We start from the raw sequence: 72,089 nt of genomic DNA, 5'->3' as shown, positions 1-72,089 counted from the left end.
AATTGACATGTAGCACTGTATAAAGTTCAGGTGTACAGCATGATGATTTGATTTACATACATTGTGAAATAATTATCATAAGTTCAGTGAACATCCATCATCCCATGCAAATACAAAATAAAAGAAAAACATTTTCCTTGTGATGAGAACACTTAGGATTTACTCTTTTAACAATTTTCACATGTATCATCTAGCAATGTTAATTATATTAATATGTTGTACATTACATGCCTAGTATGTGTTTACCTTATAACTGGAAGTTTACCACATTCTTCCCCCTCCCCTCAAACCCTGCCTCTAGTAACCACAAATCTGATCTTTCTTAGTGTGTTTGTTTGTTGTTGTTGAGGTATAATTGACCAGCAACACTTTGTAAGTTCTTGGCGCATAACTTAGTTATTGGACATTTCTATGTATTACAAAATTATCACCATGATGAAGCTAGTTACCATCTGTCACTGTACAAAGATATTACATTATTATTGATTATATTCCCAATCTGTACATTTCATCCCCATGACTCATTTATTTTGTCCCTGGAAGTTTTTACTGTACCTTTTAATCTCCCTTATCCATTTCTCACCTGACTCCCATCACCCTCCCCTCTGACAACCACCTGTTTGTTCTTTATATCAATGACTGTTTCTGTTCTGTCATGATTGCTCTTTTTTTTGTTTGTTGGTTTCTTAGATTCCACATATAACTGAAATCATACAGTATTTTTCTTTCCCTATATGACTTATTTTACTTAGCATAATGCCCTCCAGGTCCATCCATGTGGTCACAAATGACAAGATTTCATTATTTTTAATGGCTGGGTAGCATTCCATTGTACATATATACCGCATCTTTTTTATCCATTCCTCTATCCATGAGCATTCAAATTCCTTCCATATATTGGCTATTGTAAATAATGATGTGATGAACATAGGGGTATGTGTATCTTTTTGAATTAGTGTTTTCATTTTCTTTGTATAAATAACCAGGAGTGGAATTGCTGGATCATATAATAGTTCTGTTTTTATTTTCTTGAGGCACCTCCATACTGTTTTCCATAGTGGCTGCGCTGATTTACATTCCCACCAATAGTGAATGAAGTTTCCTTTTTCTCCACATCTTCACCAACATTTGCTACTTATTGTCCCTTTGTTAAAAGCCATTCTGATGTGTGAGGTTATATCTCATTGCAGTTTTAATTTGCATTTCTACCATGACTTAGTGATGATGAGCATCTTTTCATCCTGTTGGCCATCTGTATATCTTGTCTGGTAAAATGTCTATTCAGGTCCTCTACCCATTTTTTAATCAGGTTTGTTCTTTTGATATTTAGTTGTGTGAGTTCTCTCTGAATACTAACTCGTTATTGAATATGTCATTTGCAAATGTCTTCTATTTAGTAGGTTGTCTTTTCTTTTTATTAATGACTTCCTTCACTGCAAAAGCTTTTTAGCTTGATGTAGCCCTGTTTATTTTTGCTTTTGTTCCCTTTGCCTGAAGAGGAAATATTAAGATTGACATCAAAGAGTGTACTGCCCATGTTTTCTTTTAGGAGTTTTATGGTTTCAGGTCTTACATTTAAGTATTTAATCCATTTTGAGTTTATTTTTGTGTATAATGTAAGAAAGTAGTCCAGTTTGATTCTTTAACATGTAGCTGTCTGGTTTTCCCAACACCATTTATTGAAGAAGTTGTCTTTTCCCCATGGTATATTCTTGCCTTCTTTGTTATAGATTGATTGACCATATAAATGTGGTTTTATTTCTCAGCTCTCTATTCTGGTCCACTGATGTTTTGTCTGTTTTTGTGCCAGTGCCATACTGTTTTTATTACTGTAGCTTTGTAGTATAGTTTGAAAGCAAAGTGTGATACCTCCAGCTTTGTTGTTTTTTCTCAAGATTGTTTTTCGTATCTGGGGTCTTCTGTGTGTTCATACAAATTTTAGATTTATTTGTTCTAATTCTGTGAAAAATACCATTGGTAGTTTGATAGGGATTGTATTAAACCTGCAGATTGCCTTGGGTAGTATGGTCATTTTAACAATATTAATTCTTCCAATCCATGAATATTGTTCTCTTTCCATTTGTTTGTGTGGTCTTCAATTTCGTTCATCAGTGTCATAGTTTCCCAAATACAGGTCTTTTACCTCCTTAGTTAGATTTCTTCCTAGATATTTTATTCTTTTTGATGTAATTATAAATGGTATTGTTTCCTTAATTTTTCTAATAGTTGTTTTTAGTGTATAGAAACACAGCCAATTTCAGTATATTAATTTTTCACCCAGCAACTTAATTGAATTCATTTACTCTAATTGTTTTTTGGTGGCATCTTGAGGTATGCATAGTATCATTTCATCTGCAAACCATGATAGCTTTACTTCTTCCCTTCCAATTTGGATTCTTTTTATTTATTTTTCTTGCTTGATTGCTATAGCTAGGACTTCCAATACTATGTTGCATAAAAGTTGTGAGAGTGAGCATCTTTGTCTTGTTCCTGATCTTAGAGGAAATGCTTTTAGCTTTTCACCATTGAGTTTGATGTTGGCTGTAGGTTTGTCATATATGGCCTTTATTATGTCTGTAAAACTCTTTATTCCTCCTTCAAATCTGAATGATAGCCTTGCTGAATAGAGTGTTTTTTAATTTATTTTATTGAAGTAACTTTGATTTATAACATTATATAAGTTTCTTGTGTGCAACGTTATATTTTACTACTATATACCCTGAAATGTGCCCACCACCAAAAATTGAGTTTCCATTCGTCATCATATGGTTGATCGCCTTTACCCATTTCACTCTCCCACCCCAATCCTTACCAGTCTGGTAACCACTACTCTATTCTCTCTACCTATGTGTTTGTTTTTGTTTGGTTTGGTTTGTTCATATATTTATTTTTGTTTATTAGTTGTTTATATTTCCCATGAGTGAAATCATATAGTATTTGATACCATAATCATCTTTCTTCATCTGATTTATTTCACTTAGCATAATACCCTTGAGGTCCATGCATGTTGTCACGTATTGCAAGATTTCATCTCTTTCAATGGCTAAGTAGTATTTCAAAATATATATACCACATCTTCTTTATCCATTCATCTGGTAATGGGAACTTAAGTTGTTCTATATATTGACTATTATAAATAGTGATGTGATGAACATGAGGATCCATATATCTTTTCAGATTAGTGTTTTCTTAATATTTGGATAGATACTCAGAAGTGGGATAGCTGGTATTTGTATTCTTAATTTTTTGAGGAATCTCCATACTGTCTTCCATAGTGGCTGCACCAATTTACATTCCTACCAACAGTGCATGAGGGTTCTCATTTTTTGACATCATCACCAACACTTGTTATTTTTTTTCCTTTTGATAATTTTTGATGTTATTATTATTTTTTTAATCAACATTAACATCTTTATTGGAGTATAATTGCTTTACAATGTTGTGTTAGTTTCTGCTGTACAACAAAGTGAATCAGCTATATGTATACATATATCCCCATATCCACTCCCTCTTGCATCTCCTTCACACCCTCCCTATCCCACCCCTCTAGGTGGTCACAAAGCGTGGAGCTGATCTCCCTGTGCTATGCAGCTGCTTCCCGCTAGCTCTCTGTTTTACATTTAGTAGTGTATATATGTCAGTGCCACTCTTTCACTTCATCCCAGCTTACCTTTCCCCCTTCCTGTGTACTCAAGTCCATTCTCTACATCTGCATCTTTATTCCTGTCCTGCCCCTAGGTGCTTCAGTACCAGTTTGTTTTTTTCAGATTCCATATATATGTGTTAGCATATGGTATTTGTTTTTCTCTTTCTGACTTCACTCTGTATGACAGAGTCTAGGTCCATCCACCTCACTACAGATAACTCAATTTCGTTTCTTTTTATGGCTGAGTACTATTCCATTGTATATATGTGCCACATCTTCTTTATCCATTCATCTGTCAATGGACACTTAGGTTGCTTCCATGTCCTGGCTATTGTAAATAGTGCTGCAATGAACATTGCGGTATATGACTTTTTTTGAATTATGGTTTTCTCAGGGTATATGCCCAGTAGTGGGATTTCTGGGTCACATGGTAATTCTATTTTTAGTTTTTTAAGAAACCTCCATAGTGTTCTCCATAGTGGTTGTATCAATTTACATTCCCACCAACAGTGCAAAAGGGTTCCCTTTTCTCCACATCCTCTCCAGCATTTATCGTTTGTAGATTTGATGATGGCCATTCTGACCAGTGTGAGGTGATACCTCACTGTAGTTTTGATTTGCATTTCTCTAATGATTAGTAATGTTGAGCATCCTTTCATGTGTTTGTTGGCAATCTGTCTGTCTTCTTTGGAGAAATGTCTATTTAGGCCCATTTTTCGATTGAGTTGTTTGTTTTTTTGATATTGAACTGCATGAGCTACTTGTATATTTTGGAGATTAAACCTTTGTCAGTTGGTTCGTTTGCAAATATTTTCTCTTATTCTGAGGGCTGTTTTTTCATCTTATTTATGGTTTCCTTTTCTGTGCAAAAGCTTTTAAGTTTCATTAGGTCCCATTTGTTTATTTTTGTTTTTGTTTCCATTTCTCTAGGAGATGAGTCAAAAAGGATCTTGCTTTGATTTACATCATAGAGTGTTCGGCCTATGTTTTCTTTTAAGAGTTTTATAGTGTCTGGCCTTATATTTAAGTCTTTAATCCATTTTGAGCTTATTTTTGTGTATGGTATTAGGAAGTGTTCTAATTTCATTCTTTTACATTTAGCTGTCCAGTTTTCCCAGCACCAGTTACTGAAAAGGCTGTCTTTTCTCCATTGTATATTCTTGCCTCCTTTATCAAAAATAAGGTAGGTGACCATATGTGCATGGGTTTATCTCTGGGCTTTTTATCCTGTTCCATTGATGTATATTTCTGTTTTTGTGCCAGTACCATACTGTCTTGATTACTGTAGCTTCAACCCTTGTTATTTATTGTCTTTTGATAATAGCCATTCTGACAGCTGTGAGGTAATATCACACTGTGGTTTTAATTTGATTTACCTAATAATTAGTGATGGTGAATGCCTTTTCATGTGCCTGTTGACCATCTCTATGTCTTTTTTGAAAAATTGTCTATTCAGGCCCTCCGCTTAATTTTTAATTGCATTGTTTATTTTCTTTTTTCTTGTTGTTTGAGTTCTTTATATATTGTATATATTGTATATATCATTTGTATATATAATATTGCATATATCATTTGCAAATATCTTCTCTCATTAAGTAGGTTGTCTTTTTGTTTTGTTGATTCTTTCCTTTGCTGTGCAGAACTTTTAGTTTAATATAATCCCATTTGTTTATCTTTACTTGTGTTCCCCTTCCCTGAGGAGACATATTTAAAAAGATATTACCAAGAACATACTGTATGTTTTCTTCTAGGAGTTTTATGGTTCAGATCTTAGTCTTTAATCCATTTTGAGTTAATTTTCGTGTATGGTTTGAGATAGTAGTCTAATTCCATTTTTCTGCATGTGACTGTCCAGTTTTCTCAATACCATTTATTTTTCTTTTACAGATTTTTTTTCATGTGGACCATCAAAATTCTTTATTGAATTTGTTACAGTATTGCTTCTGTTTTATGTTTTGGTTTTTTGGCTGCAAGCCATGTGGGATCTTAGCTCCCTGACCAGGGATCAAACCCATGCCCTCTGCATTGGAAGGCAAAGTCTTAACCACTGGACCACCAGGGAAGTTCCCGGAATGCCATTTATTGAAGAGACTATCCTTTCTCTTTTATGCTCTTTGCTTCCTTCTTACAATTGTCCATATATGTTTGGGTGTACTTCTGGGCTTTTAATTCTGTTCCATTGATCTATGTATTTATTTTTCTGCCAATACCATGCTGTTTTGATTACTATGCTTTGTAATATAGTTTGAAATCAGGGAGTATGATACCTACGGCTTTGGTCTTTTTTTCTCAGGATTGCTTTGGCTATTCAGTATCTTTTGTGGCTTCATATACAATTTAGGATTTTTTGTTTCAGCTATGTAAAAAATGTCCTTGGAATTTTGTTAGGGATTACACTGAGTCAGTAGATTGCTTTAGGTAATATGGACATTTTGACAATGTTACATCTTCTAATCCATGAGCATGGAATATCTTTCCATTTATTTATATCTTCTTTAATTTCTTACACCAATGTCTTATAGTTTTTAGTGTACTGGTGTTTCAACTTGATTAAATTTATTCCTAGGTATTTTATTCTTTTTGTTGAGATTATAATTGGAATGTTTTTTAATTTCTCTTTTTCCCATCTCATTGTTAGTATTGGTTTGGTCCATAAAGTTTGTTTGGGTTTTTCTGTAAGATGTTATGGAATAACCCAAATGAACTTTTTTTGGCCAACCCAGTATATAGAAATGCAACAGATTTTTCTATATTGATTTTGTATCCTACAACTTTTCTGTATGCATTTATTAGTTCTAAGAGTTTTTGGTGTAGTCTTTAGTGTTTTCATACATAGTATTATGTCATCTATAAATAGAAACAGTTTTACTTCTTCCTTTCCAATTTGGATGCCTTTTCTTTCTTTTTCTTGCCTAATTGCTCTGGCTAGGACTTCCAATACTATAAGGTGGAGATAGTGGGCATCCTTGTCTTGTTGCTGTACTTAGAAGGATAGCTTTCATTTTTTTTACTTTTGAATATGATGTTAGCTCTGGGTTTGTCATATATGACCTTTTTTATGTTGGGTACCTCCCTTGTATACCCACTTTATTGAGTTATTATAAATAAGTGTTGAATCTTGTCAGATGCTTTTTCTGCTTCTATTAAGATGATCATATAGTTTTCAACCTTCATTTTGTTAATGTGGTGTATCACATTGATTGACTTGTGGATGTTGAAACATTCTTGCATCCCTGGAATAAATCTCACTTGATCATGGTGTATGATCCTTTTGATATATTGTTGAATTCAGTTTGCTAATATTTTCTTGAGGAATTTTAAATCTGTGTTCATCAGAGATATTGGCCTATGATTTTCTTTTTTTGTGTGTGTTCTCTTTGTCTGCTTTTGATATCAGGGTGATGTTGGCCTCATAAATGACTTAATTTTTGGAATAGTTTAAGAAGGATATATATTAAATCTTCTTTGATTGTTTGGTAAAATTCATCTGTGTAGCCATCTAGTCCTGTACTTCTGTTCTTTGAGAGCTCTTTGATTACTGTTTCAATCTCTGTACTAGTCTAGTGATTGGTCTATCAGATTTTCTCTTTGTTCGTGATTCTGTCTTGGAAGTTTACATGATGCTAAGAATTTGTACATTTGTTCTAGGTTGTCCAGGTTTTTCACATAGGGTTGTTTCTAATATTCTCTTATAATCCTTTGTGTTTATGTGGTATCCCTTATTAGTTCTCCTCTTCTATTTTTGACTTTATCTTTTTTTTTTTTGTTAGTGAGGCTATCTAGCTAACAGTTTGTCGGTTTTGTTTATCTTTATAAGGAACCAGATCTTAATTTCATTGATATTTTCTATTGTCATTTTAGTCTCTATTGCATTTATTTCTGCTCTGATCTTTATTATTTCCTTTCTTCTACTAACTTGGGGCTTCATTTATTCTTCTTTCTCTAGTTTTTTTGGGGGTAATTTAGATTTTTTTTTTTTTTTTTACTTTTTTTCTTTTGTTTCTTGAGGTATTGCTATAGATTTGCCTGTTAGTACTGCTTATTCCCTGTCCTATAGATTTTGGTATGTTGTATTTTCATTTTCATTCGCCTTCAGGTAACTTTTTTATGTCTCCCCTGATTTCTTCATTGACCCAGTAGTTCTTCAGTAGCATGTTGTTTTGTCTCCACATGTTTGTGATTTTTCCAATTGTTTTCTTGTACTTGATTTCTAGTTTCATACCATTGTGATCAGAAAAGATGCTTTGTATGACTTTAGTCTTCTTAAATTTACTGATACTTGTTTTATGTTCCAACATATGGTCTGTCCTTGGCAAAGTTCCATGTGCACTTGAGAAGAATGTATATTTTGCTGCATTTGGATGGAATATTCTATAAAATTTATCAAATTCATCTGGTCTTATATTTCGTTTAAAGCTGATGTTTCCTTGTTGATTTTCTGCCTGAATGATCTATCCAATGATGTAAGTGGGGGGCTAAAGTCCCCTACTATTATTGTGTTGCTGTCAATTTCTCACTTTAGATCTATTAATAATTATTTTTTATATGTTGGTTCTCCTAAACTAGGTGCATATATATTAACCATTTTTGCCTTTTACTACCTTTTTATCTTGAAGTCTATTTTGCATGATATAAGTATGGTTACACTTTCTTTTGGCTGCCATCTCCTTGAACTATCATCTTTTATCCCTTCACTTTCAGCCTATGGTTGTCTTCAGAGCTGAGTTCTGTAGGCAGCATAGAGTTGGGTCATATTTTTTTAATCTGTCCAGCCACTCTGTGTCTTTTGTTTGGTTAATTCAGTCCATTTAGTTAGGGTGATTATTGATAGATGAGGACTTAGTACTGCAGTATTATCTTTTGTTTTCTGGTTGTTCTATATCTTCATTGTTTCTTCTTCCTTATGTTTCTGTCTGCCATTTTGGTCTGGTGGTTTTCTATGACATTTTTTTCAGTTTCCTCTTTTTGTATGTTTCATGTCTTTGCTCTGTGCTTATGTTTTGTGGTTATCTTTTGGTTTGTATAAAACTTGCCGCAGATTCAGTAGTCTTTTTTTTCTGTTGATGGCATCTTAACTTCATCAACTTCTATGAATTTTTTTTCCTATTCCTCTTCCAATTTTATGTTTTTGTTGTCTCAAATTATTCCTTTTTATATTGTTTGTTACCAAACTGCAATAACTATAGTAATTTTTCTGCTTTTTTTTTTCTTCCTTTAACATTTTTTTTTCTTTGCGGTATGCAGACCTCTCACTGTTGCAGCCTCTCCCGTTGCGGAGCACAGGCTCCGGACATGCAGGCTCAGCGGCCATGGCTCACGGGCCCAGCCACTCTGCGGCATGTGGGATCTTCCTGGACCGGGGCACGAACCCACGTCCCCTGCGTCGGCAGGCGGACTCTCAACCACTGCGCTACCAGGGAAGCCCTCCCTTTAACCTATAGGCTATAATAAAGTGTTTGAAAAGCTGTTCTTATAAAGAGTTGCAGTTTCTGGTTCTGTTTATCACCTTACTCAAAGTTTTGTGTACTTTTGCCTATATGTTCCTGGTAGAAGAGCTACTTTCAACATTTCTTGTAAGGCAAGTCTAGTATTGATGAACTCTTTCAGTTTTTATTTGTCTTTATTTCTCCTTCATATCTGAATGATAACTTTCTTGGATAGAGTATTCTTGTTTGACAGTTTTAATCTTTAAACTTTAATAAGAATGTCATTCCATTCTCTCCTGGTCTGTAGGGTTTCTGATGAGAAATCTGCTGAGAGACTAATGGGGGTTCCTTGGTAGTTTACCATCCATTTTTTCCCTGGCAGCCTTTATAATTCTTTCTTTGTCATTGACTTTTGACAGTGCTAATATAAATTTTCTTGGATTAGATATTTTTGCATTGAGGTAATTAGGTGTTCACTTATCTTCATGGATTTGTATATCCAGTTCCTTCCTCATTTCTCAGCTATTATTTCTTTAAATACACTCTCTACTTTCTTCTTCTTCTCTTCTCCTTCTGGAATATCCATTACCCTAACATTGCCCTTTCTAAAAGAGTAAGGTAGCTCTCATAGAATTTTCTCATTTTTTTATATCTTATTTCTCTTTCCTCTTCTACTTGTATCATTTCTAGATTTTGATCTTCAAGCCTGCTTATTCTCTCTTCCGTGTGGTTTGCTCAATGTCCACTGCTTTCTAAAATATTCTGCCTCTCATGTATTGAGTTCTTCAGCTCCTAAATTTCTGTTTGGTTCTGTTTTAAAGACTCAGTCTCTTTGGTAAAGTATTCCTCTGTTCATTAATTTTATTCCTGAGTTCTTTAAATTGCCTTTCTGAGTTTTCTTGTTGCTCATTGAGTTTCTTTCTGACAGTTATTTTGAATTCTCTATCAACTATTGGTTTCTGGAGGATTGTCATTTTCTTCCTGTTGTATAGCGTTACTGTGGTTCTTCACGATACTTGATGAATTGTCCCTCTGTCTCTGCATTTGAAGTTAAGTGACAAGTTAGATATTAAGAGTCTTTCTTTTGTTTTCTGGTAGGTGGCGCTATAACACAGACTTTTGGTTTCTTCTACCTGAGCTGCCTCTGGCTATATTTGAGACTTGGCACATTCCAGCCTCCACAGCCTCTATATGAACTGTGGCTCTATGCCTTCATTATAGCTTCTTTTGCCTCTGAGGTCATTTCTGCCTTGCTTCTGCCAGAGCTGCTGTTGTCACTGGGATGGTGGGCTCCTCCCTTGTGTCCAGGATCCCCTGAGTCAGAGACTCTGCAGCTGTAGCAGGAGGAGGATGGTCAGAGGGAGCCATATTACATAGCTGCCTCTTCTGTGTCTCGTGTTATAAGGTTCACAGGATCTGCCACTGCAAGTGGTGGGGCAGGGGCTGGGTTCATGGTCATCTCAGCATTGGAGGGACTGGGTCACAGTTCCCACTGCCTCTTCTGCCCAGTTACCTATGGCCATGGCCATGGGTGCTGCTGTGAAGGGGATGCTGGTCATGTGTGCCACCTTCCTTATTGATACTGGGTTCTCTGTGCCATGGACAGAGTGCTGGGATTACAGACACTGACTCTGCTGTTCCTTCAGTTCCACCTCCTCTATGTGTTCCAGCCCACCCACCTTTAAATGTATAGATTTGTGGAATTCTCTGGCATCCTGTTGTTTTGGGTAGAGGCACCTTTTAGAGTTTTGGATGTTTTACTGGTTATAGATTGAAGGGGATATGGAAAGGTACTGTCTTACTCTGCCATGTTGCTGACGTCCCTGGATAGAGTATTCTTGGTTATAAGTTTTTCCTTTCATTGCTTTAAATATATGGTGCCATTCTCTTCTGACCTGCAAATTTTCTGCTGAAAGGTCAACTAACAGTCTTGTGGGAGTTCCCTTTTCCCTTGTTGCTTTTAAGATTGTCTCTTTATCTTTAATTTTTGCTAATTACAATGTGTCTTGTTATAGGCCTATTAGTGTTGATGTTGTTGTGACTCTCTGTACTTCCTGGTCCTGAATATCCATTTTCATCCCCCAGGTTAGGGAAGTTTTCAGCTATTATTGCTTCAAATAATTTCTCTGCTCCTTTCTCTCTCCTCCTTCTGTGACCTCTATAATCTGAATGCTTGATGATGTCCCAGAAGTCTCTTAAACTGTCCTCATTTTTTTAATTCCTTTTTTTTTGTTCTTCAGCTTGCATGATTTCCACTACTCTGTCTTCCAGTTCACTGATCTATTTATTTGTCTTCTAATCTGCTGTTGATTCCTTCTAGTGTATTTTTTATTTCAGTTATTGTTTTCTTCAGCTCTGTTTGGTTCGTCTTTATATTTTCTAACTCTTGGTTAAACTTTTCACTGTGTTCATCCATTCTTCTCCAGTGTTCTTCTCCCACGTTTGTTGAGCATCTTTATGATTATTACCTTGAGCTCCTTATTAGGTAGATTGCTTATCTCTACTTCACTTAGTTCTTTTTCTAGAGTTGCATATTGTTCCTTCATTTGGAACATTTCCTCTTTTGCCTTATTTTGCCTGAGTCTCTTTTTATTTCTATTAGGTGGGTTGGTTACATTTCTCGATCTTGGAGATGTGGCCTTATGTAGGAGATGTCTTGTGAGGCCCAGCAGCACACTCCCCTCTGGTCATCAGAGCAGTATGATCTAGGGGTGCCCCTATGTGGGATGCTGCTGGCCTGATGGTATGTGGGACTGGGTCCTGGCACTGCTGGCTATGGGACCATGGGGTCCTGGGTCTGGTCCTGGTGCACTGGTGGACATGACCATGTCCTGGGCATCTGGCTGTGGCATCTGGGGCATCCTGGTACTGGCCTGCTAGTTGTTGGGGCCAAGTCCTGGGGCAGCTAGCTCTAGGACCTGGGGCTGGTGCCAGTCCACTGGTGCCTGGAGTCATCCCAGCACAGCAGGCTGCAAGGTCAGGGGAGTCTGGGCCAGTCCCTGCCCACTGGTATGCAGTGTCGGGTCACGAGGCTGTTTACTGGGGGACCTGTGGGAGCCCAAGTGTAGAGTCAGTCTCCTGGTGGGTGGAACTGGGTTCCCACATAGCTGGCTGCTGAGCCTAGGGTGTCCAGGGACTAGTGCCTACCTGCTGGTGGGCAAGTAAACTCCTTGTTAATAAGCTAGAGGAAGAACTGCAAAGTGGTGCTTGCAAGCACCAGTGTCCTCATGGTAGAAAGAGCCCCCCAAAATGGCTGCTGCCAGCATCTGTGTCCCATGGGGATTCCCAGTTGCCTCTTGCTTCTCTGGAGGTTCTCCACGATCAGCAAGTGTGTTTGATGCATATTCCTTTCATATTATACTCTCTGCACCTGGTCTCAGGGTGTGTGAGATTTTGTGTGTGCCTTTTAAGAGCAGAATCTCTGTTTCCTACAGCCTTCAGACTCTCCTGTATGCAAGCCCTGCTGGACTTCAAAGCCAGATGTTCTAGGAGCTCATCTTCCTGGTCCAGTACCCCAGTCAGGAAAGCCTGATGTGGCGCTTGGACCCCTTACCCCCTGGGGAGAACTTCTGCAATTATGATTATCCTCACATTTATGGGTCACCTTTCCCAGAAGTTTGGATCTTGACTATAATACATCTCTGTACCTCCTACCCATCCCATTGTGGTTCCTTTTTATATCTATAGTTGTGGAAAAAGTTTTCTGTTAGTGTTCATATTTTTCTCATTGACGTTTGCTCTGTAAATAATTGGAATTTTGGTGTGACAGAGGAGGGGAGCTCAGGGTCTTCCAACTAAACTATCTTGGACACACCCCCTTAATTCCTCAGAAGTCTAAAACCAAGGTGTTGTTCAGGGCTGCATGCCTCCTGGAGGCTCTGGGGACATAGTTCTTCTGGGTTTTTTTTCAGAGTCTTGAGGCTGCCCGCATTCCTTGGTTCATGACCCTTTCTTCACATCACTTCAACCTCTTGCTTCAAGAATCCTATCTCTTACTGTCTTTTGTAACTTTATATAAGAGGGAATATCAATGGGGAAATAAAATAACATTAGATTTAAACAACAAGTAATATCATCTGTAAAGCGTATTCTCAATTGAAACACTACCTAAATTTTGGCAAATAGTAGAGTTTTTAAAATCATAAAAACTTTTCAGATATCAAGTGATAAACTTTAATATCAACACTATTGTTGTTAGTAGAAATAAAGCAATGTTTCTTAAAAAAAAAAGCTTACGAAAGGTCCTACTCTTTGATGGCTTTATCATCATTCTTTCAAATAATGTTCTTTCTTGCTCATTTCCAAGTTCAGCAGAACATGATAATATATAATAGCTGGAATGTCTATTTTCAGTTTGCATTTTTTTTAGATTACTGAGCACATTCACTTTTCTAACATAGAACCAAAAGATTATAGCATCAAAATGCCATTTGAAATATGCTGAACGACTTGCTGACATTAAGGACTTTATGATAATATTTTAATTACTTTGTTTACCAGCTAGAGAGTTTTAGGTAAATGGAGCCTATCGGTTTCAGTTTTGTAAAGCTCTTTTCCTAAAGACATGTTAGATTTACTTTAAATTAATGACCAAGTTATTAAGGAGGATTCAATGAAAATTGCACACACTCTTCCCTAAACAATTTTTCCTTAGAAGTTACAAATTAAAATAAAGGCTAAAGGATAGTAGTGTCTGAATATCTCTAATAGTTTATAGATCTTTTGTAATATTTTCAAATATGAAGTAAATGAGTGTTCCATGAAATATATTACTGTATATATACTACACAGTATAATATTATGTAATATTTGGTATTTTAATATAATATTATAGTCAAATGAATAGAAATATGATTAGCATAGTGACTTAAAAATTTTACGACTGTTTACCATTTTAAAAAAGAAAATTTTATGTGTATTGGATTCAACTATTTAATCGAAGAGAAGGAAGAAAATAATTTTGCTCTTTATGGCCATACCAAGATCTTCAGTCACTCAGCTTTTTCTCCCTCACTGTCTTGTGTTTGCATTGGATTCCTTCCATGGTCAGATGCTCAGTGTTTTATTTTTCACTAGCCTAGATTTCCAAGCCCTTTGCTTTCCCCGTATGTCCATGAAAATCTTCAGCTCTGCATCCTTCCCAAGAGGATTGCATTCAGTAATAACTGGAGAGGCAAACAGAGGTCCCATCTCTATGCAGCTGAGGCCACTTGGTTCCATCTCTAGTTTCTGCCTCATTTCAGGCTCTCGAGGCAGGCTGCACTGAAGGAGTTTTAATTCTCTACATATAAGGCTTAGTAATGTGTCATTCTTGCTTTGTGACCCAGTTGGACCTTAAGCCCTGGGTCTATTCATTAAGTTTCGATCTTGTCCCATTTTTCTCAAATTGTTTTGGTACCCTGTTAGAAACCTCTGCTCTGTTCTTTATGTCTTTCCCAGCTTTATGTCCTATGCCATATTCTAGTCTTGATTGGCGTCCTGCTCTCTGCTGAAAGAATTGTATATTTTCCCCACTTGTACATCCTCTCACTTCTATTTCAATATCAGTGCCAGATTTTTAACTAACCTTGTACTTTTTTTTTGATTTCTAAAGAATTTGTCCAATAGGATTTCTCTCATTTAAATAATTCAGCTGTTATCTCCTAAAGTAATAACTTTATTATTCCATTTATATAATATAAGACAACCATTTTGTTATCAAATTTATAGTACCTTTATAGATTAAAAACCTATTTTTCCATTTTGTTCTGGATGAAGATTAGCCTCTTTTGTATGACAACCCTATATCTGGTTACCTTCTGGGTGCTCACCGCCATATCTCATCTTCCCAGATCACAACCGTTGTTTCAGGGCTCCTCCCTCCCCAGGTGTCAGAGTTACCACATTTTCCCATAAAGTGAAATGTGTATAACCAATCACAGTTTCCCCTTAGGAAACACATTGTCTTAAAACATGCTTTCATGAGTTGATTATTTCCCTCATGTACTGTTTGCATTCACACATACACAAGCATGCACACACATGGATGTATATATGTGTTTATGTGTGTATTATGTTCTAAAGGCTCTAATTTAATTTGTCAAACATGAATTCCACATCCCCACCCCGTGCAGCCAGTCTCTGGATAAATGTATTTTCTTACATATGTAGTTCTTTAATATGAAGTATTGATTCAAATGCCATCACTTTTGGAGAAGCCCCATTGAAAATCAAAGCAAAATTACTTGTATCTGTATTCAACTCCAAATTGTATCAAAATATGCAAACATTTAAAAAATCTATTTGGTGTTCATGTAAATGTAAATTGTCAATACTGTGAGATTGTTAACAAGACATGAATTTCAATTTCCCCTATTCTTAGGAAATGGGGCAGTCTAACCAAAGTGATTATTTTAGATTTGTTTTCATTTTATATAGTTCAGTGAATCTGCTAAACTTTCTATCATTGTAAGGGATTTTCAAGTTACATTTTTTTGCAGACTGTCCTGTATACAAAATACTGAAATATTCAATAGGTGTTAAATTCATCAGTAAAAATTTAAAACGTTTTTCTTGTTCAAAAGTATGAAATGAAAAAAAATTGTTAAAGTACTAATCTTATTACTAACATGAATTCAAGCCACCACCCCCCAAAGTTAGTAAGGATAGTGACAAAAATTACTTATTTAATAATGAGGCTTAATGTGTTGCTTGTAAATGATGAACATTGATTCTTTTTTCTTTTGTGGAATATTAACAAACATTAACAGAAAACAGCATCTTTATTTCATAAAATTGTATTGGTCATGTATACTCTATTTAGGAACTATTGATATTTGATTCATAATCTAGAAAAATTTTATGCAATGTTTAATTTTGTATATTAGTTTAAACTTATAAATGCATAAAAACTAATTATAATTTATGTGATAAAATGAAAAATTCAGCTACTGGGTTAAAGGTACTCATTATACAAATATTAAAATTCCTCTGTATCGAGTATCCATCCTGGAGACTGACAGTTTATTTTTACTGACAAAATTGAATAAAGGAACAATAGTACAAGGGATGGCAGTTATGGTATCAGTTTATTCAAAAATGTTTACTTATTGTTCGCTATTGACTAAGAACTGGGGTTGTAGGAACAAACAAAACAAATGCACACTGTCAGCTTACTGTTTAGTGGGAAAATCAAATAATTATGCAAATAAATATTCATTCACAGGCTGTACTACATACTTGAAAAATAAATGACAAATGATAAGTTATGACAAGTTGTAAGGCAGTGGGTTAATTTAGAATGGGGTTGGTTTCAGAGATGTAGGAAGATTTAAAAACTCTTATCACCACAGCTACTTTCATAAAAGTCTTTCAGGATTAACTCTTTAAATACACTTACATTTTATACTATCATAATATTATATAATATTATATTTGTATTTTGTATATAATAATTTATATTTTCCTATTAAAAATAAGCATTTGTTCTCAAATTGGAGTCAGAAATATATATACACATTTATATGCCTCATAAAACCTGGTAATCAGTACTGTATAATGGTCAGCCTTAATTTAGTTCAGGTTTTTCTAATGAGGTGGTATTTCAGGTAATTCTATTTGGTACTGTGTGCAAATTTTGGACTGATTTTTGCAATTATTAACCAAAACTCATGTAAAAGTGGCTTCCTCTTAACATCATATTTTGACATGCTGGGTCCCCATGTTACCAGTGGAGGGTTTGGGATCAGATCAAGGAGGTAGCAAACCTAGGAAATGGCCAGGGAAGTAGGGAAAGACATGCATCTTATAGAGAGTGGATCAGTAATGTTGAAATACTCTCCTCTTTAGTGGAGTGCTATCACTTTTATAGGATATTAGTGGAAAGAAGCAATGGAGTAAGGATGGAAATGACAAGAGGCAATATTTATTGATATTTAACATGTGTCAAGAATTGTGTTTAATGCTTTATATTCTTTATTTTTTTAGTCATCTCTATAAGGTAAATACTTCCATTTTTAGCACTTCAAGGAGAAAAATGCTAAGATTCAGAAAGCTTGAGTAACTTTCCAAAGGTGATTTAGGTAATTAGTGGATGTGGAGGCTGCAACCATTTTAGATGAATCCTGCACTCATCTTTTTCTGAAACTTATTGTGTGTTTGTGTGGTTCTGAACTCAGTTTATTTTTTGTGTTTTTTAACAAATCTTAGCCTAACTTAATTCTAATAGATTTTCTCCTAGGCTTTTACCTTCCACAGTGATGGCTATACATGAGAATAAAGGTACTGGTAGGTTTAAAAAACAAGCAAACCAAAAACCAAACAACAACAACAAAAAAATCCACCTCCTTTTTATGTTGAGCTTTTTCTATTTTAGAAATTTTTAGGTAAGTCCAAAACACTTTAAGTAGAATCATCTTAGGAAAAGGCAGTGTATTGAATTAAATATATCACCAATAATTCTAATCAAAGGTGGCAGTTTTTGCATGTTATTTTTCTTAAAGTAAGTTTTGACCATTCATGGTCTCATAATTGCAAGAAATATGTATTCCAGTATAGTTCCCTTTGGGAATTATGTTAGCCAAATCAAATCATGAGAACTGTAATAATGTAGAGAGATTAGTAATGATGTAAAATTACTTAGAATTAATTTACCTGGAAAAATAGCATTAATAAAACTGTAAGGGTTGGTGCACACTATCTAGTTTGTCTGTAATTTCTTTTTTCCAGATATTTTCTATAGCGCTGTCATATTTTCTTAAAGGTGTCTTTATAAGTAAACTCTAATATATAGAAAATAACGTGTACCATTATGTCACAACTATGATGCTATATGAGACATTTGTCACTGGGAATTTATTTGATAGTTTCTTTTTCCTACATTTATTGTGATTTAGATCTTTTAAAAATGCTATCTTACTTTTCTTCCAAATGCATTTGTGATCCCTACATAGATATGATAGTACATCTCACAACAAGATTGCTTACAGGTTTGTTCAATACCATCATTTTCATATCAATGAAAGCTGAAATTTCTTGAAATTAGCTATTTATTCCTAAAATATGAACATTTTATCATTAAGTCTTATAAATACCTACATATTCCTTATAGAGACATGGTTTAGTGTATAGGAAATTTTTAAATTAATTGTTTGTGAATACCTAACAACAGAGGATGAAGAAATGAGAACAAGGACATGAAGAATTTCCTCCTTCTCGCTGGTGAATGGTAAATTCATGTCCATATTTGTAGTAGATTGCATTTTTCATGTCCATATTTGTAGTAGATTGCATTTTTCAGAGATGGCCACATATCCTTTCTCTTATGCTGTTCTTACAGAGTGACTGACACTCTTCCACCCAGGAGGTGGGATCTGTATTCCCTCCTGTAGAATCTGTGTTGGGATGGGGTCTGCTTGACTCCATAGGATATAGTGGAAGCAAATTCTGTGTAATTTTAATGCTAGGTCTTAAAAATGTTAACAGGTTCTGTCTGGCTATCTCTCTGTCAGGCTACATGACTGTAGAACCCAGTTGCTGTGATGTGGGGAACCCTGCACCAGCCCATCTGGAGAGACTATGTGGACAGGCACAGTGGAAAGGAACTGAGACCCTTAGATGACAGCCAGTATCAATCACCAGATTTGTGAGTAAATTACTCTTCAAAAGATTCCAGGCCCCAGTCTCTGGGATTTCACCAACACTGTGGAACAGAGACAAGCTATCACTGCTGTGCCCTGTCTGAAATCCTGACCACAGAATCAATGGCTGTTTTGTGTCAGTAAGTTTTATAGTAATATACTATAAAGCATTGGATAATTGGAATAATATTTAATATTTTTAAAGAAGTGAGTATATCTTGGAATAAGATACATAAGAGACCAGATTTTTTTTTTTTTACTGTTCATGAGACTTGGCCATAAAATTAATTTATGTCTATGTATTAGGCTTTGTCTCACTAAATAAACCATTTAATTCAATTTTATTAAGTTAACAATTGTTCTAAATTGGTCTTAATAGTAGAGTTACCAATGGGAAATCAGATCCAATATCTTGGGGTTAGAACCACCAAGAGTTTGCCCATCCCTGATCACATGAGCTGGTAAGTGGGACCACAGTTAAAGGTCTTAGCCCTTGTCATAGGTTATAGCTGTTTGGTTGGCACATCCTTCCTATTTCAGTGTTTTTACTGAGATCACCAATCCCCTCTGATTTGATTAGTAGGAATCAGTGGCAGTAAAGTCAAAGTCCAGGAGTCCAAAATCATGACTTTCCTGGGAGAGAATGGCTACTATGTGAAAGAAAATTCCCTGTAGCGAGAAAGAGGGAAGAAAGAAATGGGGAGTTGATTCTGCTTTCTTCTTTCAGTGGGTAGACTTCTTTTGTTCTTAATGTACCTCAAGTGGGAAAGTAAAAATATGCACACTAGTTCAAAATCTGTCTTTCACAATGAGCATAGTGGGAAAAACATGAATTTTTGAAGCCACAGAGAAACAATTTTTCTTTTCATGTTAATAGTTTTGTGTCTCAGGGCCATTTATTTCCCATATCTGAATGTGCATATTTATTTAATGTGTTTAGTAAACCCATCATACAGAGGTAGATGTTGTTGAATAATAAATGAGATTGTAAATGTAAAATGTCTAGCACAGTACAAAACTGAAATATATATATATATATATATATATATATGTAAAAGATTGAATGAAATAGAAATAACTGCAGATGGTAACCAAGGTGCACACATTCTCTCTTCTCTTTGCATCTTCCCCTTTCTCTGGGAGATCTCAACTAGTCCCTTATCTTCAAGTATCATCTATGTGGTAAATTTATACCTGCATCCCAGAATTATCGGACAAAAAAGAGACTATGCTGGAAACAAGGATGATATAGCTTAGCTGAACAGGAAAAGGGGTCAAGAGAAAGAGAAACTTGGACATAAAAATGATAGAGGACTCCGTTGTCTTGCGAATGGAACTTTGGAAAGACAAAATTCTGGACATGAAAAAGAGGGTGTTGTAAGTTAATGGAGCAGGAGTTTTAAAGGGCACAGGTTTGTGTTAGAAAAGAGAAGCATTATGTTAGGGTAGGAAGAGGACACAGAGCACCATAAATAGGAGAATGCAAGGGAGAAAATTCTCGGCGAGGGGAAATGGCGCTGAAGTAAATCAGATGTGAAGCCCGATGAATGTAGTACTGTGGTCACCTGGAGGCTGGTGAGCATTCATGACTCGCGGTGGTCAGCCAGGGACTGGGGGCTTTGGATGATTCTGTAGTGTATGTTGGTGTTCCTTTTCACTCTGTTCGTAGTGGTGGGTACTCACAGCAGCAGGCAGCAGCTGGAGTCTGGCCATAAGAGCTTTGTGGCTTGGCATACAGAGTTCAGGTGCTATTATGCAGAAGCTGTGTTATGTGCCACATGTGGACGAATGGCAGAGTACAGTGGTCTTACTTGAGAATCATAACAATTTAGCACGGTATTTAGCTTGAATGTGTAGTTTGCTTTGCAGACTGAATAAACGCAATTGTCCTTTACAGTTTGATTTCTGGGTAGAACTGAAGCACAGCCATGGAAGATGGCAGAATTTGACATCACACTCATTAACATGAGTTGCTTCATCTTCCTATTATAGAGAGTTAACGTGGAACAGGGAGCTAATGACAGCTGCAATTTGAAAACTGCGTGGATTACATCGCTGCTCATACCTAGTAACAGTTGGTGGTGAGGTGGGAGAAAAAGAGGTGGGGAAGGACACGAGGATGACATTGAAGTGGAGCTTTAGATCTTACAGGAGAGCATGAGTCAATAACTTTAAAAACATTGTCACTTTATAAAAAAATCTTAGGCTGGTATGGAGCAGAAATATGGATAACATCAACAAATATTTGAGCTTCCAGTTTATTCTTAGGATTTTACAACCCATCTTATAGTTTCTGTTTATGTGTTTTTTCCCTTTCTGTAATCCTTTTTCCATTAATCTGTGTCTACAATAGAAGATAAAACATTTTCCTTTTGCAGTGAATGTTAGTTTTCTTTTTATTAAAAGCTTTCTTGAAATTCTCCCATTCTAATTATGTATCCAATTTGCATTTTAATCTGTTTCCTTTAAATTATTCATAGCTAATATTTTAGGTTTTAAATTATTCTCAAAAAACTCCTACATTGTGTGTGTGTGTGTGTGTGTGTGTGTGTGTGTGTTTTATACATCAGTAATTTCTCAACTCTGGCTACATATTTGGGGGGAATATCTGTGAGTGGTATTTAACCCCATCCTCAGATATATGATTTATTTAGGAAATCTAATTTCTGACAGTTTTTAAAGCTCCACTAAGTGGCTTTAATATCATTTTAATGTACAGACAGTGATGAGAATCATAGAATTAGACTATTTTCATTTCTGAGAGTTTTTACAGACCCCCTAAGTGATTTTAATATGGCTTTAATGTACAGATAGGGATAAAAATCGTTCAATTAGAATATTTAAATTAGAATACTTGATTAAAATTAGACATTATCATGATTTACTGCTCCCTCTTTCACTACAATTTTTATACAAATGAAAATTCCTACACTGGGATTTGGTCACCACTACTACAAGTTTCACTGCAGGAGGTGTCGTGAGGATGCCAACATCTGGTCATGCTTGTCTACAACTCAGCATTTCATCCATAAGCCACTTAGCAACAACATGTCAATATGGCCTCTGGCATTTTGAAAATTCTTTTCTGCACTAGTTCATCTGTGTATTTTGAATGATGAGTCATAAGCAGCTTCTTCATGATCTCTTTCATCAGGTTCTTTTCTCAAAAAAAATTCCTGGGAGTAAAATGAATCTCATGCACTTGGGCACCTGGTAGGGCTGATGAAAATCCTGGTTTTTTTTTTATATGTAGTTATTGAAATGGTCTTTGTATATAAACAGTCACAGGTGGCCACATTTATTCTGTTTAAACATCTGCAGAGGTTGCTAGGAAAATCTCAGTTATAATGATTTATTTCTGGATTTATTTTATATACCATCTGCTGATTGATAACATTAATAGAATTTTTCCTTATAATGTTGTTTCAGAAAAATTAAAACTGTTTACTCTTCCCAGCAAAGGCAATCCTGAAAAATCGAATGTTGTTGCTTTTGATTGATTGTTTAAAAAAGTTACAATATATGTTCATTCATTCAAGGTTATAATTCCTGGTTGTTTTGTTACTGCTTCATTGCTCTCTTTAATGATTCCTTGCTTAAATTACTTATTCATTCAATACTCACTCTACAGACAGAGCCATGCAAGGTGCTATGAAGCATTTCTCTGATAGCTCAAAGACATCAGACCTGTTCTGCCAGTACAATGTTTGCAGATTCCACCCCAACCCTCCCAGACTGACAAACTGCCAGGTGCAGGTTCATTTACTATAGAAAGATGACATTTGTGTTCATCACAGGCTGCTATGCCTTGAGTTGATGTCTAGACACTAAAGTTGTGGTTAGTTATTGAGATATAGTTGATACCCAAAGGAAGTTGTGTGGAGGAAACTGTACAAACTTTGTAGTCAGATAAATATGGGAGAATTCTGTTGCTGGCTTTAATATGCTGAATGGCAGTAGATGTGGCATTACTTCTACCTAAACCTACAGGTAGAGTTGTTTTGAGCATTAGATCTAGTAGTTTATTGAAATTTCCCAGTACAGTGCTCAAAAATATCAAATGGTGTTAGTAATATCTCTTGGTATGATTATTGGCATTAAATATTAAAGGATAATCTAGGTACTTTTTTCCTTTGGATGTTTCTCTCCACAGTAAATATCCAGTCCTCTGTCTTGGTGAACTGAACTGGACATTTGTTTTGTTTCTTCCTTCACCGTAGACAGAGTAGTGTAAGCTTGCACTCCAATCCCTCTCCTCCTCTCTCCAGGTTCAACATTGATCGCATCTCCTTGATTTTCAGATTATGACTCTAGATTTGGGAGAGAGAAGGAAAAGAGTCACCTCATGTCTACTGCTATTGAACTTTTTTTTCTTCATTTCAACTACACTTAGATCTTCCATCCAAATCGTTTTCCTCTGTGGCTCCAAATCTATCCTTCAATTTGCTCTTAACTCACTAAATATGAAGATGACTTAGGTCATATTTCCCCTTTCTGAGTAAAGAGGTGCCACAGAGTTATTCACTCCATAGTTGGTAGGACTTCTCTAGACCACAAACAGTGGAAAAAGCATGGGAACCACAAAGGAGATTGGTCCTGAAAAGCATCCATAAAATAAGTAAGTGAGTTAAGTGAAAGAAAGACCAGTTCTCAGTTTAAGGTTTTGGCCTGATCTCTGCTCACAGGGGTGAGATATATTGTTTGGCAACAGTGTAATTGAAATCCTCTTTTTGGGGAAATAGAACTGTTTGGGGAGAAAAAAATAGAATAGTTTATCTGAGCTTGACTCATAATCTACTCAATACTGGAATATTTTTACAAGTTTCTGTGGTGACCCCTCTATAGTCAAGATTTGGAGGCCATCGGATCCTTACTGTCACCTTATCTCAAAATATTCTACCTTCAATGTAGTAGTCTTGAAGAAATTTCCCCAGTATAAAGGCTTACTTTTAACGTGAAAAGCCTCTGCAATAAACAGAGACTATATGGAAAGAGAAGCCAGGAGGTGCTTTCTTTAGGTTTGAGTTTTAATTATTGCTTGAATAACCAAGAATTCAGGAAAAATGCTAGACATGTAAAGATAAAATTTTAAATGTATGGGCCCTGTTCTCATGAGCTTAACAATTAATAGACATTAAACCCAAAAATAAACATAAAATGTAAATATATATATATATTTTGTTTGTTTGTTTGTTTTTTGCGGTATGCGGGCCTCTCACTGTTGTGGCCTCTCCCATTGCGGAGCACAGGCTCCGGATGTGCAGGCTCAGTGGCCATGGCTCACGGGCCCAGCTGCTCCGAAGCATGTGAGATCTTCCCGGACAGGGGCACGGACCCGTGTCCCCTGCATCGGCAGGCGGACTCTCAACCGTTGTGCCACCAGGGAAGCCCTGTAAATATAATTTTTAAAGTCATAGTAAACTGGCATTAAATAAAAGGAAAGGTGTTATTAAATAATCACAAATGGCTAAAGCTTAGTTAGGAAGCTATTTATGGAATGCTTTCCTCAGAAAATGACATTTATGACAATTTCTGAAATATCTGGTAATTTAGTAGTTGTGAGAGTACAGGGACTTGTTTAAGCTAATCTGGATCTTGGTGATGGACTTTTTTTTTTTTTTTTTTTACTGTGAAAAATCACGTTGTAGAAGAATAATACTGTTTTCCAGATTTGTTGAGATATAACTTGAATTAGGAAATTCATCAGTTTAAAGGGTAACTTTTGATGAATTTTGGTCATGATATAGTCCTGTGAACACTGCCATAATAAAATGTAGAACAATATCATCACCTTTAAAAGACTCCTCATGCCTATTTTCAGTTGTTCCCTTCTTTTAACAAATGGATCCAGAACCATAACCTTTCTGTTACTACAGAAATTTTGTTTCCTAGCCTTTCATATAAAGGTAATTAAAAATAACATGGCCTTTCATTGCTTATTTAACTTAGCCTAAAGTTTTGAGATTCTTACATGTTGTTACGTTTGTTATTTGATTCATTTTATTTTATTTTATTTTATTTTATTTATTTATTTTTTCCGGTACGCAGGCCTCTCACTGTTGTGGCCTCTCCCATTGCGGAGCACAGGCTCCAGACGCGCAGGCTTAGCGGCCATGGCTCACGGGCCCAGCTGCTCTGCAGCATGTGGGATCTTCCTGGACCAGGGCACAAACCCTGTCCCCTTCATCGGCAGGCGGACTCTCAACCACTGCGCCACCAGGGAAGCCCCTTGATTCATTTTATTAATTAGTGTTGCATAGTAGGATAAAATCATATCCATTGTCAGTGGTGTTCTCAACCAAGTGGTCATTTTCTTTATTATCTAGGAATATATCAATCCACAAAATAATCCAAGCAGTTGAATGAGATTAAATTTCTTAGGCTCCTGTTTGGAAAGATTGCTATTCAGAAAGCATGCCAATCAGGCAGACCCATTAAGGGAAAGAAAAAAACATGCCAAGAAATTATCAGTGAAGAGTCCGGAATATTCCAATGAGGATTATATAACGCTTCACCACTGTCATCCTGATAATGACACAGGAAGTGGCAGGAGGAGATAATTTTTTTCTGGAGACAACTACATTCAGTGACCAAACTGTCTTTCTGAGGAGTATGTACCAGGAGGAGGGGAGGGAGGTATGTCAGTAATATTTTGAATTAATTTTTGAGCAAACTGTTCCAATGCTCAACAATATCAGATGACTGGATTATAGATAGCATGGAAAGTACATGGAATCCATTGATCATGAGTCCATTTTTGAGTGGTTTCTGCAATAAAAAAATACACCATTGTCAGACTAAAAATGGTCTAAAAAGCCAAAAACATAACACAGATTAGCTTTAAGGACCACAGTAGTGGGACCACAGTCAGTTTTTTGTGTTAGCGCAACAATAGCATAACCCAAAATGCATCGACAGCAGTGAGGTGCCACCAATGGGGGTCAAAGGTCTGAGGTAGTCAGATTGCTGGTAGTGGTAGCAGGCAGGGAGAGGGCAAAGGGGCCATGCAGTATAGTCTCCTTCACCTAAAGACAGGTAAGTCAGGTTTTGACAGGAACAACAGTCTGGAGTGCAGTGGTAGCCTCTGCAACAGAGATAGAGTCTTTACTTTGTACATAGAATTTTGACTGGTAGATGGCGTTGTTATATCAGATATGATGATGGATCTATGGAGCGACGGTGGTGATCTAGTTCTCTCAGCAGAGAATTGCCCTTATTCTGAGCATCTATATCAGTGACCCGAACAGTTTGAACAGCAGCAATGATTTGTTTCCATAGTCCAGAGCCCTGGTAGATTGATCTTTAATCTGCCAGTCTGTAGTTTTCAAAGTGGCTGTCCCAATAGCTAGGTCATTGGCAATAGTCCAAGAGTCAGTAAAAATGTAACGAGGTTCATCAAGGTCAAAACCAAATTGAGAACGGCCTTGATTTCTGCCCACTTATTGTAACAATCATTGTCTATTTTCAGTTCTGCTCTGCTGCCACTCAAGTTGACCAGTCATAGCAGCCCAGTGGACACCACTGTTTTCCAGGTTAGCTGAACCATGAGTAAACCAGACCCAACTATTTAGGGAATCCTCTGAGTCAAGGGCCCCAGTGAGCCAACAGTGTTCCTTCAGATAGCTGAGTGGAAATGAAATTTCTTTCCGAAAGGTAGATTTAACATTTTTATCTAAACCCTAACTGCTGTGAGATACCTGTCAGCTCCGTTCTTTTAATGTTTCTTTTTTCTTTAATAAGGTAAAATTGGTATATAACATTATATGAATTTCAGGTATACAACATTATAAATCAATATTCATATACACTACAAAGTGATCACCGTTATCAGCTCTCATCTTAAAGGTACTATTTTCATTTGATTAGTGAGGGTTTTGGGGCACTTCCAATCTTGTTAGTTGTTGAGTCTGAGTTGACCCACTCCCAAAGTGGGAAGGTCAGGAGCGAGAATCACATGGTTTCCATGGGTGAGACATTAAGTTTTAGTTAGAGTTCATTAGCAATCTGTTGTTTAAATGGGTTTTCCTGGTATTTGTATCAGAGACGTGATGACTACAGTACCCCAAGAGGCTCTTCTGTGTAAAGCTGCCTCTCTTTCCCAGAGAGGATGTTTGTTTCCAAACATTAAATCATCAATCACAGAGACTTTTAGCTCAAAGGAATATTAAAATTCTGTAGACCCCAAAGTACTAACACTTCTCTACCTGCAGCTCCTTCCAATCTGTAGACTCCCCCCCCACCCAGTATTTATGGGACAGTGATATATAAGCATATAACAAATATATCCCAACTATACATTTAGTTGTGAAATCTAAAACAACAGTACGTTGAATTGGCCCAAAAGGGCTTACCGACTAGGTCATGTTAGCATCCTTTTCCTAATATGAACTTTGCCCAAACCCATCAGTTTATGGTCATTAGGAAAGTAAAAAAAAAAGACCTCAAGACTAAAACTTTTGAGAATGGGCCCTAAGAAACCTTGTAGTTGCTATTGAAGTCCCTTGAAATGCTCTTTCTTAGGGTGTCCCTTCTTGGAATGTTCCCTCTCAAAGCTTAGCTGCCATGCTGTAGAAACCCAAACCAAACCACATGAAGAAATTGTACATAGGTGTTCCTTCTGAAATCTCCAGCTGAACCCCTAGCCGATTTCCAGCGTCAACTGCCAGCCATGCCTGTGACAGTGAAACAATTTGGAAGACTTTGTTGTTTGAAACAACTGGTATTTTCTTATACTTAAATTCAGGAAATTATATTAGAAAATTACTTTTTAAAATAAAATTACTAATTTTCACATAAAATATATAAATAGGTTAAATATAAGCAAGTCTTACAGAAAGAATTCTAAGAATTTTAAGAGAAAGAATTCTAAGGGAAATAATTCTAAGAATTCTAAGTTTTGCAAATTGCTATTTTTAAAAACAGCACTCTTTTAACTCTAAGGGAACATTGAAATGTTAAAAGAATCCACACCATGCACATTATAAAGAATGTTATAATATAATAAATCTACAGATGACTTGAAATTTTAGTTGTTTCTTCTGGTCCTTATAACCATGTTAGTTTTCTTTCTTAACTTGTATGGGAAAAAAGGAGAACTTTGATAATAAAGTCAACACTGGTAGGGGAAGTAGAAAATAAAAAGTAAAGGTAATTATTTTCTAAAATTTTAGAGATAATAGCAATTTTGTCATAGATCTTTCCTATTCTTTGAATATTCAGTTCACATGGTTTATAAGACATTTTCAGTATTACTCAGTTATTCTTTTTTAATACTTAACCATTTTCTCCAATATGAGGTGTAAAAAAAAATAATTCTCAATTTCTCATATTTAATATTTGAGGCTCTATATAGAGGGTTTTTAGGCCAATCATTAAAGGCTGATTAATAATGTATGGTACCTGTGAAATTATTTTTCATTCAAAGTAAGCAAATTATTTGTAATCTCTCTGCAAATGTTAACTTAATAAGTAAGATCTAAACTTACAATGTGCTAATGTTTATTTTTTTACAATTAAAAAATCTGTAAGACTTAGTTTAGTAGTTTAGTTAAATTTTTCAATTAGGAGTTTAAGCGTATAGTTAAAATTAACCAGGAGTGCAAAGCATAAATTCGTACAAAGAGCCTGCATTAATATAACAATTCTATTCAGAGCAAGAGATTATTTCTCTGTCCCACTTATTTCTTACTGAAGAAAAAAAAAAAAAAAAAAAAGATGCTCCAAACTTAAAGGCTTAAAACAATTCATCATTACCTTTCATGATCCTGTTGGTCGACAGTTTCAGCTAGGGTTTCCTTGCCTCAAGTTCTTTATATGATTGCATCAGATGGCATTGAGGCTGTAGTTACTTCATGACCCAGCCAGTCTAGAATTCCAAGTTGTTTCATTCTCACAGGCATGGCTGGCAGTTGATGCTGGAAATTGGCTAGGGGTTCAGCTGGAAATTTCAAAAGGAATACCTATATATAATTTCTTCATGTGGTTTGGGTTTCTGCAACATGGAAGCTAAGTTTTGAGAGGAAACATTCCAAGAAGGAACACCCTAAGAAAGAGCATTTCAAGGGACTTCAATAGAAACTTCAAGGCTTCTTAGCGTTCAATCTCAAAAGTTCCAGAATCACTTCTGTACGGTATCATGCATCAAGAAAATTGCTAAGGATAGCCAAAGTTCAAAGGGAATTAACCTCCACTTCTTGGGAGGAATAGCAAGGGATGTGCAGACATCTTGATTTCTTACAACTCCTAGTGTTTTTTCCAACCATGTTTTCAGTACTGATTCTGCTAAGTTTATCTTCTGAGAGCTCAACAGGAGCACATGAAAGGCAGGCTTTACAATTCTTGGGTTTTTGTTATTTATTAGTTCATTTACATGAGAGAAATGTAAATGTAGTATTTTCATTATATTCACCATGTGAGGTTCTTCTATGCAGGAAAAGTAATATTTGTTCTGTTTTATTCCAGAATTCAGACAGGAACTAACATATAAATTCCAAAGAAGTAGACTTCATTTAGGTAAAGAAATTATAATAATTAGAGCTTTCCAAAGATGGAACAAACTGTCTCAGGAATTGTCTTTTATTGATATTTATACTCCTAGGTATACAAGTAAAATTTGGGTTACCATCTTTTTATGAGATCAAACGAGAGCTGGATTGGATATACTAATTTCAGGCAAAACAAACTTTAGTACAAAATTGTAACTAGAAACAAATAGAACATTTTATAATGATGAAAGTGTTAATGTATTGGGAAGACAAAAAAATTAGAAATATATATGAACTTAACAACATATACATAAAGCAAAAATTAACAGAATGGAAATATAGGCAGTACAGTAATAAAAGAATTCAGTACCTCACTTTCCATATTGATTAGAACAACTAATTAGGAGATGAATAAAGAAATAGAGGTTTTGAACAATACTATAGATCAATTAGGAGTACAACTATAGAATACTCCACCTATAACACAACTAACTTACAACTATAGAACATTCTACCCATAACAACAAAAGACACATTCATTTCAAGTGCATGTGGAATATTTCCAGGATAGACCATATGCTAGACTATAAAACAAGCCTCAATATGTTTTAAAGCATTTAAATCATACAAAGTATGTTCTCCAACCATAAGAGAATAAAATCAGTAAACAATAACAAATTTGGGAAAGTAAAGATAGAAAATAAAAAAAAAATCTACTCCTAAATAACCAATGTATCAAAGAATAAATCTCAAGAGAATTTAAATAATACTTAGAGATAAATGAAAATGAAATACAGTATACCAAAACTTATGGGGTACAACTTTAAACACATTATTTGTAAAAGTCTATATGAAAAAAAGGAAAAAAATCAAATTAGCAACTCAAGTTTCCACCTTGAGAAACTAGGAAAAGAAGAACAAACTAAAACTAAGGCAAGCAGAAGGAAGTAAATTGTAAAGGTTAGAACAGAAACAAATAAAATAGAGATTAGAAAAGAAAACAATAGAGAAAACCAACAAAACCAATAGTTGATTCCTTGAAAAGATCAACACAATTGACAAAGTTTTAGCTAGACTGGCCAAGAGGAAAAATAGAGAAAAATTGAATTACTGAAGTCAAGTTTGAAAGAGAGGACATTATTATAGATTTTACAGAAATATAAAAATAATTATAGGGCTTCCCTGGTGGCGCAGTGGTTGAGAGTCCACCTGCCGATGCAGGGGACATGGATTCATGCCCCGGTCTGGGAAGATTCCACATGCCGCGGAGCGGCTAGGCCCGTGAGCCATGGCCACTGAGCCTGCACGTCCAGAGCCTGTGCTCCGCAACGGGAGAGGCCACAACAGTGAGAGGCCCACGTACCGCAAAAAATAAAAATAAAATAAATAATTATAAGGGAACATCATAAATAAATTAATGCACAAAATTAGATAACCTTAATGAAATGGACAAATGCCTATTAAGACACAAACTACCAAAACTGATTCAAAAATAAATTGAAAATATGAATACACCTATAACAACAAAATAGGTTGAATTTGTAATAAAAAAAAAGTTTTTTGGAAAAAAGTAGCCCAGAACCAGATCCCAGACTTCACTGGGATTTTTATAAAAGTTTAAAGAAGAATTAACACCAACCTTTCACAAAACTTTCCAAAAAGTAAAATAGGAAGAAACATTTTTCAGTGAATTCTGTGAAGCCAGTATTATATTATGCTGATACCCAAACCAAAGACACCACAAGAAAAAAATATATGTGTGTGTGTATATGTGTGTGTGTAGAAAGAGAGCATCCATCAACAAGGTGATGAATACTTCGTAAGTGTTTTGTTCCTACAAGAATCTTACCTACTCCAGTCTATCTGTCTGTTAGCATTTATTTCACCTACCTTATAACCCTTTGATACTGTTTATGTATTTATTATTTTATGCTATTTCCACAGCCTTTCCTGAATTTGGAGTACAGCAGAAGCTTTCAAGAAATAAAACAAATTTAAATTCAGATACCACTAAGTTTATCCTAGTGATTTCTTCTAATTTCAGTGTCTGTTTATCATACAATTTAGATATCAATTTCTGAATATCTATACACAGTGATAACATTTATAGTGGCTTTCATTTACTGAATTTGGTTGCTGTAGTCAGCTTAAGACCTGAAGAATCAAAGTAAAATGTTAGGGTATTTAGATGAGAAATTATTATTATCTCCTTTGAAGTCAGACAGACCTGAGTTATATCCTGGCTTTATTCCTTAATATTTATGTGAGTTTGGCTAATTATTTAATACTTTTTCACCACAGTTTCTACACCTGGAGCATAGGTATGAGAATATCTACATCATATGCTTGTTTTGAGCAGTAAAATAAATGAGATTGAGAGGCATTTGCATACAATGCATGTCGAAGGTGGATACTTACTAAGCAGTAAGATAGTATATCAACATAAAAATATTCATTAGTAAGTGCTCTATTTTAAGAATTACTCTGAGAAGCACTTATTCAATCAACTTCTGGGCTTGATTCCTTGGGCTTTGATTTTTAAAATTCTGATTCATATGGGAAGTAGTAGAATAGGATTTTGTATTTTGAACAAATATCTCTGAGACTATTTTATGTTTATGGTAACCCAGTTCTTATCATTTCTTTAAGACTAAAAAAGATAGACATAGAAAAAAATATTATTTCAAAATGTTTCATTTTTCTGTCATATGGAAAAGGATCACTGGTATGTTTTTCTTACACTATCTAATATATTCACTTAGGTGATTTTATTATCAATGAATTCCTTTAGAATTATGGTTCACAGCAACTCAATAACAACAAAAAAAAAAAACCAATCCAAAAATGGGCAGAAGACCTAAATAGACATTTCTCCACAGAAGATATACAGACTGCCAACAAACACATGAAAGGATGCTCAACATCTTTACTCATTAGAGAAATGCAAATCAAAACTACAATGAGATATCATCTCACACCAGTCAGAATGGCCATCATCAAAAAATCTAGAAACAATAAATGCTGGAGAGGGTGTGGAAAAAAAGGAACACTCTTGCACTGCTTGTGGGAATGTGAATTGGTACAGCCACTATGGAGAACGGTATGGAGGTTCCTTAAAAAACTACAAATAGAACTACCATATGACCCAGCAATCCCACTACTGGGCATATTACCCTGAGAAAACCATAATTCAAAGAGTCATGTACCAAAATGTTCATAGCAACCCTATTTACAATAACCCGGAGCTGGAAACAACCTAAGTGTCCATCATCGGATGAATGGATAAAGAAGATGTGGCACATATATACAATGGAATATTACTCAGCCATAAAAAGAAATGAAATTGAGCTATTTGTAATGAGTTGGATTGACCTAGAGTCTGTCATACAGAGTGAAGTAAGTCAGAAAGAGAAAGACAAATACTGTATGCTGACACATATATATGGAATTTAAGAAAAAAAATGTCATGAAGAACCTAGGGGTAAGACAGGAATAAAGACACAGACCTACTAGAGAATGGACTTGAGGATATGGGGAGGGGGAAGGGTAAGCTGTGACAAAGCGAAAGAGCGGCATGGACATATATACACTACCAAACGTAAGGTAGATAGCTAGTGGGAAGCAGCCGCATAGCACAGGGAGATCAGCTCAATGCTTTGTGACCGCCTGGAGGAGTGGGATAGGGAGAGTGGGAGGGAGATGCAAAAGGGAGGGGATATGGGAACATATGTATATGTATAACTGATTAAATTTGTTATAAAGCAGAAACTAAAAAAAAAAAAAAAGAATTATGGTTCACAAATCCTGGAGCTCCTAGCTTTTTTTTTTTCTTTTTTTTTTTTAAATTGATTAATTTTTATTAGATTAAAGAAGAACATCCTATAATCATTTCAGTAGATGCAGAAAAAGCATGTGACAAAATACAAAAATCTTAGGGATAAATTTGGCAAAAAGTGTGTAAGATAAACATACTAAAGACTCTAAAACATTGTTGAGAGAAATTAAAAGATACTTAAATAAATGCAGAATAAGATGGTTTTTGATAGGAAGAGTAAATATTAAGATGTCAATTGTCCACAAGCTGATCTAGAGCTGCACTGTCCAATATGGTAGCCATTAGCCACATGTGGTTGTTTATTTTTTTATTTTTTTGTTTTTATTGAGGTGTAGTTGATTTACAATATTATATTAGTTTTAGGTGTACAGCATAGTGTTTCAAAATTTTTATAGATTATACTCCATTTATAGTTATTATAAAATATTGGCTACATTGCCTGTGCTGTACAATATATCCTTGTACCTTATTTATTTATTTATTTATTTTTTTTTTGGATTAATTTTTTTTAATTCTGCACAAGATTGCGCTCATGATAGAAAAAAAACATTTGATTCATATACAAAAATCCAAGAAATTAAGAAAACACTATAAATAATCATATGGGTCAAGTCTGGCATCTTGGGATATATGCCTATTTCTGATGTTGTGATCTTCTCATCCTGGTGGAGGTGTAGTTACTAGTCAGTTTGAGAGTTGTTTAAAGGTGATTTTGAAGTCAGCAGTCCTCTCTATAGACCAGTCCAGTGCAGGGACCCTTTCTAAGTGGGAAATACTAATCCGAGAGTCAATTCCCTTCAGTTTCACTACGCATGAGCTAGTTAGCAATACCTGATAAGGGTCCTTCCATCTAGGTTGGAGGTAGTCATTTAAATTATGCTTTTTTCCAGTATGCATAATCTTCTCATTGCAGGTCATGCAGCATCTGATCTTCATCCAAAGATAGATTACTGAGATAACCCTTCCCCCTCCCCATATCCTCAAGTCCATTCTCTAGTAGGTCTGTGTCTTTATTCCTGTCTTACCCCTATGTTCTTCATGACATATTTTTTTCTTAAATTCCATATATATGTGTTAGCATACAGTATTTGTCTTTCTCTTTCTGACTTACTTCACTCTGTATGACAGACTCTAGGTCTATCCACCTCATTACAAATAGCTCAATTTCATTTCTTTTTATGGCTGAGTAATATTCCATTGTATATATGTGCCACATCTTCTTTATCCATTCATCCGATGATGGACACTTAGGTTGTATCAATCTCCGGGCTATTGTAAATAGGGCTGCTATGAACATTTTGGTACATGTCTCTTTTTGAATTATGGTTTTCTCGGGGTATATACCCAGTAGTGGGATTGCTGGGTCATATGGTAGTTCTATTTGTAGTTTTTTAAGGAACCTCCATACCGTTCTCCATAGCGGCTGTACCAATTCACATTCCCACCAGCAGTGCAAGAGTGTTCCCTTTTTTCCACACCCTCTCCAGCATTTATTGTTTCTAGATTTTTTGATGATGGCCATTCTGACTGGTGTGAGATGATATCTCATTGTAGTTTTGATTTGCATTTCTCTAATGAGTAAAGATGTTGAGCATCCTTTCATGTGTTTGTTGGCAGTCTGTATATCTTCTGTGGAGAAATGTCTATTTAGGTCTTCTGCCCATTTTTGGATTGGGTTGTTTGTTTTTTTGTTATTGAGCTGCATGAGCTGTTTATAAATTTTGGAGATTAATCCTTTGTCAGTTGCTTCATTTGCAAATATTTTCTCCCATTCTGAGGGTTGTCTTTTGGTCTTGTTTATGGTTTCCTTTGCTGTGCAAAAGCTTTGAAGTTTCATTAGGTCCCATGTGTTTATTTTTGTCTTTATTTCCATTTCTCTAGGAGGTGGGTCAAAAAGGATCTTGCTCTGATTTATGTCATAGAGTGTTCTGCCTATGTTTTCCTCTAAGAGTTTGATAGTGTCTGGCCTTACATTTAGGTCTTTAATCCATTTTGAGCTTATTTTTGTGTATGGTGTTAGGGAGTGATCTAATCTCATACTTTTACATGTCCCTATCCAGTTTTTCCAGCACCGCTTATTGAAGAGGCTGTCCTTTCTCCACTGTACATTCCTGCCTCCTTTATCAAAGATAAGGTGACCATATGTCCGTGGGTTTAACTCTGGGCTTTCTATCCTGTTCCATTGATCTATCTTTCTGTTTTTGTGCCAGTACCATACTGTCTTGATTACTGTAGCTTTGTAGTATAGTCTGAAGTCAGGGAGCCTGATTCCTCCAGCTCCATTTTTCGTTCTCAAGATTGCTTTGGCTATTCGGGGTCTTTTGTGTTTCCATACAAATTGTGAAATTTTTTGTTCTAGTTCTGTGAAAAATGCCAGTGGTAGTTTGATAGGGATTGCATTGAATCTGTAGATTGCTTTGGGTAGTAGAGTCATTTTCACAATGTTGATTCTTCCAATCCAAGAACATGGTACATCTCTCCATCTATTTGTATCATCTTTAATTTCTTTCATCAGTGTCTTATAATTTTCTGCATACAGGTCTTTTGTCTCCTTAGGTAGGTTTATTCCTAGATATTTTATTCTTTTTGTTGCAATGGTAAATGGGAGTGTTTCCTTGATTTCACTTTCAGATTTTTCATCATTAGTATATAGGAATGCCAGAGACTTCTGTGCATTAATTTTGTATCCTGCAACTTGACCAAATTCATTGATTAACTCTAGTAGTTTTCTGGTAGCATCTTTAGGATTCTCTATGTATAGTATCATGTCATCTGCAAACAGTGACAGCTTTACTTCTTCTTTTCCAATTTGGATTCCTTTTATTTCCTTTTCTTCTCTGATTGCTGTGGCTAAAACTTCCAAAACTATGTTGAATAAGAGTGGTTAGAGTGGGCAACCTTGTCTTGTTCCTGATCTTAGTGGAAATGGTTTCAGTTTTTCACCATTGAGGACGATGCTGGCTGTGGGTTTGTCATATATGACCTTTATTATGTTGAGGAAAGTTCCCTCTATGCCTACTTTCTGCAGGGTTTTTATCATAAATGGGTGTTGAATTTTGTCAAAAGCTTTCTCTGCATCGATTGAGATGATCATATGGTTTTTCTCCTTCAATTTGTTAATATGGTGTATTACGTTGATTGATTTGCGTATATTGAAGAATCCTTGCATTCCTGGAATAAACCCCACTTGATCATGGTGTATGATCCTTTTAATGTGCTGTTGGATTCTGTTTGCTAGTATTTTGTTGAGGATTTTTGCATCTATGTTCATCAGTGATATTGGCCTGTAGTTTTCTTTCTTTGTGACATCCTTGTCTAGTTTTGGTATCAAGGTGATGGTGGCCTCGTAGAATGAGTTTGGGAGTGTTCCTCCCTCTGCTATGTTTTGGAAGAGTTTCAGAAGGATAGGTGTTAGCTCTTCTCTAAATGCTTGATAGAATTCGCCTGTGAAGCCATCTGGTCCTGGGCTTTTGTTTGTTGGAAGATTTTTTATCATAGTTTCAATTTCAGTGCTTGTGATTGGTCTATTTATATTTTCTATTTCTTCCTGATTCAGTCTTGGCAGGTTGTGCATTTCTAAGAATTTGTCCATTTCTTCCAGGTTGTCCATTTTATTGGCATAGAGTTGCTTATAGTAATCTCTCATGATCTTTTGTATTTCTGCAGTGTCAGTTGTTACTTCTCCTTTTTCATTTCTAATTCTATTGATTTGAGTCTTCTCCCTTTTTTTCTTGATGAGTCTGGCTAATGGTTTATCAATTTTGTTTATCTTCTCAAAGAACCAGCTTTTAGTTTTATTGATCTTTGCTATCGTTTCCTTCATTTCTTTTTCATTTATTTCTGATCTGATTTTTATGATTTCTTTCCTTCTGCTAACTTTGGGATGTTTTTGTTCTTCTTTCTCTAATTGCTTTAGGTGCAAGGTTAGGTTGTTTATTCGAGATGTTTCCTGTTTCTTAAGGTGGGATTGTATTGCTATAAACTTCCCCCTTAGAACTGCTTTTGCTGCATCCCATAGGTTTTGGGTCGTCGTGTCTCCATTGTCATTTGTTTCTAGGTATTTAATTTCCTCTTTGATTTCTTCAGTGATCTCTTGGTTATTAAGTAGTGTATTGTTTAGCCTCCATGTGTTTGTATTTTTTACAGATCTTTTCCTGTAATTGATATCTAGTCTCATAGCATTGTGGTCAGAAAAGATACTTGATACAATTTCAATTTTCTTAAATTTACCAAGGCTTGATTTGTGACCCAAGATATGATCTATCCTGGAGAATGTTCCATGAGCACTTGAGAAAAATGTGTATTCTGTTGTTTTTGGATGGAATGTCCTATAGATATCAACTAAGTCCATCTTGTTTAATGTATCATTTAAAGCTTGTGTTTCCTTATTTATTTTCATTTTGGATGATCTGTCCATTGGTGAAAGTGGGGTGTTAAAGTCCCCTACTATGAGTGTGTTACTGTCAATTTCTCCTTTTATGGCTGTTAGTATTTGCCTTATGTATTGAGGTGCTCCTATGTTGGGTGCATAAATATTTAAAATTGTTATATCTTCTTCTTGGATCGATCCCTTGATCATTATTTAGTGTCCTTCTTTGTCTCTTCTAGTAGTCTTTATTTTAAAGTCTATTTTGTCTGATATGAGAATTGCTACTCCAGCTTTCTTTTGGTTTCCATTTGCATGGAATATCTTTTTCCATCCCCTTACTTTCAGTCTGTATGTGTCTCTAGGTCTGAAGTGGGTCTCTTGTAGACACCATATATATGGGTCTTGTTTTTGTATCCATTCAGCCAATCTGTGTCTTTTGGTGGGAGCATTTAGTCCATTTACATTTAAGGTAATTATTGATATGTATGTTCCTGTTCCCATTTTCTTAATTGTTTTGGGTTCGTTATTGTAGGTCTTTTACTTCTGTTGTGTTTCTTGCCTAGAGAAGTTCCTTTAGCATTTGTTGTAAAGCTGGTTTGGTGGTGCTGAACTCTCTCAGCTTTTGCTTGTCTGTAAACGTTTTAATTTCTCCATCAAATCTGAATGAGATCCTTGCTGGGTAGAGTAATCTTGGTTGCAGGTTTTTCTCCTTCATCACTTTAATTATGTCCTGCCACTCCCTTCTGGCTTGTAGAGTTTCTGCTGAGAGATCAGCTGTTATCCTGATGGGGATTCCCTTGTGTGTTATTTGTTGTTTTTGCCTTGCTGCTTTTAATATGATTTCTTTGTGTTTAATTTTTTTTTTTTTTTTTTTTGCGGTATGCGGGCCTCTCACCGTTGTGGCCTCCCCCGTTGCGGAGCACAGGCTCCGGATGCGCAGGCCCAGCGGCCATGGCTCACGGGCCCAGCCGCTCCGCGGCATATGGGATCCTCCCAGACCGGGGCACAAACCCGTATCCCCTGCATCGGCAGGCGGACTCTCAACCACTGCGCCACCAGGGAGGCCCTGTGTTTAATTTTTGACAGTTTGATTAATATGTGTCTTGGCGTATTTCTCCTTGGATTTATTCTGTATGGGACTCTCTGTGCCTCCTGGACTTGATTAACTATTTCCTTTCCCATATTAGGGAAGTTTTCAACTATAATCTCTTCAAATATTTTCTCAGTCCCTTTCTTTTTCTCTTCTTCTTCTGGAACCCCTATAATTCGAATGTTGGTGCATTTAATGTTGTCCCAGAGGTCTCTGAGACTGTCCTCTGTTCGTTTCATTCTTTTTTCTTTATTTTGCTCTGCAGCAGTTATTTCCACTATTTTATCTTCCACCTCACTTATCCGTTCTTCTGCCTCAGTTATTCTGCTATTGATCCCATCTAGAGTATTTTTTATTTCATGTATTGTGTTTTTAATCGATGCTTGATTCATCTTTAGTTCTTCTAGGTCCTTGTTAACTGTTTCTTGCATTTTGTCTATTCTATTTCCAAGATTTTGGATCTGGGAAATAGAATCTTGGATCATCTTTACCATCATTATTCTGAATTCTTTTTCAGGTAGACTGCCTATTACCTCTTCATTTGTTAGATCTGGTGGGTTTTTATCTTGCTCCTTCTCCTGCTGTGTGTTTTTCTGTCTTCTCATTTTGCTTATGTTACTGTGTTTGGGGTGTCCTTTTTGCAGGCTGCAGGTTCGTAGTTCCCGTTGTTTTTGGTGTCTGTCCCCAGTGGCTAAGGTTGGTTTAGTGGGTTGTGTAGGCTTCCTGGTGGAGGGGACTAGTGCCTGTGTTCTGGTGGATGAGGCTGGATCTTGTCTTTCTGGTGGGCAGGTCCACGTCTGGTGGTGTGTTTTGGGGTGTCTGCAGACTTTTTATGAGTTTATGCCACCTCTCTGCTAATGGGTGGCGTTGTGTTCCTGTCTTGCTAGTTGTTTGGCTTAGGGTGTCCAGCACTGTAGCTTGCTGGTCGTTGAGTGAAGCTGGGTGCTGGTGTTGAGATGGAGATCTCTGGAAGATTTTTGCCGTTTGATATTATGTGGAGCTGGGAGGTCTGTTGTGGACCAGTGTCCTGAAGTTGGCTCTCCCACCTCAGAGGCACAGCACTGACTCCGGGCTCCTCAATTTGGGATGATGTGTTGTCTATTCATGTATTCCACAGATGCAGGGTACATCAAGTTGATTGTGGAGCTTTAATCCGCTGCTTCTGAGGCTGCTGGGAGAGGTTTCCCTTTCTCTTCTTTGTTCTCACAGCTCCTGGGTCTCAGCTTTGGATTTGGCCCCGCCTCTGCGTGTAGGTCGCCGGAGGGCGTCTGTTCTTCGCTCAGACAGGACAGGGTTAAAGGAGCAGCCTCTTCTGGGATTCTGGCTCACTCAGTCCGGGCGGGAGGGAGGGGCACGGAGTGCAGGGCGAGCCTGCAGCGGCAAAGGTCAGCGTGACGTTGCACAAGCCCTAAGCGCGCCGTGCGTTCTCCCAGGGAAGCTGTCCCTGGATCCCGGGACCCCGGCAGTGGCGGGCTGCACAGGGTCCCGGAAGGGCGGTGTGGGCAGTGACCTGCGCTCGCACACAGGCTTCTTGGCGGGGGCAGCAGCAGCCCCAGTGTCCCACGCCCGTCTCTGGGCTCCGCGCTTTCAGTCGCGACTCGCGCCCCTCTGTGGAGCCCTTTTAAGCAGCGCTCTTAATCCCCTCTCCTCGCGCACCAGGAAACCAAGAGGGAAGAAAAAGTCTCTTGCCTCTTCGGCAGCTCCAGAGTTTTCCCGGACTCCCTCCCGGCTAGCTGTGGCACATTAGCCCCCTTCAGGCTGAGTTCTCGCCGCCAGCCCCAGTCCTCTCCCTGCGCTCTGACCGAAGCCCGAGCCTCAGCTTCCAGCGCTGCGCGCCCCGGCGGGCGAGCAGACAAGCCTCTCGGGCTGGTGAGTGCCGCTCGGCACCGATCCTCCGTGTGGGGATCTCTCCGCTTTGCCCTACCCAGGTATGTGGGGAGTTTCTTGCCTTTTGGGAGGTCTGGGGTCTTCTGCCAGCATTCAGTAGGTGTTCTGTAGGAGTTGTTCCACGTGTAGCTGTATTTCTGGTGTATCCGTGGGGAGGAAGGTGAGCTCCTAGCTTTTAATTAGCAATACAACGTTACCAACATGATCCTTTGGCCATCTGAATTTTTTTTTTTTAAGAAATACATCTATCTATCTATCTATCTATCTATGTATTTATTTATTTATTTATTTATTTATGGCTGCATTGGGTCTTCATTGCTGCACATGAGTTTCTCTAGTTGCGGTAAGCAGGGGACCACTTCGATGTGGTGTGCTGGTGTCTCATTGCTGTGGCTTCTGCTGTGGCACGGGTTCTAGGTGCACAGGCTTCAGTAGTTGTGGCTTGTGGGCTCAGTAGTTGTGGCTCACAGGCTCTAGAGTGCAGTCTCAGTAGCTGTGGCACACGGGTTTAGTTGCTCTGCAGTATGTGGGATCTTCCCAGACCAGGGCTCGAACACGTGTCCCTTGCATTGGCAGGTGGATTCTTAACCACTGCGCCACCAGGGAAGTCCTGCCATCTGAATTTTTAATAAATTGCCCACTGATTTTTTTTAACCCATCAATATTTAAAAACAACATGATTAAGTATGACACCACCTAGGCAATATTTATAAAATGTGATCATTTTCACCTCCTACAATTATAGGGTATCTATACTTGAATAGATATCTATATTTGAATAGAATCTAAACATTCTACCAAACTTATTCTTCACAAATTAAACAAAAGAATTAGCAAATGTTCAAATCAAGAATAATCTGATTAAAAGTTATTTTGTTGCCAAGAAATTGATGAACACAGAACCTGACATTGATATTTTAAGGTCCTAAGATAGAAAAGATATTATCTGTTTAAAAGTAGCATAAGAAACTCAGCAATATATTACCATTCTTTATAAGAAATTTCAAGGAGATTACTATCAAAATTCAATTTTAAAATGATTCTGTTAACGTATTAATGAAAGAATTTCAACTTATTTCCTCTAACTGGGTCAGAAACACTAGTAGGATATTAGATTCAAGTGTTGTAATATTTTATGATGGTTTTATTTTCAAAGCACTGTGTGCCAAGTTAAACCTTGGAAGGAAGTTGATGTACCATTTGATTCTATAATTTTTGACTTGGCCATGGACAAGCTGCTTACTGTAGATAGAATGGAAAGTTGATTGCCACATAAAAGGACTGTGTAACAGAGCTGTAGTTTCAACCCCCATCCCAGGTTCTCTATTCTCAACAAATATGATAGTTTGATTAATTTGTTTTTTTTACTTTTCTTAAACAGTCCATGATGAAATCCTTAAATATATATAACCCTTAAATATATATGGTTAACAGTACATTTATGTTCAAAATTCGGCACTGCTAATTAAAAATAAAGTAGAAGACACTACTTCAAAATGAAAACTACGAAGTTACTTAAGACTTTTTGTTTTAATAAATTATATACTTAAAATGTCAAATTATCAAAAATGATTGATTTATATGTTCAGGAGCCAATAAGCAATCATGTTAAAATTAATTGAAGTAAATATTACTTGAATTTTATTTTTATAGTGCATTTATATCAGTGCAATATAATATTTCTCATAACAGTATGCTGGTCTTCTCAAGTAAAAACTGAACTGTGGGGCTTCCCTGGTGATGCAGTGGTTGAGAGTCCACCTGCCGATGCAGGGGACATGGGTTCGTGCCCCGGTCCGGGAAGATCCCACATGCCGCGGAGCGGCTGGGCCTGTGAGCCATGGCCGCTGAGCCTGTGCGTCCGGAGCCTGTGCTTTGCAACGGGAGAGACCACAACAGTGAGAGACCCGCATACGGCAAAAACAAAAACAAACAAACAAACAAAAAAACTGAACTATGGTGAAGTAGTGAGAAGGAATTAAATTTGAAATATTATCGTACCTAATGCATATAGCAGCTCAAGGATTGTGTCACATTAAAGAATTTAAAAGTCCATTTTATGTTACATTGTGGCTTAATATTCATGAAATTATTCATTCAGGGTACCCTTTACATTTGATTGTTTAAGTTAGCTCTTGTTGTGTAATAAACTACCTAGTGGTTTTAAACAATGTATTTGGCTTCAAGTTTTGTGGCTGTAATTGGGGTTGACCTAGGTGGGCAATTTTATTCATCTTAGCTGATTCACCCTTGTGTGTGTCTGCTGCCAGCTGCCAGTCAGCTAAGGAAGGGGACACTGTAGGGAATTCTGAAATCTGGCTAGGCAAGTATTACAAGGTCTACTTCTCTGGTGACAATGTACCTTCATTAGGCCTAGATTTTGCTCCCTGGAAGTATCAGCTGTTTAGGCTCTTCTCTGTTCCATGAGGTCTCTCATTGGCCAGCAGGTTAGCCAGTTCACAGGGCACTGCTGTGTTTCCCCACAATCAGCAAGCAAACCTACCTTAAAGCACAAGCATTTTTAAGCCTTCACTTGTGTTACATTTGCTTATTGACCCACTGGTAAAGCAGGTAACATGGCCAATATAATTTCTCAGTGTGAGAAGTCATTACTGAAGGACATGGAAGTAGGGAGAGAAAGCTTTTTTTTTTTTTAAAGGAGAGGAAACTTTTGTAGACATTTTTACAATCTATAGTACTCCCTGTGGTTACAAATTTTGCACATTCTTTTCACATAAAAATTATCCTCAGTTTCCTAAAAGACAAAAAAAGGCTGATTTGCCTTTCCAGATGAAAGGAGACAAAAGAGACGTGACAACTAAGTTCAACACATGATCTGAACTGGGACCTGTACCGGCAAAAAATGCCCTAAAGGAAACTATTGAGACAACTGACTAAATTAGAATATAGACTGATTTATAGAACTTATAATAGTATTGTGTCAATATTAAATTTCCTGAATTTAATAATTGAGAAAAAGGATTATCCTCACTGCCATCCTAGGAGCTCCAAAAATCTCATAAAATTAATGGTATCAGCCATGAAGTCCAGGATTTCATGAGCTTTAATCATATATGGAGGCAGCTCCTTGAATACAGCTACTCTTGATCTAGAAACTAATGAACTAAAAAGATGTTTTCTGCTGCTGACTCACCCAACATGTAGTGTTGAGAGAGGGGTTACTTACACTGGACACTTCTTTTCCCATCAGAGCAGCTGCTCCGTAGCATTCTGAAATCCAGCTCTCTGGTGACAGAGAATATACCTTCATCATGCCTAGATTTTGCACCCTGGAAGTGTCTCCTCTGTCATTCTTTCTCTGATACCCTCTGGGAATTCCTCCCCCATTCAACGTTCTTTGAGTCTCTTGGCTCTGCCCTCCAATTTATTTACTCTTTTTCCCAAGACTTCCTTTATTTTTCTTAAGAAATGGTCCATGTTTGCACCTTAATAGTTCTGCCCATGTACTTTCTGTTTGTAGACAGTTGGGGGTCCAGAGGCCCCTTCACAGTTTAAGTAACTCGTACCCCTTTAGTCCAAGTTGCTGGTCCTTTTGCTAGTTTGAATTTCATTCAAATCAATGAATCAGTACTGCCTGTTCCTTTTTTAAAATTTTTATTTTATATTGGCGTATAGTTGGTTAACAATGTTGTGTTAGTTTCAGGTGTACAGCAAAGTGACTCAGATATACATATACATGTATTTTTCTTTTTCAAATTCTTTTCCCATTTAGGTTATTACAGAGTATTGAGCAGAGTTCCCTGTGCTATACAGTAGGTCCTTGTTGGTTATCTATTTTAAATACAGCAGTGTGTACATGTCAATCCCAAACTCCCAACTGTTCAGCAGTCCTTCAGTTTTAGGTGTCAAAAGTTTTTTTAATGTTACCTTTCCTCTGTGCTAAACCACTACAAAACTAAGTGTTTTAAAACAAAAACCATTAATCCCATCACAAACTGCTAACCTGTACCAGGGTTGGGCTCAGCTGAGTGATTCTCCTGCTCATCTCATCTGGACTCACTCCTGTGTCTTTAATCTATTAACCAGTTGGCTACTGTTTGGTTGGTTCAGTGGAGCCTCAGCTGGAATAGCTCATCTATTCTCTGCATGTTATCTCTTCTTGTAGCAGACTAACCCAGCCTTCTTTACATGGTGATGGAGTTCTGTCTCAGGATGGATTTTTCAGGATCAAATTTGGAGATGGACTGTGGGGTGCATGATGTTTATTTGTGACCAACATCTATAAAAAGAAACAAAAACAAGCATATTTAGGGAGAGAGAGAAGTCAAACTGTGAAATAGCTCCAGTGAATACTCACTCCAGCCCATCTGGGAGCTCTAGGTTGAGTAGTGACTGTCAGAAAGGCTTCACCTCCAGCAACGTGAATCTTTGAGGTAGACTCTGAGGGAACTGATAACTGTAGGTAGTCTGCTAACCGCACTCCCTGAAGCTGGAAAATGCATCCTCCCATAAAGGAGGATCTGAGAGATGCTTCTCCAAGTCCATTACATTTCCTGAAGCAACCAATAAACAAGCCCCACTATGTCAAATTTGCTAAAATCCCATTGGTCAAAGGAAATCATGTGGCAAAGTGATGCACTAACAAAGGATATGGGCACAAAGAAAGGATGGATTTGTGGCAAATTTTGCAATCTACCATATTATGATTCCAATATAGTGATGACTCTGCAAGTTGCAGCATAAGTAAAAAACAACAAACAAACAAGCATATATTTCTACTCTTCATGATGAAAATTAACTTTATTCTCCCCTCAACATCAATTTAAAAGAAGTCTAGAAATAAGGAACCCAGGTGAAAAAAGTAGAAGAGTAAACCTTAAAGAACAAAGAAACAACCAGGTTACTTGTAACACTGCTTTGGCAAAGCAGGAGAGTAATAGGATACTTTCTCACAGACTTTACAGAGCTCGGAATATGCCTCACTGATGTATAATTTAGATATTCAAATATTTTGGATTAGAAATTACAATTTCTTATGATGTTAAGACCATTTGGAGTTGACTATGACCTAATTGTTATTTTCTTGGTAAGGATTGACATTTTCAATTTGGCTTCGATTTAATTTTGTCTTTCCAACAAGAGAGCTTCTAAATTCTTGACAGAAGGCTCTGAAGACAGAAGCAGCTTAGACTCCCGTCTGTTTATGGAACTTTTTGAAAAATATATTCATGAGTTGGCAGAGACAGAGCCCACACAGCCTGGCATAGCTTATTATCATGTCATAGCACATGAAGAGAGCTCTAAGACATTAGGAATTCTTGAACATTAGTAGTGGTTTTCCCACAAGGTAGTTATATAAGCTGACAGTTTGGCAAAGGTAACACAGCTTGCTTATCCTTCCACTGATTGACTGAAATCTCATTACAAGCACAAAGTATTCTCACTTCCTCACTGTTAGATTTAAAGTTACAGGTTTTCACTTTATATAAAAAATATAAATAGTTTGACTTGATGATAACATGTTTTTCATTACACCTCACATCACAAAATTGTGTTCTTTGGTTTCTAGTTGTGAAAATATTGTGAAATGGGTGATTTTATTTCTTGGAACTATCAGCTATTCCAATGACCGTAATTTCACTTGTAAGCACATCCTGTAACTAACACAAATGACATTTTAACATTCATCAGTTTTTTAAGACAGTTACTCCAAATTGTCTACAACTTCATAGTGTAGTGACTGCAGATATTTTTGAGTGATTGTATTTGTGATTTTCACAGAAAATGAAACCATTGCATGAGAATGACTATGATGACTCTGATAGAGGAACTGGAATTTGAGTAGTAGTCAGTGTAGGGAAACTCCATTACAGGGTTTTGGTGACATATCCTCTTTCAGTTATTTGACTCAGAAGCATTTTAGACAGACCTAATACTCTTACAAATTGTCTCAGACATATGAACATATCCCAACACATTTATCCATCATGTTGTTTTTTTTTTATAAGTTCAAACTTTTTTTACAATGGCTTTGGACATACAAACCACAGACATACTGATCAAATCATTCCCAGAGTAGGTTGGGTAGTTTGGATAACAGAATCGTTTCAAATCAATGTCTTTTGGTTAGGATAAAGACTGATACAAAACATAATAGACCTGTGTACAAGATGGGAGAAGCAGTGCATATGATAGCAGATATAAAGTAGGTACACTTGGTGTATTGAAATAGTCTGTGTATTAACTGAAATGTAGAAGAAAATAAGGTGGAAACAGGAAAACTTTCTTTGCTTTCATTTTCCATTTAAATTATTCCTGTAGATCCTTTATTTCCTTAATCCTAAGTGAAAACATAAGAATTTCCTTAGGATTCTATCCAGGTAATATGGTGTCCACATATGCCACCCTGACTCTCCCATGGAATGCAACAATGAGATCTAGACAGAATGCATGGGGAAAGTATTTGAGGATTGAAAAGTAAACAGAAACTGCATGACCAGATTCAAAGTACCATTGAACCTACGTGATCTTATTTTTTATTTTCCTCTCTGATGCCTCTAGCCTCCTCACGTGAACTTAGCTGGAAACCTGGGTAGAATGTGATGGTGCAGACAGAGAGCTCCAGGAGAAGCTTTCTACTTCTGGCTTAAGGAGCATGAAACTCAACTTCTAAAGCTCAGAGTGAGTCGAGAAAACCCCTGTAACTCTTTTTTCTTCTACCTTTTTCTGTTTCCTCATGCCCCGGATCATAGACAGTGCCATGGCATTGGTAACTGCCCTGGCAGCAGAGAGAGAAGCAAAGTATTACCTTTAGGGTAACGATAATTCAGATAATTAGAGATTTCTCATCAGAAGTCATGGAGTTGCACAACATATTTAAAGTATTGAGAGAAAAGAACTGTCAATGCTAAATTCTATAGCCAGTGAAAATACATTCCCAGATGAAGAAAAACTAAGAAAATTCATAGCCAGCAAATAAGCTCTAAAATTGTTACTAAAGAAAGTTCTTCAGAAAGAAAGGAAATGATACCAGAAGGAAACCTAGAAGACTGGAATATCAGGAAGGAAGGATGAGCAACAGAAATGATAAATATGTAAGTCAATATTTGCAAATGTTTGGCAATTGCATAATATATATATACACACATATATATGTATGTTATTTATATACATACACACGCTTCAATTGCTAAACATGCTTTAAGAACTCTAGAGGAGAATATATTCATAGTATATATGTATAGTTTATATATGTGTGTGTGTATATATATATATGTATATAATTTCACTTGAAGTAGAAAAATGTTGATTTTAAATCGTCTGTATGCATTTTAAGTCCTAGGATAACAACTAAAAAAAATTATACAAAGAGATATACTCAAAATTACAAATGATAACTTAAGCTGGAACATAATCAAATAACCCAAAATAAAACAGAAAAGGGGAAACAAAGGAACAAAAAAGAAAGAACACCAATAACGAAAAATAGTAGTCCAGGGACTTCCCTGGCAGTCCAGTAGTTAAGATTGCATGCTTCCAACGCAGGGAGTGTGGTTTCAATCCCTGGTTGGGGAGCTAGGATCCCGCATAGCACGTGGTGCAGCCAAAAAAAAAAAAAAAAGTCCAAATCAATCAATAATTACATTTGTGTAAATTATTTTAAAACATCTATTAAAAGACATAGATTGTCAAAGCGTATTAAGAAAATATGACCCAACTATATGCCGTCTATAAGAAACTCACTTCAAAAATAATGATATAGATAGTTTAAGGTCAAAGAGATAGAAAAAATTATACTCTGCAAAAGCTAATCAAAGAAGGCTTGAGTAGCTATATTACTATCAGAAGTAAATCTCAAAGCAAAGAAAATTACCAGGGAAAAAAGAAGATATTATATATTGTTAAAAGGGTCTGTTCACCAAGGAGAAATAACAATCTTAAATGTTTATACACTAAAAATAGTACCTAAATTAGCCAAAGCAGAAACTGAAAGAACTGAAAGTACCCTGGAAGCCCATCCATTCTTAATTGCATCTGCCACCTCTCTCTCTTGCAGTGTCACATCGTGTTTTAAAATTTCACTTTCTACTGGATCATTCCCATTGTTATCCACATATGCTATATTATCCCCATCTCAATTAAAACAATATTTTCTTGACCTCACATCACTGTAGAAACTATGGGTTCTTTTTTTCTTTTACACTAAAAACCTGGAAATAGTTGTCTGTGTTCCCTGTCTTCACTTGCACTCCTCTAATTGCATATTGAATGCACTTTAATCAGGCTAATATACCCATAATTCCACAAAAAAAGGCTGTTCTCAAGGTCATCAGAGCCTTTACATTGCCTAATCCAATATTCACGCTTTCTTCCTCATCTTCCTGAACTTTTGGCAGCACTTGACAGTGCTGATCATTCCCTCCTTAAAATATTTTCTAACTCCATCCTCCAACCTCACTGGCTGTTTCTTTTTCCCCTTTTCTGTATTTTCTCCATTCTATTTCCAAGATTTTGGATCATCTTGAATATCATTATTCTGAATTTTTTTAAGGTAGACTGTCTATTTCCTCTTCATTTGTTAGGTCTGGTGGGTTTTTATCTTGCTCCTTCATCTGCTGTGTGTTTCTCTGTCTTCTCATTTTGCTTATCTTACTGTGTTTGGGGTCTCCTTTTTGCAGGCTGCAGGTTCGTACTTCCCGTTGTTTTTGGTGTCTGCCCCCAGTGACTAAGGTTGGTTCAGTGGGTTGTGTAGGCTTCTTGGTGGAGGGGACTAGTGCCTGTGTTCTGGTGGATGAGGCTGGATCTTGTCTTTCTGATGGGCAGGTCCACGTCTGGTGGTGTGTTTTGGGGTATCTGTGGCCTCATTATGATTTTAAGCAGCCTCTCTGCTAATGGGTGGGGTTGTGTTCCTGTCTTGCTAGTTGTTTGGCATAGGGTGTCCAGCACTTTAGCTTGCTGGTCGTTGAGTGGAGCTGGGTGTTGGTGTTGAGATGGAGATCTCTGGGAGATTTTCACCGTTTGATATTACATGGAGCTGGGAGGTCTCTGGTGGACCAGTGTCCTGAACTTGGCCCTCCCACCTCAGAGGCACAGCCCTGACGCCTGGCTGAAGCACCAAGAGCCTGCCGCAGGCCCAGCACAGGCAGAGATGAAGGGAGGGCACCGGCCCTTTTTCCCCTTTTCTGGATCCACCTCAGATAACTGACCTGTGAACAGGGCAAGACTCCACCCCCCAATAGCTGCTTTTTCTAAAATTGGTCAGTTTGCTGCATCTTCTAATTGCTTAAGCTAAAAACAAACAACAACAAAAAATGCACAGTTCCATCCTGGATGCCTCTATTTCATCTTTCACATGAAATTCTTTAGCAAATCTAGTTTGAAATGCATTCTGAATCAGATAACTTTTGAATAACTCCACTGTTCAGCCTGTGTTCATGGCACCATCACGTTTACTTAGATTTTTGCATTGGCCTCCAAAAAGTCTCCCTCTTTTTATCCTTGTTTCCATATCCACCCACTGTGTTTCCACATTACCCTGAGCATGATCTTTCCAAAACTGAAGTTAGGTCGTGTCATATCTCTGTGGTTCTACTGTCACAATGAAAGCCAGAGAACTTTCATATCAAACAAGGCTCTACATAATCTTACCCTCCTGATAAACTATCCTCAGTTCCTTCTCCTTGCTCACTCACCTATACCAGTCCAGCCACATTGGTCACATTCTTCTTTCAATGCACAGAAAATGTTCCTGCTTCAGGTCCTTTGTAAATGCTCCTCTTTCATCCTCCTGTTCTGTTCCTCAGTTATAGCTATGACTTTTACTAGCAACCCTATTGTAAATACTGCATCTCTCATCACTTTATGACCCTTAACCTTAACCTGTTTAGTTTTTCCTCATTCTTAGTACTTTCTACCACTGCCATATTATGTATTTATTTGTGTTTTATTTCCTGTTTTCCTCCGAAAATAATTAAGCGTTATAAAAACAGGGATTTTTCCATTTTAAAAAATTTCTAATTGAGATATAATTGACATAATGTTATATTAGTCTCAGGTGTACAACATAATGATTCATTATTTGTATAAGTTATGAAATGATCAGCACAGTCTAGCTACATTCATTACCATACATAGTTACAATTGTTTTCTTCATTGTGATGAGAACTTTTAAGATCTACTCTCATAGCAACTTTCAAATACACAATATGCTATTGTTAACTATAGTCACATGCTGTACATTACATCCTCATGACTTATTTATTTATAGCCAGAAGTTTATACCTTTTGACTACCTCCCATTTTTTATCAGCAGTGTTCCTGTCAGTGAAGGTAAAGACTGGCATATAATAGTTGTTCAATAAATATTTGACAAATGAATAGTAGAATGTAAAGGTGACCATTGTGCCTGACAGAGAATGATGATCAGGAAGAAGAGTGGATGACATAAGAAAGGAAAGCAAGAACAGTGTGCAGTCACTCCATGGCTTGAAGAAGAGAAGTTGCAGTACCTGCGTTAGCATGGTAAGTGATCACTGTGTCTGCTGTGGGAAGAATGGATTTTTAGGGGGAAAAGATTCAAGAAAAGTTAGGAGCCTAGTGAATAATGTAGCTAAGAGAGAATTTTGGCCTAGACATGCATATTAGTAATGCATTCCAGCATCTGCAACAGAGTGGGTAGTGGTAGTGTGATGCACTTAAAACTGGGATGTTTTCAAGCATCCAGGAAGGCAGTTTAACATGAATATCTAAAGATCAGTGCTGAAGGTATGTCTGTGGGAAGGCACAGCATGGTAAGTAAAAACAAGGGACCAGATGAGATTATTTAGATAAGTATAGATGAGTCCATGAGGCACTCCAGCAAATACATTTAGGTATTTGAACAAGGCCCAGAGAACAACAGCAAAAAAATGAAAAAGAGAAGCCAGTAGCATAAGAGGTTAAGCCAATAGTATAAAGGTATAAGCTAGGAGAGAGTGGTAAGCCAAAAGAAGCCAATAGTAGTATAAAATGTTTCAAAATGGAAAAAAATAGTTAATGATGCCAAGTGTTCCAGAGAGAGAGTATATAGCTTAAGGATATATAGGCAGCTATTAGATAAGTAACCTGTCATTTCATAATGTCCATAGAATTCATTCATTCAATAACAGCAACAAGGACATGATCAAAACAGTGTTATTACACTTTGGAGTGGCACTAAATTTTATCAAAGACAGTTACAGAGCTAATATTCTAGTGGTGGTCACAGACATTAAGTAATTAATAGCAAATAAATCACTTTAAAACTATATTTTTCAAAGATGCCATTCTACAATCATTTTCCCTGGTAATTTTCATTCAAGTAGTTGATTCTACAGATATATTTGTACATACAAAAAATAATATATGCAGGGTTATTTATTGCACTATTGCTGACAGCACCATTATATCTGATGGCAAAATAACGTTGAAACAAGATGCTCATCCATTTATTGCTGGGTAAATAAGTAATGTCAGTCAAGTTTCTGTGTAACTGAAATGTGAATGAGGAATGGGTATATGCACTGGTATGAATTGACCACTAAGAATACAGACATAAATATATGAAATAGATATAAATATAAGAAAGTAAATTACTAAATATTGTTAATACGGTAATGCCATTAGTGTAAAAAAAGCAGAAAAACAGAACATATGTGTTGTTTTGAATATGCATACAGTATTTTCAGAATTTTCTTCAAGACGCTATTTTTTTTTTTTTTTTTACCTGCGTTTAGATTCAGGACTACTTATTTGGGGCCCAAGGATGGAAACTAAACTTTTACAGTGTATTGTTTTGAGAATTTTAAGTTTGGAAACAAGAAATATATTACTATTATATTACTATACAAAATAAACATTTAAAAAATATACTTTTGAGAAGGGGTGCAGAGTGCTTGGCTTTCACTTATTTTTGTTGTTGTTGATTTTGTTTTCATTTGTTTTATCAGTGTTCTAAAACACTGGTGACAATACGTGTCAGGACACCCTTGTGGGAGGTGGAAGAGAACCCCTTGTCATGAATCCTTCTAATTACATCCTTTTCCCCTGCCTCATCATTACAGATTATTTATAGTGAATCTCTGGTCACTGATATTGATGCAAGTGCATCATACCCTTAGGAGAAACAACAATTGCAATAGATAGGCTCAGAAACATCTTTAGAATAAAATACAAATCATTTCATAAAGAGAGGTCGGTATCAGTAATTGTTTCATAAATTGTATATTCTGGAGATCATTACTTTTGTATTGAACTCTATCCATGGGCAACATAAGTATTAGATTTTATTTCTCCTGTGAGTAATGTAATACCTAACATCACTCAGTTCTTATTAAATATGAAGATAATAAATTCAAAAGTATTTAGTGAAGTACAAACCTAGTAGCAATGCACATTTAGCAAATCTTAAATGTCATTGGCACAATTCAGTAAAACATGTATTTATTTATTTATTTTTTGCGGTACGGTACACGGGTCTCTCACTGTCGTGGCCTCTCCCATTGTGGATCACAGGCTCCGGATGTGCAGGCTCAGCGGCCATGGGTCACGGGCCCAGCCACTCCGGGGCATGTGGGATCCTCCCGGACCAGGGCACGAACCTGTGTCCCCTGCATCGGCAGGTGGACTCTCAACCACTGCGCCACCAGGGAAGCCCCCAAAACATGTCTTATATTTAAAGCACGTAATTTTCTACATGAGTTTCAGATTTTCTCTTTGATATATTGGGATTAATAGTTGATCAACTGTCTTCACAGAGTGATTGTGAGAAACATAAGATTAAGTTTTGAACTGCTGGGTGTAGAAGTGGTCAGTTAGGACAAGGAGCCAAACTGAAAATGAGAATCAAGCCTTTATTCCTTTACTGAAACAGAGTAGGCAGGAAGCCAAAAAGAGAGGCAGGAATGTTCTGTTTTTCCCCTGGACTGGTATTGGGAAGTGTCAGTCTGATGACACATAGCACAAGTGGGGGTAATACTCTCACTGCTGAGAAGACTTGAATAAAAGACTCCTGGGCTTCCCTGATGGTGCAGTGGTTGAGAGTCCGCCTGCCGATGCCGGGGACACGGGTTCGTGCCCCGGTCCGGGAAGATCCCATATGAGCCCGTGAACCATGGCCGCTGAGCCTGTGCATCTGGAGCCTGTGCTCCGCAGACTCCTGACATTTTGTGGACCCAGGGAGCTTGGGGGTGGGAGAGAGGGAAGGGCTAGGAGTAGAAAAGTACTGAGTTAGAGTGGAGAAGTATCTTAGTCAATGCTCCCCTACCTCAAAAGGATGTCTAAGCAGGAGCTCCTGAACAGTGCTTCAGCCTAAACTTCCATCCCCTCCACCAGGAGGCCTCTAAATGAAGGCACCTGGGCTAAGAAAAGAAACAGGCTTCAGAGCATGGCTGGACAGGGAGGGACTTAGACGAGGCCAGTGGATCTGGGTTTACATCTCTCTCCAGAAAACTGTAATGCCTTAGATGTGCACTCAGTCTGGTGCACAGAGGGCTACTTTCCCCTTTGAGACTGGTCAGGTGAAGCCTTGTGATGGCCTACAGTCAGAACTGAAAGTTCACACATAGGATCTGGGCCTGGAGCCAGACTTTTTAATATATTCCCTGACAGTCCAGTGGTTAAGATTCCATGCTTCCACTGCAGCGGACGCGGGTTTGATCCCTGGTCAGGGAACTAAGATACTGCATGCCCTGTGGAGCAGCCAAAAAAAAAAAAAAAAAGTTATGTAAACATGTTTCTAAAACTATAAATCATTATTTATGTTTAAGTCATACATATTATTAATGCAAATAAAAGCATGAGTATACAAGCAATATTTCCTTATACAGAGAAAATGATTCTATATAATATTTAAATTTAAGAAAAATGTCATGTTACTTTACCCTTGCTTTAACCTCCTGTTATAGATGACTATTGGGAAGATTTTAATATTAACCAGAAAAGAAATTGTTAATATGATAATGTAAAATAATTTGAGAAGTAATAATTATGCTGATTAAAATGTGAAGGAAACTTTTCTTTGTTGGGAACAATGGGTATTGGATTATGAAAGTATGATTTAATGTCCAAATATCCTATTAAATTTAAAGTGACTCCATGCACATAATGATATTGTATGAATGTATTACCATTTAAAATATTTCTAATAGAATTTGGTTTTATCTTTGATTTTATCTTTCATTTATTATGGATTTCTGAGTCTAGTTGGAGAAAGTATTTGACATCCTTATACAGCAACAGATGCACTATTTGCATAAGTAGGATGTTATATGTGCGCTTGTATTTTTGGCTGCGTCTAGATTTATGACACCAAATTATGTTTTATGCATATGGAAGAAAACCTGATGATGTAATGGATGTCAATATAAAGAAAAGTTAATTTAGTTCCTTTTACAAATAGTAAATGTTTTTACAGTACTCTGGTATAATTTTGGATATATGAATTAATTGCTTCATTCATGGATCTATACATTTTACATAGAAAATTTTTGAAGTAAAAAAATATCTTTCATATTTAGAAATCAGCTTCTTTATTTCTAATTATATTCAATTTTAATAATATATTTGAACTCTTTAGTAACTATGTATTAGCTTTCATTAAGATTATGGATATTATCTGCCAATTCCATAATTATATATCAGTTTAAATAATTTAAATTAAGCATAATGACATATTTAATAATTTTTGGAATGTATAATAATTATGTATTTTGGGTATTAAAATACTTTCAGAGGAAAAAAAGTTGAAAAACAAGTTTCTTGTTTAAAATATGATACTGAGCCATTTATCTTTTGATGATTCACTTCATTTAGTTCTGATACATCAATTAGAAGCATGTAGCATTGTGAAATAAGCACTAGCTTATTTAGCTCAGTTATTCTTGGGTTCAAATCTATGCTCTCTATTATATAGCTAAACAGAGACAAATTAATGAGCTCAGTTTCCTCAGTGGCATTTAAATAGGTAATAAAACCACCACACATTAATATTGAAACATTTTAAATTATATATTCATGTAGATATGTGTATACATTTATGTGCAGTTATATATATACATACATATGTGCATATATGTTTATAATATTGTATATATGTACATATGTATGTGAATATATTTGTATATTTCTATTTGTATATTTAATAACTGGAATATATATAAATTATCTACCCTTCGGAGATAGTGATAAGTATATAGAAATGTAGGGTATTACAGAGAACAGATGAGAGTCAATCTGAGCTGAGTGAAGGATGTATTTGGAAAAAAATACACGGATTGGATATGGCTAGGCTTTTTAGAAACAGGTGAGAACTTAAGAATAAAATGAAAAATAAAAACTATGGTAAAAAGGAATATGGTCATTCATGTAGGAAGCATAAAGAAAGACACAGAAGAGTGAAATTAGATTGTGTAAATGAGAAGGCACTTTTTCTTTATTGTTGATGATGATTAAGCAAGAAGGGAACAGGTTAGTTGAGGGTGTAAATGAGTGGCAGATTTTGTGTGTTATGGAAGAGACTTCGGACTTTATCTATTGGGACAATGTATTTATTAAATAATTAAATTATTCTTTAAAAGATACTTGTTATAGATAGGTAGATAATGGATTTGATAGGTTAATTTTAGAAATAGGAAGATGACTATTGCCATTTTTTACCACATATGGTGGAATTCTGAACAAAGTATATAATGTAGATAGAAAATATAGAAAGCATAAGAAATATTTATAAATTATCTTAAAATTTTAGAAAATGCATCTCTTAGTACATTTTAAAATCTCACATTCTTTTAATTTTATTAGATATTTCAAAGTAGATAGGACCAAACAAATTGAAACAATACTAATTTTAGAAGTATGACATGCAAATAGGTAGGTAGGTGGGAAGATAGATAGATATAGATGCACATGCACACATGAAGCATTCATTTGTATTATATGTGTGTGTGTCAATTTCCATCTGGACTAGATTGAATGCGCATGCTAGAACAAAAATTTATTTTCAAAGTTGAGCCTGAAGTGCAGAAAAATAATGAAAATGGGGAAATTTACATCAAAGTTATTCAGGTTAAAGAGACATTTTATTCAAAGTTATCGTTGGAACATAAGTATAGCTTCAGGTTTTAATTTATGTTTTGAAAAGTTCCAAGGCACCTTTAATTCTAAGCAGTATAAGCTGCTTTCAGGAGAAAACAGACAGAACTACTGTTACATAAGATAGAAAGCACATTAACGTTTTGATCTTGGTGTAGGGAGCAAAGTTTTAGCTCTAGGTGAAAAATGCATGCAGTTAATCGTGACTTCAGAGACATTTGAACAATAAGTACAATTTATGAGCTGGCACTATCCCCATAGTAACTATGTTTCCCTGACTCCTGTGACCATTTAAAAATATTTGCCATTCTATGATGTCTATATAAACTTAAAGGTGTGTAATTCTGAAGGGTAAAAATTTTCTGTATTTAAAACATTTTAGTGGAGAAAAAGTCCTTACGTCGTTTGATTGAATGACAGAAAAATTCAGTAGAAATGTTTATGATTTATGATAGAGAGCTAAGCCAAATCTACATTTTTATTCATCTAATAATTTATTATAAAACATTTCAAAGACACACAAGGAAAAATATTAACGGAATTCTATGGTGGTACAGTGGTTAGGACTCTGCGCTTCCACCGTAGGGGGCGTGGGTTTGATCCCTGGTCGGAACTAAGATCCTGCATGCCGCGCCACATGGCCAAAAAAACCAAAAAACAAACAAACAAAAAACGATATTAAAAAAATAAAAATGAACATTAGAAAAAGAAAAAAATTAAAAAGGGCATCTATAAATCCATTCCTTAGATATAGCCAGTTTCAATACTACATCATATTTATTTCATGTATTTTAATTATTAAAAAAAAACATAAACAAAGAAATAGGTGACAGAGATTAAGAAGTACAAACTTCTAGTTACAAAATAAATGAGTCATGGGTGTGAAATGTACAGTGTGGGGAATATAATCAAAAATAATGTAATATCTTTGTATGGTGACAGATGGTAACTAGACTTATCTTGTTGATCATTTTATAATATATAAAAATATTAAATCACTTTGTTGTGAACCAGGGACTAACATAGTGTTTTAGGTCAAGTATACATCAAAAACAAACAGATTCATAGTGAGCAGATTTGTGGCTACCAGAGGCAGGGGGTGGAGGGAGAGAGAATAAGATGAAGGCGGTCAAAAGGCACAAACTTACAGTTATAAGGCAAATAAGTACGAGGGATGCAATGTACAACCTGATAAAGATAACTAACACTGCTCTACATTATCTATGCACATTGTTAAGAGAGTAAATCCTAAGAGTTCTCATCACAAGGAAGAGTTTTTCCTTAATTTTGCATTCACATGAGATGATGAATATTCACTGACCTATTTTTCATTGTGGTAATCATTCCGTGATGTAAGTCAAACCATTATGCTGTACACCTTAAACTTATACAGTGCTGTATGTCAATCATATCTCAAGAAAACTGGAAGGAAAAAATAAATGTTAAAAAAAAAAACACCACATACACAGAGAAAGTGGAAGCACTCATGTCCCTGTTAACTATTTCCTTGTTATTTTCTATTTTCTTCAGGCTTATTTTGTTATTACTTTTATTTTTCACTTCTTGATTTGAAAACAATATGTTTTTACAATATTGTTTTCTTTTTAATATCTTTACTCAAAGCTATAAGATTTCATCTCAGCACTCAGAGGCCTTGACACAGCTTTTTACTGTTGTTATTAATACTTGTCATGTTTCACTTAAAGCCCTGAATAGAGTATAATAATGGAGTTGTATATTTATAACAGCCAGTAGACATTTGTATTATCTTTTAAGCAAAGTTTTATTAGTATATAGTATACCAGGAAAAAATTTTAAAAACCAAAATTGTACATCTCAATTTTTACATACTGAATAAATCCATAAAACCAGCACACAGATAAAGAGATAGAACATAAGCACACCCTTAAAGGCCCCGTTTGTTTCTCCTGGTTGCTCTTTGCTCCAGTATAACTACTGTCCTGATTCTTAATAATTTTCCTTGTAATTTAATTTTTGATAAAAGGAATTATATAATCTATATTCTTTTATGACTGGCTTCTTGCTTGTAATGCTGTGTTTTTCATACCTATCCACTTTGTTGTGTATGGATATAATTTGCTCATTTTAATTGCTGTATATTATTAAGTTGTATGAATATATCTCAGTCACATTTATCTAAATACTTATCAATGGACACGTGATTTTACTTCTACATTTTTTGGCTATTAGGATTAGTGCTACTATGAATATCTTCAACATGTGTTTTAGTGTGCTCATGAATGTATTTTCACCTTAAGGTGGAGATACTGTACCATTTTGTTTGCAGATGTTTGGTCTGGGTTAATTATTGCTAAATGGTTTTGTAAAGGATATATGTCAAGTTACCCTTCCATCAGCTGTGTATAAGAATTCTATTTTTACCATATTCTCGTCAACGTGTAGTATTGTCTGTATTTCTCACTTTAACCACTCTAATGGGCTGTAGTTATGCTGAATTGAGGTTTTAATTTATATTTCCATAATTATTAGTGAATTTAAACACATCTTTACATATTTACCTGCTATTTGGGGATACTTCATCAGGTAGAGCCTACCCAATTCTTACTTTCTTTCTTTTTTTTTTTTTAAGAAGATGTTGGGGGGAGGAGTTTATTAGTTAATTTATTTATTTTTGCTGTGTTGAGTCTTCATTTCTGTGTGAGGGCTTTCTCTAGTTGTAGCAAGCGGGGACCACTCTTCATCGCGGTACGTGGGCCTCTCACTATTGCAGCCTCTCTTGTTGCGGAGCACAGGCTCCAGACGCGCAGGCTCAGTAGTTGTGGCTCACGGGCCCAGTTGCTCCGCGGCATGTGGGATCCTCCCAGACCAGGGCTCGAACCCGTGTCCCTTGCATTGGCAGGTGGACTCTCAACCACTTCACCACCAGGGAAGCCCCTTACTTATTTTCTTACTTTTAATTTTAAAAGTATACAGGCCTTTTTTTGATATATATATATTATAATATTGTCTCTCACTCTGTGGTTTGCCTTTTCATTCTCTTATAGTTTCTTTTTGAATAAAAAACTTGTAATCTTGTCAAATTTATCAATATATTTTCTTTATGATTAGCACTTTTGTGTCCTGTTTAAAAAATCTTTGCTTACAAGTTAATAGAAATATTTTATTATTTTTAAGTAATTTGTTAACTTTCATAGTTTAATATACAGTTCATTAAGAATTAATATTTGTGTGTCAGGTAAAATAATATTTAATTTTTCCATATTCACAATTAGTTGACCCAACAGAATTTATTGTAGAGACCATCTTCTCCTCGCTACACTGAAATGTTATCAGTTAACTGTACATGTAGGTTGGTTTTGAGACTTTCTATTTTGTTCCAGTCTGCTGCCCTAGCATCTATACCACCCTCTCTTGGTTTCTGTAGATTTTTTGAGGGTTTTTCTTTTAGTAACTCTTCATAACTGGTAGATGAAATCATGCATCTTTATGCTCTTTCAAGATTGACTTTCCTATTTTAATCAGAGAGCGAGTGCGCACTCTTGGTATTTTGGCAGGGAATGCGTTAACAGGATTGACATCTTTAAAATGTGAAATGTTCCAAACAAGGAATATCCCTCCACTTATTTAGTTTTCTGTTAACTGTTCTCAAAAATGTTTTGTAGTTTTGGGGTGTTGGTTTTGTATGTAACCCTTAGTTTTACCCTGGGTATTTCTTACAGCAGGGTCTAATTTAGTCTGACGTAAGAATATTGATTCAATCTGACTAGAATTAACTCATATCAGTCCTTAGTATACTGTAGGATAAATTCTGCTGTCTTACTTTTCCAAAGCAGTGCTTTATCAAATAATACTTCAGTAAGCTGGTGGGCAATAGGTACCATAGCTTTCCTTTATTTCATTCTTAAAAGTCATCTAGTATTTCCAACTTCTTTTTTTTGGGGGGGGAGGGTAACTTCTGTGTTATTTTTTGACACATGGGGCTTATTTATTTTGTTGAGGTCTCCACTTTTTTTTTTTTTTTGGCCAGTGGCTACTAAAGTTAAGTTGAGTTTGGAAAACATGTTTTTTAAGTAAAATTTGCCAACACGAGCTAGAAAATATTTATATAAGTTTACAAATCCATTTTGTTAGTTAACACTTCAAGACAATAACATGCTAGTTCATCCTTAGTATATACAGATCACAAAAGTACACATAGATACATAATTTATATTTAGTCAATTTTATTATTTTATGGAAACATTTGAGATTATACATTATAAAATAATGGACAGGTTATATTGTAACTCTTTCATTGTCTAATTCTACATTCAAGCATATCATATAAAAGGAAATACAAGATAGTTATTATTGCAAAATGTAGCATTTTTTTCCAAATGCACACCTTCACATGCATAAAAAAACTTCAATTCTACTTAAGTTTGCTAGGTTCTAAAACACAATATATCTTCATAACAACTTGACATAGTTTTATCACAGGAAGACAGTTTTAATTTCAAGGAAGAATAATAAAGCTGGTCAAAGCTGCATTTTTGCTATATTAAAGAAATAATTAGTTTGCTTCTAGTAATACATGATATACCAATGAAATATTGATTTTAAAATTTTCAGAAAGAAAATGAAAAGAATATTAACCCTTATTTTATTATAGACTACCTTTAAGCCACACTACATAATCATGTTACTTCAGTCCATGAAATGCCAATTATAATATTTGAATAAACTTCTAGATTTTAAGCTGCAATCACATTTTCTGTTGGGATTTTCACATTCCATTGGTAGCAAGTTTACATCTGTTAAAATTACTTCAGTTTCAATATAATATTATGCACTTAAATATTCATACATTTTAAATCAAACATGAATATTTGCTTTCATAAAATGGCTTGAGACCTACTTGAAATACCTGTATATAAAAGGTCTGAAGTTTTGAGAAAATAATTGAAACATCCCAGACAAATGACATTTATTTTCAAAGCATGAATATTTAAAGTCTTTATAGTCTACAACTAAATGACTTTATATTCAAGAATAAACATAATTGTATATAATCAATAGAAAATTAAAAATTTGATACATTTATGTGTTCTGTTTTGAAGATTTTTCTCTAATTCAGTAGACACTTGGACTGGAATTGTAAGGGACTATTGAATCTCCACTTCTGTCTTCTGCATTAAGTACTTCTTAGCTAGTATTAGTCTTTTTCATGCGTGATTCAAAGTCAGAAATTGATTGTATACCTTTTAGGTTGCCTAATGGAGAGACCAAAATAATCAGTCACTCATAACCCAGTTAACCCTGGATAATCACCCAATATAGCTGTAGAAGCTAAAAATATTAACAATTTTTTTTTTTAAAAATGGAAAGTAGTTTCAGGATTAGAGGAATAAATCTTTCAAAGCAAAGAATCAAATTTATCTCATGTTCCTTTAGTGATACACTGATGCTGATGTATTTTAAAACTCTCAGCATGACTGTGAGGCCAATACCAGTGACAATTTTGTTTGCAGTGTAACCTCTATTTCTCCTAGAATTTTGGAGTTTTAATACCTATAATATTACTCCCGACTCTATCCATCTAGTGGTAAATTAAATGACAAATGAAAGAAATTTAATAACATCACCAGATATTCTCAGTAGTGAACTGTTTGCTTTCCTAAAACATGACATTCTGCATTCAAATAAAATGTAAGTTATGTAGTTGTTTTTACTAAATTAAAAGTTGAAATGATAAATATTATGAAATACTATTAAAACATTCTCATGCATCTATGAGAAAAAATTTTAGGAGTTTTAAAATTTACTGTATCCCTTCCAAACTCAAGATGCAAGTGGTAAATTTTCAGAGTAGGACATTTACTCTAACCATCTACAGTTAGTAAACTAGAACATCTGAAAAGACAAGAAAGTGTATTCTAAATACAACATTACCATATTCACATACGATACCTAATCAGAATAAGAAACCATAGTTTCTGTTTCAACTTTGATATGGCTTAATAATTCAAGTCTCAAGTTTAATGCTGAACATGGGACAGGGTTATATTTTCTGCATCTAAAAGAGAAGTTGATAGCTATTGAAGCCTACCTCAGCAAACAAACAAAAATCTCAAAACTCTCATCTTACACATAAAGGAACTAGAAAAGAAAACAAAGCTCATGGTTAGTAGAAGCAAGGAAATAACAAAGATCATAGTGGAAGTAAATGAAATACAGACTAAAAAAGCAATAGAAAATATCAATGAAACTGGGAGCTGGTTCTTTGAAAAGATAAACAAAATTGATAAACCTTAGCCAGACTCATGAAGAAAAAGAGAGAGTACCCAACTCAATAAAAACAGAAATGAAAGAGGAAAAGTTACAACTGACACCACAGAAATACAAAGGATCATATGAGATTACTACAAACTATTATATGCAAACAAATTGCACAACCTAGAGGAAATAGATAAATTCCTGGAAACATAATTTTCCAACACTGAATCAGGAAGAGATAGCAAATCTGACCAGACTGATCATTAGTAATGAAATTGAATCAGTAATCAAAATTCTCCCAACAGACAAAAGCCCAGGACAAGACAGCTTTATAGGGAAGTTCTAGCAAATATTTAAAGAATTAAAACCCATCCTTCTTAAACTATTCTGAAAATTGAAGAAGAAAAAGAACTTCCACATTTATTCCAGGAAGCCAGCATTACCCTGATATCAAAACCAGATAAAAACTCTGTGAAAAAATAAAATTACAGGCCAATAACCCTGATGAACATAAATGCAAAAATTATCAACAAAACATTAGAAAACCAAATTCAACGACACATTCAAAGGACCATATGCTGTGATCAAGAGGGATTTATTCCAGGGATTCAAGGACGGTTCAATATCCACAAATCAAACAGTGTGACACACTAATTTAAAAAAATACACAAAAATCATCATCATTTCAATAGATGTGGCAGAAACATTTGATGAAATTTAATATTTTCTTATGATAAAACTCTCAACAAAGTGGATATAGAGGGAACATACCTCAACAAAATAAAGTCCATACACACACACACAGACACAGACACACACACACACACACACATATATATATATATATATATGTATATAAATCAAGCCCACAGCTAACATAATAATCAATGGTGAAAAGCTAAAAACTTTTCCTCTAAGATCAAGAGTAACACAAGGATACCCACTATTGCCTCTTTTATTCAATGTAGTGTTAGAAGTCCTGGCCACAACAATCAGACAAGAAAAAGAGACAGCAAAGGAGAGGTTGTGTGGATTGGGCAAATAGGTGAAGGGGATTAAGAGCTAAAAACTACCAGTTATAAAATAAATAAGTCAGGTGGTGTAATGTACAGCATACAGAATATAGTTAATATTTAATAACTTGTATAGTGACATCATTACTAGACTTATGGTGAACAATGTGTAACACATGAATGTGAAATCACTATGTTGGACAGCTGAAACTAATAAGTCAACTATACTTCAACTGAAAAAAATCCCCTATTATGAAGGTGAGAGGAATCCATATCAGCTCTCTATAAATGCTAGGGCCGTGTGGATGCCCATCAACACATGTGGATGTGCAAGAACCATGAATAAAATTCAGTGACAGAGCATTTTTCTTCAGGACAAAACAGACCACTAACTGTAAATATGTATTATCAGAAGTTACACCTGCATTTATCTCAGACCTAGACTTTCCAAGGAATATAATTTCTTGAGGCCTTTTTGAAAGTTTTAATGGACTTAGTAGGAATGGTAAAGAATAAATATTTCTTGCTAGGATACAAACAGTCTGCCTGGGTTTGAATGAAATATAATCATAGAAGCTGAGTCTTACTGCTTAAAAAATTCACTCAAAAATTATAACCCTAAATTAAGTTATTAATCTATACGTTGGGTATTACACTGTACCCAACTACTCTATGGCTGAAGGTCTGTAACAGTGACCCATGACGGGCCTATATGTGACGAGCATTTCCACAGTCTCCATTAGCTCAGAGGGATATGTTGCAATGCCTGCCTGCATTTGGTCAACTTTTTTAGCAGCAACTTGATTTTTTGTTGGAAAAGTGCATCTCCATATGTACCATCTCCTCCCTCTCAGGAAGAAGATGGCATCATCTTTAGATAAGTGCATGGTTATGGATATTGGTGATTGAAGGGAAGAAGGAAGCAATGATGATCACCCATGATGTTAAGGTAGGTGGGTATCTATTACCTCAAAATTTCAAATTTTATTTTAGTTTATGCCTCAGATAAAAGAAGTATGTTATATACTTCTCTCTGAATTATGAAAAATGAAGGCAGTATCAAAGCATACAGTCATTAACATTTTTCTCTATGTGGATTCACAATTACAAATTGACACCATTTTTTAAAATGCCTTTGAAGAAACTATCTTCTATTAAAGCATGTTACTCATCTAATCAGCTTAACTATGAAATCAAGATATCAACATAACTTAATAATAATTACTTAAATCATTTTTTATCAATTAAAATTCATATATACGGCAATTCAGATTTTTTTGGAAAGCCAAGTATGCTATTTATTTTTGTTACATTATTTTAGAACTCTGAAAATCAGCTTAAGTAAGGAGAGATAGGCACACAGAAACATTTGTACAACTATAAACATGAAGATTTAAATTGACTTTCCAAATTTATGAAACACTCTCTGTGTACCCATATGAAGACCATTGTGCTGTGTTTAAATTACACTGTATTTCTCATCGTGTAAAACTGCTGCATGTAAATACAGAAAGACAATTTGAAGATTTTTAATTTTTTAATTGATTGCATAATGACTCATAGTTTATTATTAGTAAAATATAAATAAAAATGACCTACAATTATTTTACTTTTAAATCAAATCCCCGGATGATCTTATCTCTTTTACATTATATACTGATTACTCTCAAATGAAAACAGCTATTTGATTCCTAATCTTTATTGTGTATAGCTTTGTCAGTTTTGGAGAATATCTTGGATCAAACTGTAGAGCAAAATTATATCTTGCTAAAGATGCATTTTTTTGCTGTAGGTAATACCTCCCAAATATTATTGATATGAATTCTCTTAAATAAGTTAAGAATACCTTAAATACTATGAATTTCATGTACAAAGACTGAAAAGAAAAACACTCCATGTACTCTGCAATACTTTAGTCTCTCCCCTTTAACATAATAGAAAATAATTAATGAAGTTATATTCAAGTTTCTGTTTAGTTACTTTTGAAATCCATTATTGTATACGCAGCTAAGTTAAAGGTTCAGATGCATTATATGTTGAGAAAAACTGAATATACATAAGTATTCTGTCTAATATTTCCATATCCAAATGTTATGTTGAAAACTTAAAAAAATTTTATTCACATGCTATTATTTGCTGAAATTTTAGAATATGGTATTTTGGTCATTAATGAGTTTTTATGCAAATGCAGTTTTATTCAAAGTAGGCAGTGCCTTTGTGATCTTGAAGTGAAGCCCTTTCCTAAGAGTGTGCAGTGGGAAAAGCCACCAAACACATTAAGGAGAAATTGAAGAAGTGTAACTTAATTTATCACCTGCTCATCATTAGCTAGAAAATATATTTTCTAAATTACATAAAGACTGAAAATGTGTTTTGAATTATTTGAGCTTTGATCTCATTCTTAATTAAAATAATTCTAATTATTTAATGTAATTCTAAATCACAGATTGTATCAAAGAAATGTAATTCCATGGATAGGGAGCCTTCGATGATGATTGGGGTCTTTGTGGTCCTGAGCCCCAAATGTTCACATGTTCAGCAGTTGTTATTGTCATTCCCTCTGCCAGACACAGAGGTGATTAACATGATACAGTAACTAGTAGACATGGCTCCCATTTAAAGAACTTATTGAAGGAGGTAGATTGATGGATGATAGTTAAAAGCTAGGAGAAAATAAACAAATAGATCAGTCAAATTGCATGTGCAATGGTAAAGATGTCCTTTAGTTTTATTTAAGGACAAAAGGTTTTTGGAGGAGGTAATGCTTTGGGGAAAAAGGTATAATTCTTGCTGTGTTCTAGAAACTCTATGTGTGAAGGATAGAATTTGAATACAAAATTACAGTAATCTGATGAGTCGGAAATATATCACATATATTCAGAAAAGAGGATAACTTAAAACTAAAATAAGATAGTAAGAGAGGAAAGAAAACTTTAAGAAAAATTTGTGTAGTAACATTGGAAGAACATGTTGGTGATTGTGTGGATGAGGTTTGTAATAAAGAGTTAAACTCTATTTTGATACTTGACTGCAAATAGCTTTTAAGCCTCACACTGCCTCTTTCTGTGCCTCTCACCTGGGCATTAGGATAAGGAAGCCCAGGTGTTTCCCCTTTAGCACGTGTAGGCGATTCAAACCGCCCAATCGCCTGCCTTCTGCTGGGAATCCTCACCCAGGCCCGCCCCCTGACTACAATAAAAGCCTCAACCCAGTCTGCTTTCCTTCTCTCATGCCGTTTTGGATTTGCTCGTGACAGCTCTGCTCGTCCTGGAGAGCTCAGTTATGTAAGTCATAAATCTTTTCATACCTTGTTGGCTTATGTGTGTCATCATCTGTCACCACATTCAAACCAAGTTTTGGGTGGAGCTTCTTCCTGTTTTTACAAAGTGGCCTGGGTACAACAACGTTGAAAGGAGTTTAATGGAGTAGGACTTCCAGATTTTTACTGTAGGTAGGTTACTAGACATTGATTCTTTTTTTTTTTCTTTTATTCTCAAAAAAAAAAAAAACCACACACACACACACAAAAAAACCCAGAAGGGCTGGGGGCTTCCCTGGTGGCGCAGTGGTTGAGAGTCCGTCTGCCGATGCAGGGGACGCGGGTTCATGCCCGGGTTCATGCCTGGGTTCGTTCCTGGGTTCGTTCCCTGGTCCAGAAAGATCCCACATGCCGCAGAGCGGCTGGGCCCGTGAGCCATGGCCGCTGAGCCTGTGCTCCGCAACGGGAGAGGCCATGACAGTGAGAGGCCCGCGTACAGAAAAAAAAAAAAAAAAAAAAACAAACAGAAGGGCTGGATCATAATGAAGTTCATTAGGGGTCATGATTTTTCACTTTTATGTTTATTGAATTTAAGGTGCCTGTTGAGATGTTTAGTTGTCTAGCACATTTTTGGCTTAGGAAATCAAAAGAGAATATAGAAATCAGAGTCCTTTTAATATAAGGAATAGTTGAAAGCATGCGAAATGAAAATGCCATTTAGTGATAGGTTAAAAGATATAGCAACAGATGAATTATCTCATATATATAGCACTTTTCATGCCTTTTAAGTTTTAAGACTTCAGAACTAAATTAGCAGCTTCTAGTAGTTTCGGCAGCTGACTTCTACCACATACGTGCTAATTATAAGTACTCTTTTTCATTTAAAGTGTCTTAATAGCATGGATTTATGCACAGCTAGATATTAGTTTCCTCACAAATTCGTATAAAGATGCACCCATTGTTGACATACACTAAGGAAAAAAAGATCATTGGGGACTGTTTCCTGATTCATGCCTTCTGGGCTCTTATTTCACCAAACCATATTAAACGGTAGAAAAAACACAAAATCTTAAAAATCTCAGGTAAAATTTGTTTCCAGACATGGCTGTGCTGTGTAAGACTAAATACATTTAGAATAGATAGCCTTCCTCAATGTTTAGTAAACCTCTGCTCAGCTGATTTGATTCTCCTTTAATTGTTTTGGTCACTGATTTCAGTAACAATTATTTCAGCTGTTCTATATCAGAGCACATCATCTTTTAGACATTATTATAGTCTATCTGAGTAACCCAAAATTCTGTGCTCTAATTACGTTATTCAGATGGATACATAATTAAATTTCTTTGGGCCATAAGCTCATTTCTGTCAACCAGGGAAGCACAACCAGCAATCTAAAGTTAACTTTTAATTTTATTACTTAGTATGAACGTTTCTAAAGAACACGAAAATGTAAAATTAGTTTACTCTGGGGAGAAACATAAAACTTTATCTTTAAACTTAATTCCTGTCAATTATCATAAAACAGTTAGATTTATTAAACTTCTTTTATAATTAAATGACTATCACTTTGCCTGTACTTAACATGTTAACATTCATATTTCTCTACTTCTTGTATGAAATTGTCTTGAAATTCAGAAATTATACTCCCTATTCTTTCTTCCTTCTTAAACTCACTTTCTTAATTTTTATAAACCCACCACCACTATTTTTTTTAATCTGAAATATTTAGGATCAAATTTTTACAAATAAAATTGTGTATAAAAATTAAGCCAGCTGATGAGAACACAATCCTTCACTATTTTTCATCTTGAGTTGCATAATCTTTGTGACACTAAAACAATCCATATCTAAGCCATTACTCACTTTGGTATATGAGATTAAAGGTACTTGAGTTCAGTTACTAAGACCATGTTATCTGTTAACTCAGAATACGTGAACAGAGTTAGTGTATCGGTTGCTGTCCCAGGGAAGCTGGCACGTGTATTCTGTCTGAATTGGATTTTAAAAAAACAACAACTCTAGGAAACGTATAATATTTTAACTAAAATCATCTGGCAATATATTCAGGAAAAAACATCATAAGAAAAACACAACTTAAATATATTTGCTTTCTTCTAGTTAATTAGATTCTCCTCAATGCAGACTTGCTGAGAGTGTTGTTCTCCTGTATTTCAAAAGGGTTCCTTTCCCCCTCTCCCTGCTGGAGGCATAAGGTGATTTTAATCTAACATTTACTGTGAGAACATGGTGGCAGGCACTCCTGGAGATAAACCTCAAAAACTAGTGCAGGCTCCCCTGTGACTGGGTGCCCTTGGGGTTTTAAACTGAATTGTCCACACTGAGCTACCAGCATTTTGTCAGTTATAGTTCAGGTTTTCCTACCCTGGCACTGGTTACCTCCATGAGCTCCACCAAGCTCTCAGGAAATAACAGAAAATAACCCCTCATGCTTTCAGCAGGGGGCGAAAAAAGAGACCCTTTTGGAAATATACCAGAACACTCTGTTCTCTTTAACAAGGCCTGACCTCAGGAGAAACTAACCAGAGCCTAACTTTTTGGGTTTTATCAGAGTCTAATGGAACTGGGGGAAGGAATATCCCTAACTCCAGCCCACTGTAGCTATACCATCCCACCTGAGGGAGGAGGGGAAAAAATGAGAAACACCTGTGGAGCTTTCAGACCAGAGGCATAGACTCGCTGACAGACTGAGACCTAGTCATAGAACTATAGTATGCTTCCCCTCCCCCAACACCTCGCCACCCCATTACTAAAGACCTATTTACCACAGTTCCTTTTACCTAGTAGATCATGTCTGGCTATCAAGAAGTAATTATAAGGCATACTGAAAGGCAAAAAAAAATACCGCCCCCTCCAAAACAAAGTTTGAAAAAGCTTGAAGAGATAGAGCATCAGAACCAGACCTGGTAGGGATGTTAAAATTATCAATATAGGGCATTTAAAACTACTATGGTTAATTTGCTCTATGATAGAGGGCTCTAATGGATAAAGTACATAGCATGCAAAAACAAAAGGGCAGTATAAACAGAGATGGAAATCCTTAAGAAAAAATTACTAGAAGCAAAACACTGTAACAGCAATGAAGAATTACTTTGGTTTTAATAACACACTAGACATAACTGATGAAAGGAGCTCTGAATTTGAAGATATATCATTAGAGACCTTCTATACTGAAAAGCAAAGACAACAAATCCCAAAAATAAGGAACAGAATATCCCAGGACTATGAGTAAATTGTAACATATATGTAATGGAAATACCAGAAGGAAAAGAGAAACAGAAGAAATATTTGAAACAATAACTGATAATTTTCCCTAATTTAATGTCAGATACCAAACTACAGGTCCAGGAGGATCAAAGAAAACCAAGCCATATAAATGCCAACAAGTCTACACCTAGGCATATCACTTTTTAACTACTGAAAATCAAAAATAAAATACTGGAGAAAATAAAAAGCCAGGATTTGGTGCAGGGGGAATACTTTACCTATACAGAAACAGAAATGAGAATTAAAGTCTGACTTCTCTTTGGAAACGATAAAAGCAAGAGAGTGGAATGAACTATTTTAAATGGTCAGAGAAAGACCATCAACCTATCTGTACCCTGGAAATTATCTTTCAAAAATGAGGGGAAGGAGAGTCTTTCAGACAAACAAAAATAGAGGGAATTTGTCGTCAATAGACCTGCCTTGCAAGAAATGTTAAAAACAGTCCTTTAAAGAGAAGGGTAATAATATAGGTCAGAAACTTAGATCTATAATAAGGGAAGAACATCAGAGAAGGAATAAGTGAAAGTAAAATACACTTATTTTTATTATTGATCAAACATGTAAGTTCAAAATAATAGCAATGTACTTGATTATATATGTTTATGTATACATCTTATATGTGTATATATGCTTGGGTATGAATATATAAGTGAATTGAATGACAGCAGTGTTACAAGAGATGGGAGGAAGGAATTAAGGGGTTTTTTTTGGTGGTGTTACTTTAAGGTACTCGTCACTGCTCCTGAAATAGTGTAGTGTTTTCTGGAAGTGGACTAGGATTGGCTGTAAATGTGTATTTTCAAACTCTAGGGCAACCATTTAAAAAGTAAATATATGTGTATGTGTGCGTATGTGTGTGTATGTATATACAATATACTTAAAAGAGAGAATATGGGATCATATATATCCCTTTAAAAACACTAAAGGTAAAAAGAGTGGAAGAAAAAAATAGAAACAAAGATAGAAAACAGTAATGGATATGTGACATAGTATTCTAGCTGTACCAATAATGATTTTGAACATCAGTGTTCTAAATGTACTAGTTAAAAACAGGGATCGTCAGAGTGAGTAAGCAAGACCCAAGTATATGCTGCTTACAAGAAACCCATTTTATACACACAGAATGCAAAGACAGACACATGCAGAGAGACAGACACACACAGAGACATGCAGAGACACAGAGACAGACACAGGTAGAGACACTGACACACAGAGACACACACAGACCCAGAGACAGACAGACACAGGAACACAGAGAGACAGAGACACACACACACAGAGACACAGAGAGAGAGACACAGAGACACACACACAGGCATGCACACACACAGAGGCATACACCCACACCCCCAGGGACATACCCCCTCCCCCAGGGACACAGAGGCACCCCCCAGACACCCCCAGAGACACATCTCCCCAGACACCCCCAGAGACACATTCCCTCCCAGACATCTCCACAGACACCCACAGGGACACAGACACACTCTCCCAGGCACCCCAGGGGCGCAGAGACACACACTCCCAGGTACCCACAAGAGGCACAGAGACACACCCACAGACACCCACACAGATTACAGTTAAATGGATTGTGAAATATACCATGATAAGTGTAATTATAAATTGCAAGAGTAGCTATATTAATTTCAGACAGAGCCAGTTTACAATAAGGAAAGTTGTCAGCAATAAAGAAGGGCATTACATAATGATAAATGGGCCAGTTCTCCAAGAAGACATCACAGTCCTTAATATGTATGCAACAAATAACAGTGTCAAACTATGTGAGGGAAAAACTAATAGAGCTGCAAGAAGAAATAGATGAATCCACTATCCTTTTGGATATTTCAACACCTTCTATCCAAAATGAACATACCCG

At 35.9% G+C, this 72,089-nt stretch overlaps 1 long non-coding RNA gene across 1 annotated transcript; it reads left to right on the top strand.

Annotated features, from left to right (window-relative positions):
- Positions 1-18,612: 18,612 nt before the first annotated feature.
- On the top strand, positions 18,613-66,884 carry LOC309798621. The gene is made up of 5 exons (XR_014293217.1): positions 18,613-18,694; positions 46,877-46,996; positions 50,728-50,836; positions 64,527-64,621; positions 66,760-66,884. It is a non-coding gene; the product is annotated as an uncharacterized lncRNA (long non-coding RNA).
- The last annotated feature ends 5,205 nt before the right edge of the window (positions 66,885-72,089 follow it).

The sequence above is a fragment of the Mesoplodon mirus genome (genome assembly GCF_964341445.2).
Source record: "Mesoplodon mirus genome assembly, chromosome: 2".
NCBI classification, from domain to species: Eukaryota; Metazoa; Chordata; class Mammalia; order Artiodactyla; family Ziphiidae; genus Mesoplodon; species Mesoplodon mirus.
Note: the sequence above shows the minus strand (reverse complement) of the source record. Positions and strands in the feature narration are given on the sequence as shown.